Source organism: Protopterus annectens, chromosome 5.part0 (genome assembly GCF_019279795.1).
Source record: "Protopterus annectens isolate FY-2018-M chromosome 5.part0, PAN1.0, whole genome shotgun sequence".
Lineage (NCBI taxonomy): Eukaryota > Metazoa > Chordata > Ceratodontiformes > Protopteridae > Protopterus > Protopterus annectens.
In genome coordinates this window covers 1,467,617,405-1,467,689,493 of record NC_056735.1, presented here as the reverse complement: position 1 = coordinate 1,467,689,493, position 72,089 = coordinate 1,467,617,405, and positions in this window count along the sequence as shown.

The window sequence follows — 72,089 nt, the reverse complement described above, 5'->3', positions numbered from 1 at the left end:
TCTGATTGGTAGTTGATTTTTACATGCCGAGTTACCAGCCCTGACGCACAACCTTTAACGAAGGTACGCCCATTCACGCATGTCTCGACGCAGAAGATGCTGTCGCTGAGAATCGAACCGGACAGCGTCTGACTGTGAGGTGACAACACTACCTCAGCAACACCACCGCGGGGCTATTTGCCTCTTGTAAAGCCTAGTATGTGTGAGAATTTTCTAGAAATCCTACCAGACTCCTTTTCAAGATCATGTCTTTCCTCTGGTGCGGGCTCCAGATTATTCTTATGCTGGTTTCCTTGCCACCACCGAAGGCTATGGCTCTAATTGCCTTTTTTTTTTCAATCCCTTTTTCCTCCAGTTTCAGTTATGGCCAGGGAATGGGGCTGTGAGTTACATGGCTTCCATCATCCGTATGCTTCCTCTACCAGGTTCCATTTGAGGAAGCTACAGTGGTTCCTAAATCAGTATAGCTTCAACATTGTCATCCTTTATACTTTCTAGTACTTCTTCTTCCATGCTTCAAATTAGAGCTTCATTGGTGGATTCATAATCTGTCTGTCACCCCAGGTCTTCCTTTTCAGCCCCCCAGGAACATTTTTCAAATGCGTCATACACTGGGCCCTCCAAAGGTTCAGGGTCTTTGGCACATCACAACAATATCAAGGAAGTGAGTGCTTTCCTCTTTGCTCTTCAGGCCTTCCATGCCCTTTTATTTTTATTTTTTGCCACAGTGATGTTTTACATCAACAAGTGTGTGTGTGTGTGTGGGGGGGGGGGGGCATGATTTAACCATCTGTGCAGACTAGCTCTTTAGGTTTGGGATCTGGCTGTCCAGTATCAGGTGACTATTCGGGCTGTTTATTTTCCTTCAGAACAAAACATTGTAACAGACTGTCTGAGCAGGTCCATAACACAGACTGACAAGTGGATGCTTCACAGAGACGTGTTTCTGGACATTGTCCACCAGGGAGTGTACTCCTTGGGTAGATCTTTTTGCCACCCTTCTGAACTGATGGCATCCTCTCTTTTACACCAAAGTCCCAGGTCTTGTGGCATGAAAGGTGGATGCCCCCTTTTTTTCTTGGAAGGGTTATATTACTGTACTCGAAAATATCAATAAGTATCCAGGAACCAGAAGGAAACTCCAACAGCTAGAATTCACTCTGTTTAATTTACCACGAAATAAAAACAGCCACAAACAGTATATTGACAGCACATTAACGCTCTTTGCAGTAATTGCGTTTTCGTCCCTTAATAGTCAGGACTTCATCAGACAATCATTAAAATATTTAATTGATGCTTAAATACAAGTTCAATTCAAATTCAGCCAATAAATATAAAGTGCATTAGTGATTTACATTCTTGTTACTGCCCCCTCATGAATATATCAAGCTTCTGAATGAAATACAATAAAATAACTTCTCCTTAACTCCTTTGTTAAAATTAAAAGCTGCAGAAATATGAATGAATTGACATATTTCAAATGACCAGGAGATGGCAGTATTTAATAGGAATCTTCATGCTTTTTATTTTCTTATTTTTTTTAAAGGTTTCAACCACACTGAATTACTATTCTTTTTTTACATACTCAATATTCATTTTATAAATAAAATAATAAACTTTTTTAATAGGTTTTAAAACATATTTATTATTAAATTAAGTATAAATCAAAATAATGAAAGGAGATGGAACAAAGTTATTTTATTGTATTTCATTCAGAAGCTTGATATATTCATGAGGGGGCAGTAACAAGAATGTAAATCACTAATGCACTTTATATTTATTGGCTGAATTTGAATTGAACTTGTATTTAAGCATCAATTAAATATTTCAATGATTGCCTGATGACGTCCTGACTATTAAGGGACGAAAACGCAATTACTGCAAAGAGTGTTAATGTGCTGTCAATATACTGTTTGTGGCTGTTTTTATTTCGTGGTAAATTAAACAGAGTGAATTCTAGCTGTTGGAGTTTCCTTCTGGTTCCTGGATACTTATTGATATTTTCGAGTTACCAGTTCTAGCTTTTGTTGGATTTATTTATATTACTGTACGCCTTCCCTCCCCTTCCCCTCATACTGAGGATCCTGCTCAAGATAGACTAGGATTCCCCAAAGTCTTCTTGGTGACTCCCTTTTGGCCCAAACAGCATTGGTTCCCTCTACTTCTTCTGCATCTAGCCAAGGGCGATCACTGCAGGTTACTTCATAGGATAGAACTGCTCATACAAGACAAGGAGTCTCTCATCCAGCCTCACTTGTCCACTCTTCATCTGACATTGTGGGTGATAGGGTTTTGATCCCTTTTAGGCACTTTTTTCTGAGGGTGTGCTTCAGATTCTGCAGAAGGCCAGGAAACCCACTACCAGGACATCATACTTGTTCAAATGGAAGAGATTTTCTGTCTGGTGCCTTGTTTGTAACCAGGATTCACTTTCTGTGGAGGTTCATGTGTGTCTCTCTTATTTGTGTGAATTGCTCTGTGCTTTGGCATATTCTTCAGTTAAAGCTAAACTTTCAGCTATTTCTGCTTACCTGCCTTCAACTGCTCCTTTGGCCTCTGTGTTTGAGGTCAAACAACTTCTTAAAGGTGTCCTTCATATTAGCATCTCGGGAAGCCTGTTATTGAAAAATTGACTCTGTCGTCTTTTGAGCCTGCGGCTTCAGCTTCCTTGCAGCATTGTACATAGAAGACTATTCTTTTGGTCCTTACTTCAGCTTAGGAGTGTGTCTGAGCTTCAGGCCCTTATGGCTGTCCCTCATTTTTTAGTTTTTCATAGGGAACAGGGTGCCTCTTCATACTAATCCTTCTTTTATGCCCAAGGTGGTAATGAATTGTCTCTTAAGCAGTCTTAATTTGCCCACTGTTTTCCCTTCTCCACAGTCTGCCAGTGAGAAGGTTCTCACCTTGGATTTTCATAGCCAGCTCAGATGTTATTTGGATAAGGTTAAGGCCATTTGCAAGTCTGAGCAACTTTTGGTTTCTTTTCATCCTAGATCTCTGGGTTTGGCTGTTTCTAAGGAAACCATTTCCTCATTGAGCTGTAAGGCCATTTCATTTTGTTACTCCATTTATGGGAAAAGCCTTTCTGCTTCTGTAAATACTAATTCTACCAGGGCTGTGGCTTTCTCTGGTGCTTTTTTCAAAGGATTGGATACCAGTTCCATGCTTGAGGATGCTACTTGTACTTCTATCCATACCTTTACTAAATATTACAAGCTGGATGTGGTTGCCAGAGCTATCCTGCATGGGTTTCTTGAGGACTCTGCTGGGCCTTCTTTCTACCAAGTTTGCTCTTGAGTTTTGTATTGTCTCTTTAGTAAAGAATGTTGTAATAGTGATATGGAAGGACATAGTACAGTTGTGTAAAATTTTACCATAATAGTAGATATTGTTTCTTTCACTGTTGCAGTATTTGCTCCCTCCTTCCTCGCCCTTTCTCTCTACTCCTTTTTCTTCCTGGATGCACGTATTCCTCCTTTTCTACTTGGACTATTGTTTCTTCTTCAGTTTTGAGGTATGCATGTGCATATGTCACCTTTATGCCCTACATCGTGAGTGGGGATCATATGTGTGACACATGACTTCCTTGAAAATCCTAAGGCTTAGGTATAGTAGCCAATTGTTGGGCTACCCTTGGCAGGGGATCCCTTTAGTAAAGAATACTGCAACAGTGAAGGGAAGGGCGTCTATCGTTATGGTAAGGATGTTAAGTTGTCAATCTCGCCTTCATTCTTGCTTGATGGGTTCGGAGCCGATCCTCGGCTCCGACTCGGCACTTGCTAAGCTCGAGAGTCACTTTTACCAGCTCGAGGCAGCCCCATATCCCATGATGCAAGGCGGTAAGTACCTAGATCTCGTTTGCCGCTTCGCTGATGAGGTCCTCCTTTTACCAGCTCCTGGTAAGTGATTTGCTACTTTGCTATTTTAGCCCCTTTTAACAAAAAAACCCTTAATTGTTAGTTTTATATTAGTTTTAAACCTTTTCTGACAGAAAATTCTCTGTCTCTTCCTATTTTTTTAGTCAGACTTTCACCCATCCCATCCCCCTGTTAGGGTGTGTGTGTGTTTTCTAGTTATACCTTTTGGTATATTTAATTTAATTTCTTTGACTGGTGTGTGTGTCTGTGTTTACACCATGTCTAAAGAAAGGGTCTCAGGCTTTAAGAAGTGTGACTCGTGCTGTCAGAAAATGTCTCTGACAGACGGTCACACTTCTTGCCTGTATTGCCTGGGGCCTCTTCACCTGCAGGACTCCTGTGCTATATGTCATTCTTTCAGCCAGAGAGTCCTGCAGGAAAGAAGAAATAAGTTGATTTTGAGGGGCCTTCTTAAGCCGGAGGGCTCTCCGGCTAAGTCGGCTCCATCCAAGACTTCTAAGTCTTCCAAGGCCCAGGCTTCTGTGTCCAAGCCTGCGGCCTCGCCCGACTCGTTCTGAGTCGAGATCGCCCGCTGGAGCCGATTCTGGCTTAACAGCCTTCGGCACCGATGGCTATCGGTGCCGATTCTGGTTCGACCACTTCGTGTCGGCTCCGATCGGTTCCGACCACCATGTGGCTCAGGCATCGTGTCGGCCCGATCGGCTCCGACACCGTTACTTTTGTGGCTGTATCGGCTCGCTGGAGCCGATGCATCAAGCTACCTGTCGGCTCCGATAAGTTGTCGGCTCCGACAGGTTCAATAGTTTCATCGGTTCCGATGGCTCCGAGGAAGAGGTCTAGGTCTCCTTCCTTGGAGCCGATACTTTCGGCTCGGCTTCACCTCTCCTCTCGAACGGAGCCATCGGAGCCGATCTTCAAGGTCATCCAGGCTTTCTGACCATGATTTAGAGAGAGTGGTCAGTAGATTACTTAAGTCACAGGCACTGGCCCAAATGTTACATAGCCCGTCTCAACAGACGGCTATTGGTCCACACCCCATTGCAGTTCCTCCTTCAACTCTACCCCAGAGCTTGGAGTTGGAGTCTTCGAATGGTTACTGCTACGGCTGAGGGACAGATACCCCCTTCTGTTCCTTCAGCCTCTACTCTTATCTCCTCTTCGAGACCTTCCTTAGAGGGATTCGGTGGCCGGGCTTCCATGGTCTCCTCCGAGAGGGTGAGTGGCATCGGACCCTTGTTCCAACCTGCTCTTCCCCTTGGAGCCTCAGCCTTGGTGAGCTCTGCTCCGACATCTGCCTCGGAGACTTCCCTTCGGTGGTCCCTGGAGTTCCTAGCTCTTCGGAACGGGTTCTCTCGGACCTTCCTGGGAGGGGAGCATTCGAGGTGATGAAGAGTGTGTTGGCCACTGGTATCAGCCAGCAGTCTGTTCCCTTAGCTCCTCCCTCTATAGTGCCTGTTGACATCTCTGCCACTTCTCTTGCTACAGGACCCAGAGATCCTCCGCCTCAGGTTTCCCCATTGGGAATATCCCCCTCTTCCGAGGATTCTCCTGATGTTTCGGGAGATCCTCCTAGGAAGAGGACCTGTAAGAGGAAACATGTAGACTCCCCCGAGTCTATCACTTCAGATACTGACTTAGATGAGTCAGAGGGATCCCCAAGATCCCCCTCTGAGGATGTCTCCTTCTCAGACATCCTAGAACTCCTTAGACAGAGGGAAACTGGCCCACCAATAATCCCTCTGAGGATGAGTCAGTATACCTAGAGGCGTTTGGATCTCGGACCTCCACCTCCTGGGTGTCTCCGCCTTTCGACCCCCTTATGCAGGTTATTGCCCGAAATGGGCTGCTCCTGACTCTGTAGAGCCAGTCCCTAGGAGGCCTTCAAAATTTATTACTGCCCCGTGTGATAAGCAATTCCTCACTAAGGGTGTTCCCGCTGATGCCATGGTGGTGGCTGCTGCCACCAAGAAGGAACTTGCAGATCCTTCCGCACTGTCCATCCTCCTAATAAGGACTCTAGGACCATGGATAGGTACGGTAAGCGGATGTTTTCCTCAGCGACCTTTGCTGTGCGTTCGCTGAATTACCTATGTCACTTCACCAGACTCCAAAGGGATATCCTTAAGGAGCTAGGTGATGTTGTACAGGATCCTACAGCTGCAGGGGCTCGGGAAAAAATTGCTTCGCAGCTAGGAACCCTTAATTCCATTGCAAACTCCTCCATGCGGCTAATATCATATGCTGCTGATGGAGCGAGTAGGGCCGCAGGTACAGGTGTGGCTCTCAGACGCCAAGCCTGGATGCGGCTATGTGACTTTGCAGATCCCTTTAAGGCGTCCTTCACAAATTCTCCCTTTGATGGGTCAGCTTTGTTTGGCCCTCAAGTGAAGGAAACTTTGACCAGGTGTGAGCAGGACGGCAAGACTCTTTCTGCCGTAGGAGTCCGTTTTTCCACCCCTTCTAGACCTTACCCCAAAGGACAGAAAGGTGGCAAAATGTGGTTCCGCAAATCCCAAGGAGTCACGCCGGATTCACGTGGTCAGTTTACCCCTAGAGGCAGAGGGGGCAACAACAACAGACGCCGCTCTAGAGGCAGAGGGGGTCCAAAAAACCAGGGAAACAGAGAGCCTCTCTCTGACAAGCCCTTTCAGCATCCCTGAGATGTTGCCCAGCTGTCCCTCCTTGGAGGCAGTCGGGGGAAGATTATCACTGTACCCAGAAGCCTGGCACTCCCTCACTCAAGACAGATGGGTACAATCGATCATATCCAAGGGTTACATAATTCCTTTCGAGGAAAGTCCTTTCTACCCCTCAAATTCCCTTCCAGATGTACCACCCGGTCTAAGGGAAATTGCAGAGTTAGAAGTCTCAAAACTACTGCAAAAAAGAGCCATTCAGCCAGTTACAACAGACCATTCAGAGCCCGGAATCTACTCAAGGTTCTTTTGGTCCCCAAAAGACGGGAGACTGGAGACCAATATTGATCTCAGCAGACTCAACAAGTCTGTGAGGAAGACAAGATTCGAATGGTCACTCTTCAGTCAATTCTGCCCTTCTTACAGAAGGACAACTGGATGTGCTCAATAGATCTTCAGGATGCACTATCACATCAAAATTCACAGACGCTCCAGGAGATTTCTCCGCCGGCTGGGGTCCAGTCATTTCCAGTTCAGAGCCCTGCCCTTTGGTCTCACCACAGCCCCAGAGTGTTCACCAAATGCATGGCAGTGGTCACGGCTCACCTGAGACGCCAAGGATTCCAGGTGTTTCCGATCTCGACGACTGGCTCCTGTCAGCCACCACCAGGCATCAGCTTATTCAAGCCAGGGATTACACAATAAATCTTTGTTCTCATTTGGGCATCTCGATCAACTTCGAAAAGTCATCCTTATTGCCCTGCCAGTCTATTACTTTCATAGGCAAACTTAAACACTGTTCGGATGTCAGCTACCCTTACAGATCAAAGAGTTTCAGACATTCAAAGTCATGTCAGGATCATTCTAGCCAACAAGAAAGTTCAGGCCAGAATGGTTCTAAAGGTATTAGGCCTCATGGCTGCGGCCATTACTCTTCTTCCCCTGGCTCGCTTCTACATGCGCCTTCTTCAGTGGATGCTGTTCACACAGTGGTCGTACCAACAACTTCCAATGCGTCACCAGATTCTGGTGACACAGACTTGCAAAGATCATCTTGCTTGGTGGATCACATCTCCCCAGGTTCATCAAGGCAGACACTTTGTACCCCCATCCCCGGTAGCCACTGTCACCACGGATGCCTCCCTGATCGGGTGGGGGGGTCATTATCAGGGCAGGATGGTTCATGGGACGTGGCAGCCGTTAGAGTACCACCTGCACATAAATGTCCTGGAGATGAGAGCAGTGCTTTTAACGTTGCAAGCCCTCAACGACTTTCTTCCCGTAGGGACAATTGCAGTCCACACAGACAACATGTCTGTAGTTTGGTATATCAACAAACAGGGCGGAACCAAGTCCTACCCCTTGTGTCGAGAAGCGCCAGACTATGGCAATGGGCAATCTCCTCTCATCGGTTTCTGGTAGCAATGCATATCCCTGGGAAAACCAACATTGTAGCGGACAGATTGAGCAGAGCTATTCTCATGCCTCACGAGTGGTCTCTCAAGCAATCGATAGCGGAAGAGATTTTTCTGGAATGGGGTCGCCCATGTTGCGGTCTTTTTGCTACTCCCCAAAACAGCAAATGCCCAGACTTCTTCTCTCTCTTCCCTCTTCCAGGCCATCCCCCCAGAGACGCTCTGACCCAGGATTGGCCCCAGGGACTTCTTTATGCCTTCCTCCATTTCCTCTGATCCCTCAAGTTATCCAGAAAGCAACCGCTTTGAGAGCCAAATTGATTCTCATTGCTCCTTACTGGCCTCGACAAGTTTGGTTCCCGTTCCTCCATCGTCACCTTTTGGTGCAGCCGTGGCATCTGGACCCAGTGCCAGATCTTCTGATTCACCAATCCGGTCAGCTGCACCGGTCTATCCCTTCTCTCAACCTCACAGCATGGTTGCTCCACTTCCTTCCTTAGCCAGGCTTCCTTTGATCTCTAACCCTGTTAGAGACATCATAGTAGCTTCTTTAAAATCCTCTACCAGGAGGATTTATGCAAGCAAATGGAAACGCTTTCTCTTATTGGGCTAAGGCCAAGAATATTGATCCTTTCACTGCCCCTGTTCAGGCAGTCCTGGACTTCTTAGCAGAGATTTTTCATGCAGGCTCCTCTTCTTCCACAGTCAGAGTTCAATTGGCTGCTATCTCAATTTTCATGTCGGGATTGCAGATCACAATATTATGTCCCATAGGCTCTGTAGGGCCTTCTTGAAAGGAATTTTCCTGCTAAAGCCTCCAATCAGGAATCCTCCTCCTCAATGGGATCTAAATTTAGTGCTGACATCCTTGATTCTTCCCCTTCGAGCCAGCTGTTTCTTGTTCCCTGAAATTTCTTTCTTGGAAAACTTTATTCCTAGTAGCTATTACATCGGCCAGGAGGGTGTCTGAACTTCATGCTCTATCGGTTCGACCCCTATTTGGTTTTTCACAAAGACAGAGTATCATTGAGAACTAATCCGACCTTTTGCCTAAGGTCGCCTCAAAGACCAATTTGAATCAATCCATTGATCTCCTGTATTTTTCCCAAACTATTCAGACAGAGCCGAACAAAACTACATTATCTTGATGTCCACCGTCAACTCAGATATTATTTGGACAGAACAAAAAATTTAGAAAATCTGATCAACTTTTTGTTTCCTATGGATAATAAGAAAGGCCTTCCTGTCTCTAAAGTGACCTTGTCTAGATGGCTTTCTTCGGTCATCTCTGAAATTTATCTGCTCAGGGGAAAACAGCTGTGCTCAAAACCTAAAGCACATTCAACTAGGAGCTTAGCTACTTCTACAGCCTTTCAAGCTAGACTTCCTTTAGACACTATTTGTGCAGCGGCCACTTGGGCCACTCCTCATACTTTTGTTTCCCATTACAAATTGGACTTAGCCTCCAGGGACAGAGCCAGTTTTGGCTCTACAGTCCTCAAGAGTCTGTTCCATTGAGCCACCCAGGATAGAGGTGCTAGGGACGCGGTCCCATCAAGCAAGAATGAAGGCGAGATTGACAACTTAACATTAAGAAGTTATGTACCTACCATAACGTTCCATGTTAGTTGTCTTCTCTCGCCTTCTTTCTTGCGACCTTCCCCCAGGCCTGGACAGACCTTCCTATAAGAAATTATTATGCTGAAGACCATTCAGACCTGGTCCTTCTTCCATCCTGTAAGTTTTCTTTCTTCCTTTTGGAAGTGTTTTTATGCTTGGTGCTATTGCCCTTTGTCATCAAACGAGATCTGGGTACTTACCGCCTTGCATCATGGGATATGGGGCTGCCTCGAGCTGGTAAAAGTGACTCTCGAGCTTAGCAAGTGCCGAGTCGGAGCCGAGGATCGGCTCCGAACCCATCAAGCAAGAAAGAAGGCGAGAGAAGACAACTAACATGGAACGTTATGGTAGGTACATAACTTCTTATTTTACATAACTGTGCTTTATTATGTGTAATTTTGTGTCATAACCCTATCCATTTTCGGTTCCACCAAATGTTTTATTAGTGGCAGCCACTCAGCTAGCATCCTCTAACTCTCCCTCCCTCTTTCTGTATTCCGATGTTATTCCAAAATGTGGAAGCCTCTCCCTGTCATGTAATGCAAACAGTTGTTTTGCTTCCTTCCATTCTCTTAGTTTTCTCTGTGTGTAATTTGATCACAGTATCTCTGTTTCTTGGCTGTCTTCCACCATTTACTTCCTGCTGTTTCTTGGCTACTTTATGTCCCTTTAATTGGGAATGCTATTGGCAAAATATCCTTATTCAACACCTTCAGTAGCTTATTTTATAGTTTACTGCTTTTTTATTTTCCCCCAACAGCCATTTACAATGAACCAGTCTGTTGCCATGTCTAGTAGTCCCTGATTGCCTTTTCATCTTATCTTTCCATATCAGTTTATATTCATCTTGGTGACTGAAATATATGTCATAGCCTTAACTGCATAGAATTAAAGTATCCCTTTAGAACTGACAACCCCTTGCAATTGTTTTAGGGTCACCTTATCTCGCATAACGTTAGGCCTGTTTTTCCACAAATTAAGTTATTTATTTCCTTGTGTATTTATTGCCATAATTTATCATCCATTTGATAGAAGTACACTTTGCCAACATACAGAATCAAGGGGACCAAAATAAGTTTTCTCTGTCTGTTTTACCATCCCGACCCATAATCATGAACTTCCACTCTCATGTCTTGTGGATTATCTTTTGTTTAATTTCCTCCCAGATCTCCTTTGCCTCTACTAATGAGTCTTTCTTAAGCTATATTCCTACACACTTCAAGTCTCCATGCACTGAAGCATACTGGCTTTGCTGGACTAATTCATAAATGAGCACAAAGTTTACACAATGACTTTTGTTTCTCTACATGCGTTGTTTAACCTGTAAACATATTGAACTGTCTTAAAGAATTCCAGAAACACAGGGAGAAGTTGTTTTGGATTTGTCAGACTTATGTCATCTGCAAGTAATGTTGTTCTTTCCTGTCTCCCCTTCCACTCACCCCTCTGGATGTTTGCACCTGTTATTTTCATACATTGCAAACAGAGATGGGGAATGAGGGCAACCCTGCCTTATTCATGTAGATAAATTCAGTTTATCAGACATCCCCCTTCCCACTTCTCACATTGTATACATCTTCTATATTAATTTGAATATTTCAGTGGGTAAAAAAATCTGCCATTACCCTGCACATAAATTCCCAATTTACTCTGTTAAATACTTTCTTTGCTTCAAGGCTTACCAGTAATAGTGGTGTTTTCGTCCTCTTGCATCTTTCTGAATCATCATAATTTTATTAAAGTTAAATGTCTGCCTCCCCTCTACAAATCCACACTGAATTAAGTCCACCAGTTTTGGCAACATTCTTGCTAAGCCTTTTGATAATGTAGACAAAAATACTTTGTAGTTATGATTTGTGCAAAACCACCATAGCACCATGCTTCCAAGTTGAATTTATCTGTCCCCCTTTTTAAGAAATTTGTAAATAATTTATTCCATATCCTTATTAGTGTCTTTACCTCCGCATTTCAAGACCTTGATGACATACTTTTGTAGCCTGACTGCCCAGCACCATTTTTATTTATTTTTTTTCAAAAACTTTTTATTTAATTTTGTATTATATTAATTCCTTTTAATCAACATCACTTTCATACATATAGGGTATTAATATAGGGTTAGAACATCCCAACAAACAACTATGTACATGTATGTATAATTGTGCCATTCAACCAAACAAAACATACATTTGTAAAAATAAATAGTTCATACATTACATCAGTATGATATAAAATGAGGGCAGTTATACAACTAGGTATAAAATGACTTGGAATATCAGTAAGGATTGCCAACTTTAACTAAGATAAAACTGTGTTAAATATTGATTCCCATACTCCAGCTTCTTATTCTTGTATATTACCAGTTTATGTGCTAACAAATGCCTAATAGCCATTTTTTTAATTCTCCCCATGTAATTCAGTCTGTCCATCCATTTGGATGCTACGTATTGCTTCATTAGTAGAAATAGTGTAATGAACATGTAAGTTTGATTGGCAGCCATATTTATGGGTGGGAATGTGAAGTAATGTAAATTCCCATGTTAATGTTGTTTTTTCATATGCCATCATTTGTAGTTGAATCTTTAGGGAATTCCAAAGTTTGTATACACATTTGCAGCTCCAAAATATATGGAGTAAGTCCGCTTTTTGATATTCACAATAAGGACAGTTTGCTGAGATGGATGTATTGAATTTATGAATCACCATTGGGGTAAAGTATGCATTATTAATGATCATAAGCTGGGTGTACATTCATTTTTTAAGGGGAAGTGTCTTAGAAGTTATTTCAATAGCTCGTCTTATCTGTTGCTCCGAGATGGATGGGTTTACTTTTAGCCAGTATTTGGAGAAGAGTAAACTCTTCTGGTATTTGATCTCAGTTATCATTTTGTATGCATTAGGTATCATTGTTCCTTTAGGTAACATTAGCTTCCACGACGACTCACAACTACCTATATCCAAAGTGTTAATTACTATTATGGAGGTATCTAAAGCATAATTCTTTAATTTGCCTGAGAATAACGGTATATGATTTAGGTAGATTAAGATGCATTCTTATTTCTGTGATTGAACACTCCCGATAGGGGTAAAAGGGGGACTAAATCTGCCGGACTTTAAGCTGTATTTCAACATCATTAACAGTAGTAATATAGTAAAAATATCAGAATATAATCCAGTAAGCAACACATGGTCACCACTATGGTTAACAATATACTACAGTTATGTAAGATCACTAAATTTCAACCCCAGAGCACTTCCTTTACTTAACAAAAAAGAACTGACAAGTCTACAGGATCATTGAACCAATAAAATACTTTATTATATACAAAAATGCTTTGCTCCCCTAAAATTATTGACGGCATTGGAAACCTTACAGCCCTTACATCTCAATCCAGATTTAAGACTAAATAACTTAATGATTAACCTTAATAACTTATTCTTGATAAAGGATAAAAGAATCCTGGACTTTTACCCCTATTGTGAGTGTTCAATCACCATTTTTATTTCTGTTTTTCTATATTTACAGTTTTTTTTGGGCCTCTAAATCCACCTTCTTTGGCAAGTCCAGGTTTAACACAACATTCTCCATCAAAATCTTACGTTGGTCATCCCATTTTTCTTCCTTAAAAGGACTTTCATAAAACACGTGGAATATTTCCCTACTTCCCTAAAGATTTTTTTTATCATTTTCATGGTGTTGGAGTAACTCAGTTTTACTGAATAGGTTTTTGCTGGGATCCTTTATGAAGGGTGTCTAATGACCATCATCTTTATCTTTCTGTCTTTGCCTTGCAAATTAATAGTTTCTTTGTGCCACCTACTGAGTCTCTTTCCAGAAGTTAATAGAGTGCCACTGATAGCTTATTCTTTGCTAATGCAACTGCCGTCTTAGCCTGTTTGTTAGCCAACCAGTATGCCTTCTTAGCCTGATACATGTTTTCTATCTGATTGTTTTTCTTACACTCCTTTCTTTTGATGACTTTTTGGAATTATGCATTCCACCACTAGCTTGTGTACCTTATTTCCTTACCAGGATCAGCTGCATATCTAATCTGATGTTGTCAGTCTTCATTCTATCCTCACAAATGGGTTCTGATCCGACTTGGCCGATGCTACAGATTGCAGCCACCAGAGCTTTCGAACCTCTCCCTTACCCACAGTGCACCCTGCCAATTAACTTGGATCTCATTTGCTGCTTCTAGCTAATGGACAATGGTCTACCTGTCTCTCTCAAGCTGTATTAGATAATTATCTTTTTTTCTTTGTAAATTCTGTTATTGAACATTTTTCCTCCTTAGCTTACCTTTTAACCTTTTAGTTTTTACTGTTTATGGTTACGATCTTCTTCCTTTCTGCATTTTTCCTTGCCCTTGCAACTTTGTCGTATTTCCAACATACCATTGTTGATATTTCCTTCCCTCCTCTTCTCCTCTGCTGTACTTGAGGGTTATAATATTTTCACCTACTTTTCTTCAGTCTCCTTTCCTACTTGGTATTGTTCGATACTGTCATTAGTGTCTCCCTCCTTCTTACGACTTGGTCATAGTTCTTACCATTGATGGTATTCTGTCTCCTTCATTCAGCCTGTTTAAAACAAACAAATAAAAAAAGATGTGATGTTGTCTATCTTCATTTCATCCTTGACAGATGGGGGGGGGTTCGGTTCCAGTATTGCAACCAACTCGGCCGTTACAACAGCTCACGCCAAACAAAAAATCTCGAGCTTCAGCTGTACCCAGAATCCCTCTCTCTGTTACCTCAGATCTCATTTGCCGCTTTCTGAAATGGTCGCATTTAGCCGAGCCTCTCGAGCTTTCCTTCATTTGGTAAATTTCTATATTAATGTTAACCTTTTTTACCTCTCACTCCCCTTTGGGTCTTCTCTGTATCATTGCTGATATATTTCTTTCCTTCTTCTCTCTGTCTGTACACTTTGTGTACTCTGTGACTATCGTTGTTGATAGTATTTCTCTGTCTGCCCTTTTCTCTAATTTCTCTTTCCCTTTCTGTACACATTGTTTTATATATATATATATATATATATATATATATATATATATATATATATATATATGTATATATATAAAATGTATCTTTCGGCTTTTCTCGGTTAGGAACTCTGGTCCGCTAATGATTGGCAGTAGATTTTTACGTGCCGAGTTGCTGGCCCTGACGCACAACCTTCAACGAAGGTATGCCCATTCACGCATGTCTCCACACAGAAGACGCTCTAGCTGAGAATCGAACAGGACAACGTCTTACTGTGAGGCGACAACGCTACCGCAGCACCACCACCGCAGTTTATTTATATATATATATATATATATATATATATATATATATATATATTTTTTTTTTTTTTTTTTTCTCTTTACAATGACCGACAAGGGTAAGGCCCCTTCTGGTTTCAAAAAATGCCAGAAATGTGGTCACAAGATCCCCTCATCAGACTTTCATGCCTTATGTGTGTATTGCATCGGCCCTGTCCATCTCCAAGAAGACTGCAGCATATGTCATGCTTTTAGTCATGGGGCTTTAGTTAGGAGGTGTAATAAATTGATTTTGAAGGGTTTTCTGCCATCTGCCTTTGGGGAAGCCTTATCTACTGGAGACAAAGCAAAAACTTATGTTTCTTTGGCTTCTTCGTCCTCCATGGACAAAACTAAAAAAAAGAAGCCACTCTGATGTTCATTGTGTTTCACTGTTGCAGTCATTACACTAGGGTTATCCTGCTGGCAGGCTACCCGCAGTCAACCTGAATTCCAAAGTCCTGGTCCGGCGTCGGTTGCTGTCGCCTCTTCCCTGACGTCAGTGCGCCAGGGGTATATAAGATGCAGCCGACGCCATTTTCTTCAGTCTTTCTTGCCGTGCGGTGCCTGAAGCAAAAGCAGTTCGCAAGTGCCGGTCAGCCAACTACTGAGATTTTCGAATTTGAATTTCAGATCCAAAGTCTTCAATAAAGCTAAGTACCCCGTTGGGGAATCCTTTTCTTGCTTCGGACCGATGTCAGTAAAAGTTAACATTTGTATTTCTTGTGGGAAGCAAATACCTCATAAGGATTTTCATTCTTACTGTATTCCTTGCCTAGGCCCTGACCACAACGTTGCTAGTTGTCGGTTTTGTGCTAGATTCAACCAACGCACTATTAAGCATCGGTTCGATTTTGCTTTACATTACTTTGGCCGAAGGTTTAACTATATAATGCCGTCAGAACAACTGACGACCGGAGTCCAGAAAAAGTGCAACGACAAAAAAAAAAAACAGGCATCCGAGATCCAAAACCAACGAAGCCACTTCCAGGCCAGTCGCCGATTTTCAGTGAGGCGCTTTCGCAGCCCCTGACACCCGCTACCTCAGAGCCACACTGACTCCCACATGGAGACAGCTAAGCCTCTGGAAACTCAAGGTATTGGGCCTACGGAAACAATTCCCTCAGATGGGTCCGGAGCCGCTGAGCAGGCATCGGCTTCTGAGGGTGTTTTCAGACCTCCACAGCTTACTATCAAGACCACTTCAGCAGCCAAGGCAAAGTCTAAAACACCTTTAAAGACAAAGAAACAAGTACAGCATTCTCCTGGACAGCCATCCATGCCTAAGAAACAGATGCTCAAAATGGCCGAAGACCTAATTACATTGATCTGGGGTTCCCATGCCCCTCCTGATAAAAGGCCTAGGCAAGACACTGATTATGACTCCTCTGACCAGGTTTCTATTTCTTCTGATTCCTCTTCAGAACAGGGATTTTCTCTTTCTCCCTATGAGGACTCTGATGCTGAAGAATCTATCCCTTCAGCCTCTCCTCCTGAGGACTACTCTTTTGGGGAAACCCTGCACACCATGAGGGAACATTTCCATTGGGAGAGCCAGTATTATTCAGAATCCAAGAAAAGGCTCAGAGACTTTCTTTTATTGCCTCAGCACAGGCCTCTTGCTATCCCCCCTGTACTAGATATTGTTGATGTTTTTTTCTGAATCCAGTTTGACTCCTGATTCTTTACCCCCTGCACCAGTTAAGCCAGATAGGTACTACAGGGTCCCAGATTCACATAAATTCATTTATAAAAAAAACCCTTCTGCTGATCCAGAAACTATTTCTCAGGGTCCCAAAGGGATCAAGGCTTCCACTGCAAAAAAACCTGTTCCCTCCGATAGGGATTCTAGGGCACTGGACAGATGGGGGAAGAAAGTTTACACCTCTGCTACTTTAGCTGTAAGAGCTTTAAACTGCCAGTTTCACATGATTAAATATCAGCAATACTTAATGTCTTTGCTAAAACAGAAAATGCTTACAAGCTTTGAATATCCTGAGAACAAGGAAATGCAGGATTTATTGCATGCAACTGAACAAGTGGGAAAGCATACTTTGCAATGTGGTTTTGATTCATTAGAGGCATCTTGCGGAACCACAGTTGCAGGTTCTGTCATTCGAAGGCATGCTTGGTTAAAAGAACAGAGTTTACCAGATCATGTTAAAGCAAAGTTATTGGATGCCCCATTACAGCATGATACTTTGTTTGGTGTTAAGGCAGAAGAGGTGTTAAAGAAAATGGAGGATAAAGCAAAATCAATGCAGACAGTAAAGGATTTCTTACAGGTTCAGCCACCTAGTTTTAGCAGGAACTGGCCTTTTAAAAATTGGTCTTTTCCAGTGTCAGACAGGCCACAAAGAGGCAGATACAGACGCCCAAGAGGCAGATCTCAGCCCCAAGGCTCATACAGACCTTAACAATGGGGTGCTTCAGCCCCCAAAGGCGGAGAAGACAAATCACAGCCTTATAGGAGACAGTCCCAATGACTTTCCTCTACAAATGCCAAGCACTTACCTTTTGGCAGCACCCTTGGGGGGAAAACTAGCACTTTTCTCACAAAACTGGCACATGATCACCCAGGACAAATGGGTTCTGAATATTGTTTCTCAGGGATACAGGTTCTACTTTCACACCCTACCAAGGTCAAAAGGTATGCCAGACCTGCCACACAATCAATGGGCAGAGGCACAAAAGCAAATTTCTGCTCTCAAGGACATGAGGGCTATTCAAAAAGTACCACAGCAAGAGCAAGGGCAAGGATTTTACTCAAGACCTTTCTTGGTATCCAGAAAGGACAAAGCCTGGAGACCAATACTGGACCTGTCTATTCTAAATACTTTCCTGGACGTTCCAAAATTCAAAATGTTGACACTGCAGCAACGTCTACCTATGCTAGGCGAGAAGGCTTGGCTAGTTACTTTGGAACTCAAAGAGGCATACCTGCATGTCCCAATCAGACAATCTTGCAGAAGATACCTCAGATTCATAGCTGGCTCAATGCATTACCAGTTCTTATCTACTGCGCCCAGGGTCTTCACAAAATGCCTGGCACTAGTAATTGCATTTTGCAGACAACAAGGAATTCAGATATATCCCTACTTGGACGACTGCCTTATTCAAGCAGAGAGCAAGGACATTCTACTAAAGCATCTGGCGTTTGTAAAAAGATTACTAATTTGTCAAGGGTACACAGTAAACGAAAAGAAATCAAAACTAGTGCCCTCTCAAGAGATAATATTCCTGGGTGCAAGTTTAATACAACTGCCCAGATGGCTTATCTCACACCAGACAAGCAAAGGCAACTGACTTATTACTTTCAAATAATGGCAACAAAGACCCAGTTACCTGCAAGAAAAATTCTGCAGGCTTTGGGCTTCATGGCATCCTGCATCCTGCTAATTCCATATGCAAGACTGCGTATGAGGAAGCTACAGTGGTATCTAAAAAGTGTTTGGACTCAACATTGCCACAGCCTGGAAACAATAGTAACTCTTATCCCCTGCCTGCAACAGGAGTTTCGATGGTGGGCACTAGCCTGTCACCACAACAAGGGACAGCCTTTCACTTTACCCACAGCCAGACAGACACTAACAACAGATGCATCGGATTTTGCCTCGGGGCACACATGGCAAAAAAATGTATTCAGGGCACGTAGCCCGCGTACCAAATGCATCTTCATATCAATCAAAAAGAGATGCTAGCTGTACAGAATGCCCTGACAGCCTTCAAGGAACTACTACATCCAGGACAACTATTGCTAAAGATGGACAATACCACAGTTATGTGGTGCATAAACAAGCAAGGGGGCACACATTCCTACCCCCTCTGCAGGCAAGCCATGACTTTGTGGAACACAGCACTGACCTATCAAGTATATCTGCAGGCACAATTCCTGCCAGGAAAGAAAAATACTCTGCCAGACAAACTAAGCAGAAACCTCATGGACCCTCACGAGTGGAAACTAGATCTACAGGTCTTCAGCATGATAACAAGGAAATGGGGATGCCCAGACATAGATCTTTTTGCCTCCCCTCACAACTGCCAACTACAGAGATTCTGCACAAGGACTTATCACTCACAGGCATGGAAAGTGGATGCTCTGTCGTTCAGCTGAAAAACCCTAACAGTTTATGCCTTTCCACCACTGCCTCTCCTCCCCAAGGTACTCCTAAAAGACAGACAAGAGAAGCCAAAAATGATTGCCCCAGACTGGCCACACCAGCACTGGTACCCAATCCTAAAGAGCTTGTCTCAAGGCCCAGCCTGGACTTTACCTCAAATTCCTCATCTACTGACTCAACAAAACAATCAGATCCTGCACAGCCAACTCAGAACCTTAAATGGCTGCATGGCAAATAATATAGCCACTCAGAACACACCTCTCTCTAAAGCTGTTATAGATGTCATTTTGGAAGCCTGGAGGCCCAGCACCAGGAAATCTTATGCAGAAATATGGAAGAGATTCTGTGCTTGGAACCAGGCACAAGGACTTGAACCACTTGTTCCAAATATTCCTCAGATTTTACAATACCTAACTGAGATGCTGGACAAGGGCCTATCCTTCTCATCAATTAAAATCCATGCCTCTGACATTTCAGCTCATTACAATACGGAACCTCTAGACTGCGGTGGTGGTGCTGCGGTAGCGTTGTCGCCTCATAGTTCGATTCTCAGCTAGAGCGTCTTCTGTGTGGAAACGTGTGTGAATGGGCATACCTTCGTTGAAGGTTGTGCGTCAGACCTGGCAAGTCGGTACGTAAAAATCTACATCCAGTCATTAGCGGACCGGAGTTCCGCTGTGGCGACCCTTAACTGGGAAAAGCCGAAAGACACAACAACAATACGGAACGTCCTATATGTTCTTCATCCCACATTGCTGCAGTCCTAACACTTGGGTAGTCCGCTGTCCCTCGGTCGGCCCGAATATCAGAGTATAAGGCTGACGTCGGTCAAGGCGCATTTGACTGACATCAGAACGTCAGGGTACAAATGCGCATGACCGACGTCATATCCTCAGTCTTTTTTGCCGCATGGTCCGATGCAGAAGCAGTGTTGCAAGTGCCGTTCGGCGTTCTGAAATTTTTCGAATTCGGAGTTTCAGACCGAAGTCAGAGTTGGTTAAGTACCCGTTGGGGAATATTTTGTTTTTCTTGCCTCAGTGGTTTACCGGATGTCAGAAAAAGTGAATAACTGTATTTCTTGTGGGAAACAGATACCGCATAGGGATTACCATAATTTGTGTATACCTTGTTTAGGACCTGAGCACGACGTTGTTGGATGCCGCTTTTGTGCTAAGTTTAATAAACGCACTATAAAGCGGAGGTTGGATTGTGCAAGGTTGGTCTTTGGGAAGCGGTGCAATTACAAATGCCGCCGGATGCTCCGCCGCTTCCTCAAAGAAGCGCAGGGGCAAGGCAGATAAACCTAGGTTAGAGGAGGCGACCGAACCGGACGCCGGTCCATTACAGGCGACAGTGGAACCGGTGGTTCGACGGAGGCCTCTCTGGAGTCCCAGGGAGAAACTTTGATTTTACAGGATGTGGCCTCCCAGGAGGCAGGGCAGGCTGTAGGGGCTTCTCAAGTAACTGTACTCCCCTCCCTTCCTAAGGGGTCTAGGCCCTCTCTTTCTGCTTCCAAGGCTTCTCCTAGAGGCAGGTCTAGTTTAGCTTCTGTGGGGTCACTCCCAGTTCTTCAGGTGCTGTGCCCAAGAAGCACATGCTCAAAATGGCAGAGGATTTAATTACTTTAATTAGAGGTTCTATGCCCCCTCCAGATAAGAGGCCTAGGATGGAACCTGTGTTGGGGGATTATGAGCAGGCTTCGGATGTGTCTGAGTCTTCGGCTGAAGACTTGCAGGAGTATTCTCATTATTCTGATTCTGATGTGGATGATTCTACTCCTTCTGCTTCTCCTCCTGAGGATTTTTCTTTTTCAGAGACCCTTCACTCCATGAGGGAGCATTTTAAATGGGAAGGCCAGGATTTCTCTGATTCCAGGAAAAGGCTTAGGGAATTTTTGTGTTTACCCCAGCATAGGCCTTTAGCTATACCTCCTGTTCTGAATGTGGTGGAAGATGTGTTTGCAGAGGCTTCTCTTAATCCGGATTCTTTGCCTCCTGCTCCTGTTAAACCAGATAGGTATTACAGGGTGCCTGAAGCTCATAAGTATCTTTTAAGAGTCCTAGGGCAGACCCAGAAACTATTAGCCAGGGGCCTAAGGGTGTTAAGGCTTCTGTTGTCAAGAATCCGTTCCTGCAGATAAAGAGGCCAGGGCCTTGGATAGATGGGGAAAGAAAGTTTATACTTCTTCCACTCTAGCCATGAGAGCTTTGAATTGCCAGTTTCACATGTTGAAATATCAAAATTATCTCCTTTCTCAGTTGAAATCTAAGGTTGATGCTCTAGCGGAAGGTATTGACTGTAAAGAGTTACAAGATTTAGTGCATGTTTCTGAACAGGTGGGTAAGCATTCTTTGCAATGTGGTTTTGATGCTGTACAGGCCTCGCCTAGGGTGGCTGCCACTGGGTCAGTTCTTCGCAGGCATGCCTGGCTGAGGGATCAAAATTTATCTGACCATGTTAAAACTAGGATTTTGGATGCACCTTTGCAATCTGATGTCTTGTTTGGTTCTCCTGTTGAAGCAGTTTTAAAGAAAATGGAAGACAAGGCTAAGTCTATGCAGACTGTTAAAGATTTTTTACAGGTTCAGCCTCCAAAGTTTAGTAGAAATTGGCCTACTAAAGGGTGGACGTATCCTTCTTATGATTCCCAGTCTAGGGGTAGATCTAGACGTGGCAGGGGCAGAGGTCAGGGCTCTTTCAGGCCTAGAACAGGAGTTCTCCTGCACAGTCTTCGAAAGTGAGGGCAGGGGTCAGTCCTTTCGTAAACAGACCCAATGACCTACCTTTTCAGCTGCCAGAACCTTCTCGCCTGGCAGCACCTTTGGGAGGAAGGTTGGCACTTTTCAAAGAAAACTGGAGTTTAATTACCCAAGACAAATGGGTACTGGATATCATACATCACGGTTACAGGTTTTATTTCCATACCTTGCCTCCTTTCAAAGGCATGCCAGACATTCCTCCTCAACAAAGAATAGAGGCTCACAAGCAAATTTCACTGTTACTCCAAATAGGGGCCATACAGCCGGTTCCTATGCCAGAAAGGGGCCTAGGATTTTATTCTCGCCTGTTCCTAGTACCAAAGAAGGGGAACACGTGGAGACCAATTTTGGATTTATCTATCCTCAACACTTATCTGGACATTCCCAAGTTCAAAATGTTGACGTTGCAGCAGCTTTTACCTCTGCTGGGCAAAGATCATTGGATGGTAACTTTGGATCTCAAGGAGGCTTACCTTCATGTTCCTATCGGACTAAGTTGCAGGAAGTATCTGCGTTTTCGAGCTGGGACTTCTCACTATCAGTTCTCTGCATTGCCCTTTGGCTTATCTACTGCGCCCAGAGTGTTCACGAAAGTTCTGGCTCCAGTGATAGCTTTCTTCAGGCTAAAAGGAATACAGATTTATCCTTATTTGGACGACTGCCTGATTCTGGCTCAAGGAAGGGAAGAGCTTCTTCATCATTTGGAATATGTGATAGCAGTGCTAAGATGCCTGGGGTATTCTGTGAACGAAATAAAGTCCAGTCTAGTACCCTCACAGGACATGTGCTTTCAGGGTGCGAGACTGAATACAGCATCCCAGATGGCCTTTTTAACCCCGGACAAACAAAAGAGTCTATCCCTTTACTTCCATCAGCTATCTCATCAGTCCGGGCTGACTGCAAGGACAGTCCTTCAAGCCTTAGGGTTCATGGCATCTTGTATTCTGGTGCTTCCCAATGCCAAACTGCATATGAGGAAGCTACAATGGTATCTCAAAAATGTATGGACACAGCACTGCCAGGATCTGGACACTGTCATTCAAATAATACCTTGCATTCAAAAGGAATTTTTGTGGTGGGCTCAGGAATGTCACCTAAACAAGGGACTCTCTGTGACCCGGCCAGAGGCGAGTCAGATTTTAACGACAGATGCCTCAGACATAGCTTGGGGAGCTCATCTAAATGGAAAGTGGATACAAGACAAGTGGCCTGCCAGACTACAACATCTACATATCAACATGAAGGAGATGTTAGCAGTCCAGTTTGCATTAATAGCTTTCAAGGATTTACTTCTTCCAGGGCAGGTGTTGATTCTAACAGACAACACAACTGTCATGTGGTACATCAACAAGCAAGGGGAACACATTCTTATCCTCTATGCAGGCAAGCAATGATTTTGTGGGAGACTGCTCTCAGTTTACAACTAAGTCTTCAGGCAAGGTTTCTGCCGAGCACAGAACTCCTTAGCAGATGTGTTAAGCAGACAAATCATGGATCCCCACGAATGGAAACTGGATCTTCATGTATTTCAGAAATTGACAGTGTCCTGGGGAACTCCAGACATAGATCTGTTCGCTTCTCCACTAAACCACCAGCTGCCAAAGTTTTGCACAAAGCGGTTTCATCCCACAGCTTGGAAAGTGGATGCTCTTTCTTTCAGTTGGAAAAATCTTCATGTGTATGCCTTTCCACCTCTGCCTCTCCTCCCAAGGGTACTTCTGAAGGTCAGACAGGACAAACCAAGGATGATTTTGATAGCTCCAGATTGGCCTCGACAGCACTGGTACCCACTACTGAGAAGTCTAGTACGGAAGCCTCCATGGCCTTTGCCTTTGATTCCACATCTGTTGTCCCAGGAGGACAGTCATTTGCTCAATGTCAAACTTCACTCTCTTCACCCAACAGCATGGCATATTCTATATAGATTTTTACTACTGCTTGCTGAATAAATTTTCCTTCCTTGGAATTGCTGGATTGCTGTTGCTGTGGTTTTTACCATATTGGTTACTGTTGGTTGCTGTGGTTTATCTAGCATGGCATATTCTGTTTTAAACCATAGAGGGTCTCAACTTCCACAACAAGTTTTGAATGTGATTTTGGAAGCTAGAAGGCCTAGTACAAGGAAAAGTGTACGCAGATAAATGGAAGAGATTTTTATTTTGGAGTGCAGCTAAGGATTTGGATGTTTCTGAGCCTGATTTAAGTGTGGCTCTTCAATATCTTACTGAGTTATTGGACAAAGGTTTGTCCTTCTCTTCTATTAAGATTCATGCTGCAGCAATTTCAGCTCACTACGATTGTGACCCACCATTGTTTTCTCATCCTTTATTCAAGCAATTTCTTAGAGGGCAAAGAATATAAGACCCCACGAAGGGCTCCTACTCCTGCTTGGGATCTCAATTTTGTGTTGGAGAAACTCACTCTACAACCTTTTGAGCCTGCAGCTACTGCTGAGTTGGAATATTTGTCATGGAAGACTGCTTTTTTGTTGGCCATTACCTCTGCAAGAAGGGTTTCTGAATTGCAGGCCCTTATGGCAGTTGAGCCTTTCTTAATTTTCCACAAGGATAGGGTACCTTTGCGTACTAATCCCCCCTTTATGCCTCAAGTGGTTTCTAGTGTGGCTTTAGAGCAAACTATTCATTTGCCTACTTTTATGCAAATCCCCAAACTAAAGGGGAAAAGATTTTGCACACTTTAGATGTACACAGGCAGTTGCGATATTATTTGGACAGAACTAAAGGGTTCAGACAATCTCAGCAGTTATTAGTTTCTTTTGCTTTGTGCTCTCAGGGCAAGCCAGTGTCAAAACAAACTATTTCTAAGTGGATTGGATTTTGCATTGCTTTCTGTTATTCCCATCATGGCAAAGAGATTCCAGCTGGGATTAGACCTCATTCCACTAGGGCTACTGCCACTTCAACAGCTTTTTGAGGGGTGGCTACTAAGGATATTTTGGAGGCAGCCACTTGGAGTTCAGTGCATACCTTCTCTAGGCATTACCACCTTCCATTGTACTCTAAATCCAGGGCTGGTTTTGCCACTGCTGTGTTGCAGGGCATTCTGGCAGCTCCTGCTTCATTATAGTTTAGCCATCCTCCCTTACCTCTGCTTTGGGATTCTACCCAAGTGTTAGGACTGCAGCAATGTGGGATGAAGAACATAGTACAGTTTTGTACCTACCATAAATGTAGATGTTCGAAGATCCACATTGCTGCAGTCCAATTTACCCTCCCTCCTTCCCCTCTGTTTGAGGCGGTTGTGTGGGTTGGGTTATCCATCTGAGGTATATTGCATTTTTGTATATATTGTATATATTATACATATTTTTGGTGTTAGGCTAGTTGGTTGTTTAGTTGTTGTCTATGGGTTTTGACCTTTCTTTTTAGGGTCTTCTGACATCTGGGGCAAGAAAAGGCTGAGGATATGACGTCGGTCATGCGCATTTGTACCCTGACGTTCTGATGTCAGTCAAATGCGCCTTGACCGACGTCAGCCTTATACTCTGATATTCGGGCCGACCGAGGGACAGCGGACTACCCAAGTGTTAGGACTGCAGCAATGTGGATCTTCGAACATCTACATTTATGGTAGGTACAAAACTGTACTTTTCTCACATCCACTGCTAAGACAGTACCTCAGAGGGGCAAAAAACATAAGACCCCCAAGGAGAGCACCGATACCTACATTGGGACCTCAACTTTGTCTTGGAAAAGCTCACACTGCCTCCTTTTGAGCCAGCCAATACAGCTGATATAAAATTCTTATCATGGAAAACTGCTCTGCTCCTAGCAATAACTTCAGCACGAAGAGTCTCAGAGTTGCAGGCATTAATGGCAGTGGAACCTTTTATCATTTTTCATCCGGACAGGGTTTCTCCAAGGACAAACCCAACATTTATGCCAAAGGTAGTATCCAGTGTGGCTCTTAACCAAACCATTCATTTGCCAACATTTTATCCAAATCCCCAGAATAAAGGGGAGAGATATCTGCACTCTTTGGACATACACAGGCAGCTACGCTTCTACTTGGACAAAACAAAAGCTTTCACAAAAACTGAGCAACTGTTTGTAGCATATGTTGCAGGATCACAAGAAAATGCTATTTCAAATGGATAGGACACTGCATTCGTTTCTGCTATGCACAGCATGGCAAATCAGTCCCTAAGAGTATTAGGCCACATTCTACCAGGGCAGCAGCCACTTCAGCAGCCTTTCTCAGAGGAGTACCAACCAAGGAAATTTTGGAGGCTGCAACTTGGAGTTTAGTGCACACTTTTACCAAGCATTATCACTTACCCCTTTACTCTAAATCTAGAGCAGGCTTTGCCACTGCAGTTCTGCAGGGCCTCATAGCCACTCCGAATCCTATTTAGACCCAGCCGCCCTACCTCAGCTTTGGGATTCAACCCAAGTGTAATGACTGCAACAGAACATAGTACAGTTGTGTACCTACCATAAATGTAGATGTTCAAGTGTATTCACTGTTGCAGTCCAGGTTACCCTCCCTCCATCCCCCTTTCTTTGCTGGGATTTACCTATATTTCTCTATCCTATACAACCTATGTGGTGTATTTTCTTGTAGATGACGGTATTGTTTTATTTTAGTGTATGTTTTTATAAGCAATATGTATTGCATACCTTCTTGGGGGCACCTGACATCTAGGGCAAGAAAAACTGAAGAAAATAGCGTCGGCTGCATCTTATATACCCCTGGCGCACTGACGTCAGGGAAGAGGCGACAGCAACCGACGCCGGACCAGGACTTTGGAATTCGGGCCGACTGCAGGTAGCCTGCCAGCAGGATAACCCTAGTGTAATGACTGCAACAGTGAATACACTCGAACATCTACAATTATGGTAGGCACACAACTGTACTTTCTAACCTGTTTGTTAGCTCCGAAGACCAAAAAGTTGAAGACCTTGGTTCCTACAGCTTCATTGGAACAGAAAGCTTCTGCTTCTGGCACCACAGTGCTGAAAACTTCTGTTTCTGTTCCAACAAAAACTTCGAGTCTTCCACCTTGAAGGCCTTGTCTGAGGATGCAACTTCATTATATCTGCCAAGTACGATGTATTCACCCTCCATAGATCCTTTCACTGGAGAATTACCTGAAGTATTTCTGCAGATGTTCTTCAGTCTGATCCACCAAAAACCTGTTGCAACTTAATGTGGAGAGGCTGGTGAACAAAATTTTGTGGGCTAGAGGGCTTACTGGTCCATCTTCAGCACTGATTCTTTCGGATTTTGGTGCAGAGACATCCTTTACTCTTTTTATGACTCATCCTCTGACTTCTATGGAGGCTTTAGAGTCCTCTGTTCTGGTTCCCCCGGCACCGACTGGGTCGGCCCAAGAGTTCGCTTCTGTGGAGCCGGCTATCACCCTGAGCTCTTCGGTTGTATCAGAACCGGAGACCTCCCAGAGCAATGGCTTCCCCGTCGGTTCCGGGGAGCAGGTTTCTACTCCAGGTTTTTTGGAGCCATCCTTGCTCCTTGAAGCATCGGCTCGAGTGAGTTCTGCTGTGGCTTCGGTTTTAATGGTTGGTTCTTTGAAGTGGGGGGGTGACCCCTGTTCCGAGGCAGTCTACCTCTGTTCCAGGCTCTCTTCCCTCTTCAGGTAGGACCGGCCTTTGAGGCTATGCAGGGGGCACTTTCTCTTACTGAGATACATTCGGCACCTACTCCATTGGAACAGATCCCCCTCTCTACTTCTGATGATTCTCTAGCCTCTCCACTGGGACAGCAGGTGCCGAAACCTCAGGTTTTACAAGCACAGGTCTTGTCATCCTCTGATACATCCCAAGACTATCCCCCTGAGGCGGTCCCTCACAAAAACGTGCAAGTGGAAGCACGTGGATTCCCCTCAGGAATCGATCACTGAAGATGCACAGTGAGGAGGAGGGATCCCCTTGGTCATCCTCGGATGATGTCTCCTTTGGACACATCCTGGAAATCCTTAAATAGAGGGGTGACTGGAAGTCCCAACACTTGCCCTCTAAAGAGTCTGTTTACCTGCAGGCTTTCAGCACCTACCCGTCTATGTCTTGGATGATGCCTCCCACTGATCTCATTCAATTGATTTCATAGCGGGCATGGAAATCCCCTGATTCTGTTGGCCCCATCCCCAAGAGATCAGACAAGATACTGTCTGCACCCAAAGACCAGCATTTGGGCCAAAGGTCTCGCAATGGATGCTTTGCTCATTGTGGCAGCCACCAAAAAGGAACTAGCTGAGGAAAGTTCCTCTGTTCATCCACCCAGTAGAGAATCCCGGGCTATGGACAGGTTTGGGAAGTGGGTCTACATTTCATTGGACTTCACTGTAAGGTCCTTGAACTTCTTGGCACATTTTTACCAGACTCCAAAGAGATTTAATCAAGGAGTTATTGGATCCCCTGTCAGGAGCTGTGGCTGAGAAAGTACAAGAGAAAGTTGCTTCTCAGTTGGCCACTTTGGGGTCTGTGTCCAACTCATCCATGAGGCTGATTGCCCATACAGCCGAAGGGGCATCCAGAGTGGCAGATACAGGCATAGCCATTAGGAGACACACCTGGATGTGCTTTTGTGAATTTGCAGAACCATTCAAGTCTTTTGTCAATGCTCCTTTTGACGGAACATCCTTGTTTGGCCCCAAAGTGTCCAGGTGTGAGAAAGATGGTAAGACCATGTCTGCTGTCTGTGTACGTTTTTCCACTCCCCAAGGTCCTTTTCTAGGAAGCAGAGGAGTGGTGGAAAAATGTGGTTCAGAAAATCCCAAGGGCCTTTCCAGGACACACATGGAGGAAGTTCTCCCAGGGGCAGATGGGGGAATCCGAATAGAAGACACCACCCTCGTGGCAGAGGTATTCTGCAAAACCAGGGCTTCAGGGATACCTTCCCAGGCAAGCCCTTTCAGCGTTCTTAAAGGAAGGACCAATTGTCTTCCTCTGGAGACAGTCAGGGGACACTTATCCTTGCACCTAAACGCCTGGCTAGGCACAACAGATTCCTGAGTGCAACAGATCATATTCGGAGGCTATACCATTCCCTTTTTCTCATCCTCCCCCAGTTTACAAAAAATCCCCAATGTCCCACCCAGTCAGAGGGATTCACAGTATAAGAAATTCAAAAACTGCTGGACAAAATTCATCTAACAAGTCCCACCAGACCAAGAAGCATCTGGAACTTGTCACAGTACAGTCTATCCTTTCCTTTATAAAGAAAAATTACTGGACAAGTGCTCCAGAAAGTTTCTTTGCTTCTGGCTGGGAGCCAGTCATTACCAATTCAAAGCACTGCGCTTCGGACCCACCACAGCCTCCAGGGTGTTCAGCAAATGCACGACAGTCATAGCAGCTCACTTGAAACTGCAAGGATTCCAAGTGTTTCCATACTTTGGTACTGTCTCAGGACTACTTCAATCAAGCATTAGTTGGAATTAGCCAGGGACTTACACACTCAGTATCTGCTTTCATCTAGGGATTACAGTAAATTTACAGAAGTCACACTTAACCCCAACACAAACCTTGGAATTCATAAGAGCATTGTTAAATACTTAGACATCGATACCTTCTCTTCCTCTAGAGAGATACCAAAGACTTCTGAATCAGATAACAACTGTTGCTTTCCAGAAAGAAGGTTCCAGCAGATTTAGTCCTAGACTCCATGGCCGCTTCTATAACGTTGGTGCCGCTAGCCAGATTACATATGAGAATTCTGCCATGGATGCTAGCCTCCCAGTGGCTTATCCTTCATCACCCATTGTCAAATCAAGTTCTGATCACCAACTATTGCAAAATAGAACTTCTTTGGTGGATACAGTCAGACCAAGTTCTTCAAGGTTGTCCCTTTGTCCTTCTGGAACCCACAGCCATAGTGACCACAGACAACTCCCAGATTGGGGGGTGGGCATTTTCTGGGTAAAACAGTGCAAGGCATTTGGTACCCAATAAAGACCAACTTGCACATCAGTGTTCTGCAGGTAAGAGTGGTGCTTTTTGCATTGTAAGCATTTCAAACAGTTCTTCCTCAAGGGACAATTGCAATCCAGACAGACAGTATGTCATTGGTTTGGTACAGCAACAAACAAGGAGGAACCAGATCTTACCCCTTTGTCGAGAAGCCCTCAGAGTGTGGTAGTGGGTGATATCCTCCAACTGCTTTCTAGTAGTAATGCACATTCTGGGGAGTTCCAAAGTGATTATGGACAAGCTGAGCAGATACATCCTTCAGCTTTATGAGTGGGCCTCTCAATCAAAAAGTGGCAAAGATGATCTTCCTCTGTTGGAGTCAACCTTGTTGCAAACTTTTTGTTTCTCCCCTAAGCAAGTGCAACAACTACTTCACTTTTGATTCCCTATCTGGGAAATTTGTGCCAGAGACGTTCTTCTCCAATATTGCCCCCCCCCCCCCAGTCTCCTGTATGCCTTTCCCCCCTGATACCTCTAATTCCGAAATTCTTGCAGAAGGCATTCAGGTTGAAGAGCAAAGTGGTCCTCATTGCCCCATTTTGGCCCCGACAAATTTGGTTCCCCTTTCTTTGTCCTTATCTAATTCAACAACCATAAATTTTGGACCCAGTCCCTTAAAGATGGTCTTGTTCACCCAAACCTCCTGAACCTCAAGCTGACTGCATGGTTCCTCCAGTTCCATTAATTGCCAGGCGCCCAAGTATTTCTTCTGCAGTACGAAAATCCTTCTGTAAGCTCACAAGTATGAATAAAGGTATACAACACAGATGGAACGTTATGGTGAGTGCATAACTTCTTTTTATTTACTGTTTTCAGTTTCTTTTCCATTGAAGTTTGGTGTATAGTTATTGTGGATGTATATTTACATAATGAGTGACAAACCTGCAGATTTTTAGAAATGTTCCAAATGTGGACATAAGTTGCCTATATCGGCGCACACACTCTGTATGTGAACTGCCAGGGTCGATTACACTTAAAGGAAGATTGCTCAATTTGTCATGGATTTAATCTGTGAGCCTTAACTGAATGTAAAACTAAATTGATATTAAAAGGCCTCCTTCTTTCCTCTTTTGGAGAAGCCATATCCCAGTCTCTAAGTCAGTGACTTCCACTTCGTCAAAATCTTCCTTGGATTCTTCATGGAAACAGACTGCTAAACATCTGGTCTCAATAGATTTGACTGCTCCTTCAGATATACAAATTCTAAAATGAATATTACCTGGCTCAGAAAAAGATGAAACTTTTAGATTTGACTACTCCTTCAGATATACAAATTCTAAAATGAATATTACGGTTCCAGCACAATCCATGTTGGATCAGACACGGCTTTCGGAGACTTTGTATTGTCCTTGCACAAGATATTTGCAAGTCAGTTGACTCAGAACAAGAGAAGCTTTCATCACCCTTTTTGCAGAGACCGGCATCCTCCTCCATTTACAGTGCTCGTTCTTCCAGAAGTCTTACCAAAGATGATGTGAAGAGAGTTGTGAGGAATATTTTCTTGGCTCAGGGGCAGATTGGTTTCCCACGTCACCTGCCCATCTGGGTCAGGTGGTCCAATCTTCCACCACACCACCCCTGCAAGTTCCTCCTCTGACACCATCTTCTGTCTTGAGTTTCAGGTTCCCAGTCGCCCTGATCCGTCAGTCTCAGATCCAAGGACCTCTGTATCTTTGGATCTGACATCTTCTCTGAGACCTCCTGTCTTTTCAGATCAGGAGAGCTCTCGGAGCTGATGTCTGCCTGCCGGGTCTGGGGTGCAGCACTGTACTCTGACGTTTTTGGAGCGATCCCTGTTCCTTGGTGCCTTGGCACTGGACAGTTGGGCCCTGGCTTCCTCCTTGGGGAAGGTGCCGATGAAGTGGAGAGAGGGCTTAATTCAGAAATTCAGTTTTTCAGATCTGAGCCTCTATCTGGCTCCTTCGAGCTCTGCCTTCATGGCTTTGAAAAGTGTGTTCACTGCCTTGGCAGCCCTGATAGAGCATTCCCCCTTGGATCCTGCCTATTCCATGATACCCCAGTGTCTGGAGCCTCAACTGCTCTCTCCATGGGGACATCCTGTACTGAAACATCAGGTTTCCTCTCAGGGACTTTTGATTTCCTCTTCTGAGACTTCCCTAGAACATCCCACTAAGGAAGTACCCAGGAAAAGGATGTGCAAGAGGATGCACTTAGTCTCCCCACAGGAGTCCATCACAGAAGACATGGATTTCAAAGGCGAAGGGTCCCCATGGTCACCTCCTGAAGATGCTCCTTCAGAGATGTACTCAAAATCCTGAAACGGAGAGGTGGCTGGACATCCTCCAACCCTACGTTGGAGGAATCCTTCTCCTAGAGGCTTTCAGTACAGGACCCTTTACTTCCTGGGTGACTCTGCCTGCCGGCGAGCACATAGACATGATCTGTAGGAGGGCATGGAAGAAACCTGACTCCATAGAACCAATACCATGGAGACCAGACAGGATAATGGCACCACCTGCGGACAGACAATTTTGGGGGTAAGGGGTTCCAGTTGACGCCTTGGTTGTTGCAGCAGCCACAAAGAAGGAATTGTCGACAAGATTTCCACTGTCCATCCCCCCAGCAGGGAGTTGCGGGTGATGGACAGACTGGGGAAGTGTGTCTTTGCTTCAGTGACTTTTGCATTACAGTTGCTGAACTGTCTGGCACATTTTGTTAGACTTCAGAAAGATTTGCCCAAGGAGTTATCAAGTACTCTCTCAGGAACCGTATCTGATGTTAAGGATTCAGCAACTTCTCAGTTGGCAACCCTACAGGCTATTTCCAGTAGTTACACAAGATTAATTTCCAGCATAGTGGAAACGGGTTCAGGTATTTCCATGAGGAGGCATGCCTAGATGCGCTTATGCAACGTTGCATGGCCATTCAAGTCCAATTTTGTCAATGCTCCTTTTGACGGAACAACGCTTTTTGGTCTTAAAGTGAAAAAAACTCTCTCCAGGTGTGAGAAAGTTGGTAAGACCTTGTCTGTCATGGGCATATATTTTTCGGCTCCCAGAGATCCTTCTCCAGGAATCGGTGGAGTGGCAAGAAAATGTGGTTCAAAAAATCCCAAAGTCCATTCCATGATACACATGGAGGAAGTGCCCCAGAGGCAAAGGGGGGGGGGATTCCAATGGACATCGTTGCCCTCATGGCAGAGGTGGCCCGCAAAACCAGGGATGTCCTTCTATTCTCATGTTGCAATATTCTCACATGTGGGAGCCTCCACCTCAGGCAACCCGAACGTCAGGCTCATCTACCAAAGCTTAAGCTTGGTTGTTGTCAGGTGCGTGGGACATCACATACATGCTAAGATTTTACACAACTAATCTTTCACAAGAATCTTTCTTTGACAAACCCTATCATTGCTCCTGAATGGAGGCCTGACTGTCCACCTCTGGAGACAGAAGAAGATTGTCCCTGCATCAGAGAGCCTGGCTAGAAATAACAAGAGAGACTTGGGTGCAGAGGATTATATCCAGAGGTTATATAATACCATTTTTCCTCCCCCCCCCCCCCAAATTCCCAGGAAAATCCCTGATGTTCCACCCAGTCAGAGGGATCAAGCAGCAGTTCAGATTTGAAAGCTACTAGAAAAAAAAGAGTTATCCAAGTGGTTCCAGCAGACCAGGTAGGATCCAGAACTTACTCAAGGTTGTTTTTAGTGCCAAAAAAGACAGGGGAATGGAGACCAATTTTAGATCTCACAAATCTAAAGAAATGTTCAATGAACCATGTTCCTGAAGGTCACGGTTCAGTCCATTCTTCCCTTTCTGGGCAAGGATGACTGAATGTGCTTGACAGATCTCCAGGATGGCTACTATCACATAAAGATAAACAGGTGGTCCAGGAAGTACCTATACTTCTGGCTAGGCGCCAGTCATTTCTAATTTAGAATATTGCCCTTTGGACTCACTACAGCCCTCAAGGTGTTTACCAAATGCATGGCAGTAGTAGCAGCATACGTCATACTGCAGGGATTCTGGATGTCTCCCTACCTGGACAACTGGCTCATTACTTCTCTGACCAGGCATCAGCTCATACAGTCAAGACATCAGGTTCTCCACACTTGTGCTTTCCTAGGAATAACCGTAAATTCTAACAAGTCACAACTCCAACCAGCTCAGACATTGGAGTTTATTGGAGCACTGCTCAACACAAACATGGCCATTGCTTCCCTTCCACCTCACCGAGTTCTAAGTATAAGATTACAGGTCAAAAAGGTTGTAGGCAATACATCAATTTCAGCCCACACAGTCCTCCGAACTGTGGGCCTTATGGCTTCAGCGATAACCTTAGTTCCATTGGCCAGATTTTGCATGCAGATCCTACAGTGGATGCTGGCTACCCAGCAGTCAGTCTTCCATCAGTGAATGTCATATCCAGTCCGATCAACTACTCCATGGCCATCCATTCGTTTCCCAACAGCCAGAGGCCATAGTGACCACAGATGCTTCCCAGATAGGGTGGGGGAACATTACCTGGGGAAGACAGTCCAGGGTACTTGGTCCCCCGAAGAGGCCAATTTGCATAAATGTTCTAGAGGTGAGAGCAGTGCTCTTGGCGCTGCGAGCATTTCTAGATGTTCTTCCACCTGGGACAGTTGCAGTTTACATGTACAACATATCAAGTCATGTGGTAACCAGATCTTACTGACTGTGTTGAGAAGCGCTCGGGGTGTGGCAGTGAGTGATCTCTTCAGACCGCTTTCTTTTAGCGACGCACATTCTGGAGAGATCCGGCATGATTGCGGACAAACTGAGCAGGTGCATACTACTGCCACACTAGTGGTTCCTCAATGAGAAGGTGGCAGACAAGATTATCTGTCGATGGGGCCAGCCATGTTGTGATCTTTTTTCCTCTTCCTAAACGATAAGTGCAGCAAATACTTTGCCCTCATTCCCCCTGTGGGGATAGTCACCAAGGTATGCTGTACTTCACAATTGGTTTCACGGTCTCCTTTATGCATTCTCATCAACCCCATTAATTCCAAAATTTCTGCAGAAAGTTTCCAGGTTGAAGAGCACAGTGATCCTCATTGCCCCCTGTTGGCTTAGACAAATTTGGTTTCCCTTCCTATGGCCTCACCTGGTTCAACCACCATGGAACCTGGATCAGACTCCGGACCTCCTATCTCACGCGAGGGGCATGTCACACCCGGATATACCAAACCTCAAGATGACTGCTTGGTTTCTCCAGTTCCCTTAGTAGCCAGACTATCTGTGCTGTCCATCACCTGTCCAATGAATAATTATGTCTTCCTGTAAACCCCTCAACAAGGAAAACTTGTTCTATTAAATGGAAGAGTTTTGCCATTTGGGTTTGGCAGCATAAACTTGACCCCTTTTCAGACTCTGTTTATCACATCTTAGATTTTCTTGCTCATCTTTTTCAAAATGGTGCTAGTACCTCAACCATTGGGTACAGTTAGCAGCAATTTCTAATTACCATACAGGATTGAATGGCACACCCATAGCTTCTCCAAGTTGAACAAGGCCTTCTTAAAAGGGACGCTCCTTCTAAAGCCTCCTTTTAAAGACCATACAGCTCCATGGGTCTTAAATTTAATGATACAATCTCTCACACAACCTCCCTTTGAACCAGCAGCTACTTGGGACCTTAAATTTCTCTCATGGAAGACCATTTTCTTGGTTGCCATCACTTCCGCAAGAAGAATTTCTGCGATCCAGACACTCTTCTAAGCTTCCTTACCTGGTCTTTCACAAAGATAGAGTGACCTTACATACCAATCCGCCCTTTCTTCCAAAGGTGGTGTCAGAATCCAACATAATTAGTTCTATCAATTTGCCAGTATTTTTTCCTAAATTTGCTAACAAAAGAGAATATATCTTTCATATACATATCTTACCAGATGTTCATAGACAGTTGTGTTTCTGTCTGCATAGAACAGAAAACATTAAGGAAAGCAAGATCAACTATTTGTTTTTTCTTCTCTGGACCAAAATTGGGAAAATTGATTTAAAAAAATTACTGTATCAAAGTGGTTAACAAATTGCATCTCCTTTGTCTGTAATAAATTGGGCATTTTTCTTACACATCTGTTGAAAGCACACTCGACTAGATCTGTGGCTAATTAAACAGTTTTACAATCTAGGATGTCTATGAATGATATTTGTGCAGCAACAGCTTAGGCTACACCTTATACCTTTATCGCTCATTACAAATTGGATCTTGTCTCCAGAGGTGGGGCATCATTTGGTTCTGTGGTGCTAAGGAATATCTTTCCCCGAGTCCGCCCTGGATTCAAGTAGCTAGGGACGCTGTCCCATTTGTGAGGATAGAATGAAGTTTGACAGTATCAGATGAAGCTATGTACTCACCGTAACTTTCCATCTGTGTTGTCTATCTTCCTTCTTTCCTCACTTCCCCTCCCACCTACCCCCGTCTATGACTTCCCGAAGAACGAGCGGTTACATGGCTTCTGAATAGGCACATTTACATGTTTATATGACTCTAGATATGGCTTGCCATATTTCTTCCCATCCTTCTACACTACATAGCAGCAAGGTCTTAACTCTTAAGTAATTGGCAGGCAGGGTGCATTGTGGGTAAAGGAGAAGCTCAAGAGATCTGGTGGCTACGAGCTGTAGCATCAACTGATTTGGATCCGATAGTTCGGATCCGAACCCATTTGTGAGGAAAGAATGAAGATGAACAACACAGATGGAACATTACGGTGAGTACATAACTTTTTTCTGTTCTCAAACATGCTGTTTTGAGTCACTAACCCTCTTCTTCATCTCTGCCTTTTTCCTCTTCTTCGTGAGGTGCTTGCACCATAGTTTCATAGGTTGGTACTAGGCTATCAGCCCTAGGGCCTATACAAGCCTAGCCATAACAATTCCCTGGCTATTTCTTCCCACACTATTTACTTCCCTGGACCCCTGTCTAGCAGGACGGCTGACGTGATCCCCGGGGTGAATTTCCTTTCTCCCATCCAATTGTCAAGGTTCCTTTTGAAGAGGGCCAAAGAGGCACTCTGCTTGACATGTATGGGCAATCTATTCCAGAGTCTGGGTCCAGCATGTTTTGTTTATTGTGATGACAAGGTTTAGATCCCTGGAGCTTGTGGCTCTGAGGGATTGGGATTTCTTTAAGTGTAGCATGTCCAACAGCTCTGGGTTTGACATGGCCTTGTATGTTAAGCAGAGATCGCCTCTGAGTAGACGATATGCGACAGAGTATAGCTGGAGTTTTTTAAGGCGGTCAGCATAGGGCATCTGCTTTAGGCCTGTGATTCTTTTAGTGAGGTATTTCTGCGGCCTTTCCAGTTGTTGCAGATGTCTTGAGAGGTACATACCAAATGGGGCGTTGTATTCTATAATGGGTCTAATGAGGGATGAGTACAGTGGGACTATGACCTCCTTTTTTCTGGATGAAAAGCCCTTAGTGATGAGGTGTGCCACATAGAAGGATTTCCTGACTGTTGTGGCGATGTGGTTATCGAAGGTGAGACCACTGTTCGCCTGTGTCCCTAAGTCTCTTATCACACTTTCGGTGTTTAGTGTACTGCCACCTATATGGTAATTCACGGGTACATGTTTTTTCCCAAAGGGGATAACTATACATTTCTTGGCATTGAGCTTGAGCCCATGGTTCTGGCACCAAGCATCTGTTTCTGTAAGGCCCTTTTGTAGAGTATCCACATCATTTGGGGATTCAGTAATGGCTCCCAGTTTGCAGTCATCTGCAAACTTTGTTATCCAGAGTCCCTTAGTGTTGGCCTGTACTTCAGAGAAGTAGATGCCAAACAAGAGCGGTCCCAGGACTGAACCCTGAGGTACTCCACTTGTCTGGAGCTGGATTTGGAGTTGGCTACATTTACAGTGTGGGTTCTATCAGTAAGAAAGTTAGCAACCCATTGGGTGACGTAGGGATTAATGCCCAGCTTAGTAAGTTTATCTATGATTCCAGAGTGGGGGATGGTGTCAGAGGCCTTGGCAAGGTCTAGATAGGCTGTGTGGACCACCTTACCCTTGTCCATGGCTCTGGAGACTGATTCGAAGAAGTCATTCAGATTCAGGAGACAAGATCGGCCCTTCACGAACCCAAACTGGGTGGGGTCCAGTGTTTGAAGGTTGCCAGTGTCTTTGTTTATAAGTTCCATGATAATACGCTCCATGGCCTTGCAGATGAGGCTTGTCAGACTGATGGGACGGTAGTTTCCGGGATCCAAGGTGGACCCCCCTTGTGGAGTGGGATAACTGTAGCTCTGCGCCACTCAGTGGGCACAAAACCTGAGGTGAGGCTATGATTAAACATGACACTTAGGTGAGGTGTTCATATTGTAGTTCATGTAGTACACAGCCCGGGATGTCATCTGGTCCCATGAATGCTGTATTCTTAGCTTTGGAGAGTGCGTTTTTTACCTGTGTGGCCGTTATTACCGGAATTTGGCAATCTTCCGGTATTGAGATGGGCCATTTAGGGGGTGAGAGGGGGGTGAAGTTGGCACTGAATCGATCTGCCAGGATATTGGCAATATCCTTGGGATCAGTATATTTAATGCCATTCTGTTTTAGCTCAGAGCAGATCTGAGCATTGCCATTTAGATTCTTGACATAGTTATAGAATGCCATGTGGTTGTCTTTGGAATCTTTAGCAATTTTTATTTTCGTAACTAGCTTTGGAGGATTTTAGGAGGGATCTCAATTTCTTACTGAGGCCGGTAAGGAAATTTTTTGCATCCTGGGATTTTCCTCTTTTCTGCAACAGTTTCTTCCTTTTGTTGTCAAGTTTGTTTATGGCGGGGGACCACCAGATTGGCTTCCTTTTTTTGGATGAGAGCATCTTGGTTCTATTTGGGATGGCACGATTCATGCATGAGTGGATGTGCTCGTACAGTGCCTTAGTGTACGATTCAGCAGCTGAACTTTCAGTTCCCGTCTGCATGGGTGTCATGAAGTTTGTCACTTCTGACTTGAGTAGCATGAAGTTGGCTTTGGAGAAGTTTTTTATGGATGTTTCCTTACTGGGGGGGTGGGGTGGGGGTGGGATGTGGATGTTAAGGGTGATTAGCTTATGGTCAGACCTGACTAACGAGGGGGTGACCATAGGTGTGGAGCATTGATTTCCTATGTTGGTAATGACCAGGTCTAGGATATTGGAGCCCCTGGTGGGACTATGGATTAGTTGATCCAGGGCGTTAAAATTTATGAATTCCAAGAACCGTTGGGCAAAGGTGTTGGTACATGAGTAGTTTTCCCAGTTAATGGCAGGGTAGTTAAAATCACCCATTATTAGGGTGTTTGGTTCTATCTTAATATTTTCCAGTATGTTTAGAAAGGTGCAGTGAGAATCTTGGGGTATGGTGGGAGATCTGTAGCAAGCTACAATTTGGATTGCAGTCTTACCTAATGTTAGTTGCACCTGGAGAATTTCAGACGCATTGTGTTGGGCAACTAGCCTAGTGGTGTGAATATCCGTGGTGAATATTGACACTCCTCCACCTTTAGTGTTTCGATCTTGCTTTGGTGACCGAAAAGTGTGGTAAGGGCTGTAGCCTGGTATTGCAGGGGTGCTCTCTGGAGCCTTGAACCAGGTGTCAGTTACTGCACAGATATCGATGTTCTCCATTTTTAGGAATGCCTCGAGAGAGTGCATTTTGAGGTTTAGACTTCTAGCATTGAGTAGCATTACCTTCAGATTTTACATGCTTGTACCTGTTACGGTGGTGGTTTTGTCCTTTGAACTTTGCCTAAAAAAGGCACTATAGGGGTGGCAAGAGCCTTAGCCAGTAACCTGAATCCCAGGGGTGACGGGTGCAGACCATCTCTGGCAAAGCATCGTGGTCTGTCCATCATGTCGTCCCAGGCAGACGGATACTGGATCCCCTTTGAATGACAATAGAAGCTTAGTCAATTGTTGAAGTCAATCATTTTGTCCTTATATTGTGGTATCATTCTGGGCGAAGGCAGGATGCTACTCAGGGCTAGGGTCATATCTGCCTGGGCCACATGATCCGAGAGCTCTTCCATGTCTCTTTTCATGTAGTCCAGGGAGGTACGTCTCAAGTCATTCGCTCCAACATGGACAATGACAGAGTCATATTTGTACTTGTTGTGGAGTGACTTGAGTGCATGCGTTATGTGGCGGATCCTGGCACCCGACAGGCAGCTGACTGTAATTTTCTCCTTGTTCAACCTGGTGAGAGGGACATCAGTGTGCCAGACTATAGAGTCACCTATGACTAAAGTGTTAGGTACATTGTCTTGCTGGGTGGCACACTGGTGTTGTGAACTATGTGACACTTTGGTTGTGATTGGTGTTTGTTTGCATTTCAGCTTCAGAGGACCTTGTTGCTTGGGCAGGTTACAGTTAAGGGCCTCTGCATATGTGGATTTAGTGTTGCTATATGTGGGTGTTGGTGGTGTGAGTTTAGAAGGGTTATGTGTTGCTTGAGGTGTAGTGTGGGTGTTAACCTTCTCCTCTTTACTGTCTAGCACAATCTTGGGTGGAGAGAGCTTTGCTTCCATTTTGGCTATGTAAGTGCATCTCTCACAGGTTGTAGTGTTGGGTGGTAGGAGGAGAGGGTTGTATGTGTGCATGAGGCAATTGCTGCATTGCCCCAGTATGCCCAGATTCACCAGGTGGACAGGAGAAATCACCGGAAGCTGACCCTTGGACATGCCTGGTTTGGTGCTTTTTTTTGTTTGTAAAAGTACAGGAGCTGTTTTCCCTTACCTTAGCAAGGTACTTTGCAATTATAGGCTGTTTAGTGCTTACTATTAATTTCTCCTTATTAACAAGGAGAGTTGAGTGCTTGTATCAGTTTAAGGCTTCCTAGTGCTTTCCAGCAGGTATTAGAGAAAGTGCTAGTCACAGGCATGCTTAAAGGTAAGATGAAAAAAAATGCACACTGCAGTGTGCACTAGAGAAGTTAGATGTGAAAGTATGTAACTTAAGTTTTACCTGTTTAAAAAGTTAAGGTTTAGTGGAGAGTTACTATTTTAAAACAGCAAAATGGGTTGAAAGGGATGGTCACTTTTGTATTGTGGTATTATGGAATACAGTAGGATGACCATTAAATTTAAATAGCTGAAGGGGAGGGGTTTTTGATTTTGTGATTACTCACACAAGCCAGTGAAAGTAGAGAGGAAATGAGATGTATGGTCAGATTAGCATAAGAGGCAGGCAACTAGAAAGACAGTGGTATTTAACAAGACAACTGTAACTGGGTGAGATGGTGCCTGACTCAGAAGAGAGAGAGCGCTGTAGTCTCTTTTTAAGTTTTAATATGCTGTTAAAGCAGAATGCAAGTAAAACACAAGGTAAAGAAAACAAACTACAGTATTTAAAATATACAAAATACAAAAAATAAAAGCAAACTAACCTTTCCTTCACAGCAAAGTGTAGCAGAGTCTGGATGAGCCTTTCTGGTAAAGAGAGTATTTCTTTGAACTTTTGTGCGTTCTAAAACAAAAACAAATGATCTGGTCACCACAGCCAGCTTAAAAATAAAAAAAAAACTTTAATCAAAAACAAAAGAAATACAAAAGGTGAGTGTTTTCAGGCAAAAGCCCTTCTTAGATCTTAAAAGCACACAGCAAAGCAACACTTAAAAACACTAAGGAAACCACAAGGCGTAGAGAATCAGCCAATGAACACACAGTATCAATTAAACAATCTGTGTGCTCTGACTGCTTGTTTTAAATGAACAGTGTGTTTAAACCAGGCAAACTGTTGACCCTCAACTTAATGATCCATTTCATCACAGCAAACTCTGTGCTCTGCACAGTGTCCCCACCTCACTTATTTCTTGCAGTCAGTTGTATTACCATAAACTTAACTATGTCCTGGAAAATCCTTTGTGTCTTGCAAGTGCATTGGTTGTATTCTGTAGTCTAATGTCACTAAGGTGTTTCAAAACTTGATCCTTAAACAACATATTGGTTTTGCCTACATAAAAACAAGAACACCCATCACATAAAGCAAGGTATGGTCCTTCCTCCTGCAATTTGCACATAACCTAAAATCAAAAACTTGTCCAGAGCATGGATGATGAAAAAAAACTTGTTCAATAAATGCACACACAAACCTTGCACGACCTGCAAGGAAAAGTACCAAACTTATTGGTCACAGAGGCAGAGCTTGCTCTAGTACACAAATGTCTATAACATAACTGCCTCCTAAGTCAGAGAGAATTCCTGAATCTAAAGCAGGGAGAGAGACCAACAACCCTGGTTATGTTCTCATCAAGCCATAAAATGGACAAATTTTTCCAAATAATGTCAGATAATCCTGGTATCACCTGAATACGTAAGAGTCATACAGGTGGTATTTACTGGGCTACGTGGACACTTCAGTGGTTGATAAATTAAAAAAAAAGATATACTTTTCAGTACTGTACTTTACTGAGGTCAACTTGAGCGCAGTTTCTAATAACTTATCTAACTTATCTATATAACAGACGACACGTACTGTATGTTACAGCTTACAGCTTTTAATGTACAAGGTTTGCTTTTCGATACAGATAGTTCTCCATTTACCTCGGAAGTGGTGTTCCTACAAACTACCCAGCTACCAACATTTAGTTTTAAAGACTTTTTATATTGACTTTCTAGTACCATTTGGATTCTGTTTATGAAAGTACTTTGGTATTTGCCTGATGTCATGCAGTCTGCTGACAAGCTAATTTTTGTTCTGTTTCAAGGTACTTTATGTGACATCCTTTAAGGTTTAGGGAGTCATTCCTGTCTCCGATCGTCCTTGCAGCTGTACTAGTCATGGAACAATTGTTACACAGTATGGATGCCAAACATATACAGTAATTAACTACTCTTATTTTTTCCCACTTTCCTACTTATTTTCAGCCAGGAAAGTTTTAACCCTTTCTATATTCTAACAATGGTAAATCAGCGTTTCTCAAAAAATAGGGGACCCCACTAGTAGAACAGATTTTAAGAAAGGGTACATTTTTACATGGACCAGATCTAATGTTAATGACCTGTTTTTCTACCAGCTGAAAATGCAGTTCCTGCTGTTAAGGATAACACGCTGTGAGATTCTACGGTTACTACAGAAGCATTGCCCACTTCAAATGTTGTTGGAACTGTTGGATAGTGTGATCTTGGGGCCAGATGGAAAGAACCTCTTAAAACTCAAATTTTAACTACATCTTTGTTTTTTGGAATTAACTCTCCCAGTCAGGGAGAAATGGAAGAACATAGGAGACCGGTCTGTGAGCAGTGGGTGATTAAGTGCAAGGCTTCCCCAGAGAGAATGATATCTTCAGTTTCGAAGAACAGGAAGAAATAGGTGAGATGTCTTTAGTGTTTAATCTGTTTTTTATCACATTGATTGAGTCTCAACTCTATTTTGAACAAAGGCCTTTTATTTATTCCTGCCACTAAGTGTGATGTTAGTAACTTCATCATTGACCCGAGATTATTTGTAAGCAACATCATGCTCAAGACTCTGTTTTCTGACACCGTCACAGGAGATAATATTGCTTTTAAAAAACTAGTACCTTTGTTCCATCTGTGCATCCAATCCTTGAGACATTCTTGAATGTTTCAGAGAACAATTTATGGGAGGCCTTTGAGAATGGACATAGACATCCCTTTATTATGACACATGAGGAGAGGCTTGCTCTTTCTGAACTTAGTTCTTATCCTGATTTGTATTTTCGACCTGCTGGTAAAGGTGGGGCTATTGTCGTGCTTGATAAATCTGTGTATGTTGGTGCCATGAGTGCGATGCTTGATGAGCAATCTACTTAAGATTACATTTTTTGATGTGCAGAGACTGACATGTCAATACATCCTTGTGCAATCTCCATTTGTCTGGTATTATACCGAGTGACTTGTATGAATGCTTCCTGGTTGATTCACCTGTCTTACCGGTCATTTATGGTTTACCTAAGATCCACAAGAGTTTGATTGTTTCGGGATGCATTTGAGTCATAGAGACATTGTCTGTTTATGTTGAAAAGACCATTAGACCTGTGGCTAATGGCCCCACCTGATGTCCTTAAGGAAACAAGATTTTCTATGCTCTTTTTCTCAATGACTGGAGACTTGTTTGTGATTCCAGGGACTGCCTTATGGTTGCACCTGATGTTTGTACTTTTACTGCGATTCCTAATGATGTTGGGATTGAGATAGAACATATCTCATTAAGAGAATGGATTGGCCCGTCCACTGAATTGAGTTGGTTTGTTCTTTTCTTGACCTTATTACCTTATTCTTAAGAATAATGTATTTCTCTTTAGTAACAAGCTCTTTTTACAGAGAGTTGGGGTGGCCATGGGGGGGACCCCCTGTGCAAGCAATTATCCAAACTTGGGGATGGCTGGATGGGAGGAGGACTTCGTGTTTTCTAACAATAATTTTATCCAGCATGTAGTGTACTTTAAACGTTTTGTGTATTATGTTTTACTTTTATGTAAGGGGACTGTTTTGGAACTGAATAGTTTCAATGACTTCTTGAACAGCTCCACTATGTTTCTTAAGTTTACCAATGTGCCCTCAAGTGACAGTATAGATTTTTTTGGATGTACGTCTTGTGATGTATGAAGATGGTAGTGTTGGTACAGAATTGTTTAGAAAATCATTGTTGGAAAAACACTTTGTTACACTGTTCCAGTGTACTTCCAGCAGATATTTATCATTCTGTGATGAAGAGTCAGTTTTTAAGGACCTCTAGGTTTCACACGAATGATGTAAAGTTCAGAACAGCCATGGTGAGCGATTTTGTGGATAGGGGTTACAAAATTCTAGAAGTTGAGAAACATTTGCATGAAAGCTTGACCCTCCGTTCCACTAGTGGGGTCCCCTATTTTTTGAGAAAGGCCAATTTACCATTGAAGTTTCACTGTCGCCCAGTAAATATGACCCGTATGACTCTGACATATTCAGGTGTTACCAGGATTGTCTGTGACATTATTTGGAAAAACTGGTCCATTTTAAGGCTTGATGAGAACATATCCAGGGTTGTTAGTCTCTCTCCATGTTTTAGCTTCAGGAATTCTCTCTGACTTAGGAGGCAGTTATGTTATAGAGATTTGTGTACTAGATCAAGCTCTACCTCTGTAACCAATAAGTTTGGTACTTTTCCTTGCAGGTCATGCAGAGTTTGTGTGCGTATTTCTTGTGCAAGTTTTTTTCGCCAACCATGCTCTGGACAAGTTTTTGATTTTAGGTTATGTGCAAATTGCAGGAGGGAAGGACTTGGTATACCTTGCTTTATGTGATGGGTGTTCTTGTTTTTATATAGGTAAAACAAATATGTTGAAGGATCAAGTTTTGAAGCACCTTAGTGACATTAGACTACAGAATACAACCAATGCACTTGCAAGACACACAAAGGATTTCCCAGGACATAGTTTTATGTTTATGATAATACATCTGATTGCAAGAAATAAGAGGTAGGGGCATTGTGTAGACCACTAGGTTTGCTGAGATTAAATGGATTGTTGGGAGCTAACAGTTTGCCTGGTTTAAATGGCACTGTTCCTTTAAAACCAGCACTCAGAGCACAGAGATTGTTTAACTGATATGTGTTCATTGGTTGTTTCTCTATGCCTTGTGGTGTCTTTAGTGCTTTTAGGTGTTGCTTTGCTGTGTGCTTTTAAGATCTGAAGAAGGGCTTTTTCCCTGAAAGTTCTCATCTTTTGTATTTCTTTTTTTTATTATAGTTTTTTATTTTTAAGCTGGCCAGTGACCAAATCATTTGTTTTGGTTTTATTTTACTTTTTTTATAGGTTATCAGGCTTTAGCTGCTGTTTGTGTGCTTTTTCTCCTGATTTCATCTTGTGCTTTCTATCCAGTCAATTTCCAGGTCTTCAGCCTAGTCTCTGTTGACCTTAGAGCTTTTGCTGACCACTGCTTGCAGCTGATTGTGTAAACAGTGGTTTAAACTGCAGCAAAAGTTTTCCACTGTGGTGACTTTGTAATTATTCACTCAACCCTTGTGCCCTTACTATTTGGAAGTCTATGTGACTTGCATATTGCCATTCTTGTATATCCTCTTGTAATTTTATCTCTTGCTGAACCATGTTTTGGCCACCATCAAGCCATTTGACAGAAGTCTTGAATGACCTCTTCCTCTTTATTCCTGTTGTCCAATCCATCTTGACCTAGGCAATCCTGATATCATGTTCTGTTTGTCCCAGTTTGTGCATTCTGATCCCTCATTATCAACACCAACTTATGTTGCCCTGCTTTATGTAATCTGCTCTGCAAGCATATCTGAATGCATTATTTTTCTCATGATCACGACTGTGCTGTGGGGCATAGGTTGTGAAGGTATGAATAGTGCCTTATCCTTACACTAGAATGTGATTGCTGTGAATCTATCACTAAATCTTATGAGATCCTTCACTGTCTTCTGAACCATGTACCTCACCTCAATTCCCGTATCATTTGCAGACTCTCCGCCACCTGACTAGTAGATTTTGGATCCCAAGCCAAGTGGCTTTGCTGCACTGCCTTTCCATCCTGTGTCCTGGATAAGGAGGATGTCCAGCTTCCTCTTTGCCCTTATGTCATCCACTTTTAAGCTGCATCTTGTCAGTGAACCTGTACTGAGTGCAGCAATCTTTAGTAGACGTTTGGCAGGTTGATTTGTTATAATTTAGCTTTATCTTAATAGAGCTATCCCAGGTAACCCAAGGTGGTGAAATGGATACCGACCACCAAGTAGCTTATTGATCCATGTTATTGTGGGCAAACTCAGGCCAATAGAATCGCATAGACCCGTCCAACTATTAGCATCGGTCTCTAGTGTAGGTTGGAGTATTTATTTATTTTATTTATTTGACATTTGTTTACCGGGAAAGTCCAACTTGGTGAGAGACCCATTTTCAGCGGAGGCCTGGAGAGAAAAGCTCCAGTACATAATTATCCACAAGATTAAAACAGAGAAGGGTAGTCAGTTTACAAAAGAATGAAAAGGCATATACATACATCTGTGCATGGAAGGTAAACAAGTATGTCTGAGCAAAAAGCTACATAATATTTTGCAGAGAAGATTAAACACTTGTATCTGCAGGCATGCATTTTGCATAGGAAGTTTGATGCAGCATCGCAGATACGATGTTTCACTAAGGCAGCATGGTAGTATTAAAGAGATTATAGAGATAGGAGAGTAGGACAGGATATTTGTATAAATGCTGATATCTTTTGTTTGTTAGTGGGAAAAGAAGGTTACAGTGGGGAATAAGGGAGGTAAAGATTGATACATTGAGGAGAAGTGGAGAGGTTAAGATTTAGATTCACTAAGGAAGAAGGTGTGGGTCAGCAGCACAAGGAGTTGGTTAGTTAGGGTAGGATAAGGGTTCTTGGAAGGGAGAGGGAGGATGAATGGCACAGGAGTTTCATTATTCAGGTAAAGGTGGAAGAAAAGGGGGCAGGTGAGGAGGAAGTAGGCAGTGGAGTAGTAAGGCTAGGGTAAAGTAAAATGGGGTACAAGTCAGATTAATTTGGAACAGAGACCGATACAAGACTTGTAAAGGAAGTCTTTTAGTTTAAACTTGAAATTCTTGGGATTAGAGGTAGTTTTGATATCTAAGGTTAAATAATTCCATAGTTTGGTCACTGAGTAGGAGTGTAGGCATTGTCTGGCAGTTTTATTTGTTTAAAGTTAGAAACTGTTTGTCTTTGGTGCAGAGAGACTGACTGGGGGATGTAGATTTGCAGAACTGAGTTTAAGGCAGGACAAGCTTCAGGTTTGTAGATAATGATGTTCATCCTGTTTCACTGTTGCAGTCATTACAGTTGGGTTATCCTGCTGGCAGGCTACCCGCAGTCGGCCTGAATTCCAAAGTCCTGGTCTGGCGTCGGTTGCTGTCGCCTCTTCCCTGACTTCAGTGCGCTAGGGGTATAAAAGATGCAGCCGATGCCATTTTCTTCAGTCTTTCTTGCCGCGCGGTGCCCGAAGCAAAAGCAGTTCACAAGTGCCGATCGGCCGGCTCCGGAGATTTTCAAAGACGAATTTCAGATCCGAAGTCTTCATTAAAGCTAAGTACCCCATTGGGGAAACTTTTTTCTTGCTCCAGACTGATGTCAGAAAAAGTTAACAATTGTATTTCTTGTGGGAAGCAAATACCTCGTAAGGATTTTTATTCTTACTGTATTCCTTGCCTAGGCTCTGATCACGACGTTGCTAGCTGTCGGTTTTGTGCTAGATTTAACCAACACACTATTAAGTGTCGGTACGATTTTGCCTTTCATTACTTTGGCCGATGATTCAATTATATAATGCCGTCGGAACAGCCGACCGGAGTTTATAAAAAGCGCAAGGAAAAAGAAAAGGGCAGGCATCCGAGGTCCAAAACCGACGACGAGGCTCCCACTAAGCCAGTCGCCGGTTCTCAGTGAGATGCTTTCGCAGCCCCTGACGCCCGCTACCTCAGAGCCACAGGCCGCTGCCGACTCCCACGTGGAGCCAGCTAGGCCTCTGGATACTCAGGGTATTGGACACTTGGAAACTATTCCCTCAGATGGGTCCGGAGCCGCTGAGCAGGCATCGGCTTCTGAGGGTGTTTTCAGACCTACACAGTTATATGTAAAACCTACCTCAGCTTCCAAAGCAAAGACTAAAGTAGCTCTAAAGACAAAGAAACAAGTACAGCATTCTCCTGGATCGACTTCCATGCCTAAAAAACAGATGCTCAAAATGGCCGAAGACCTAATTACCTTGATCAGGGGTTCCCATCCCCCCCTGATAAGAGGCCTAGGCAAGAGACAGAATATGAATCTTCAGATCAGGTTTCCATTTCCTCTGATTCCTCTTCTGAACAGGAATACTCTCTTCATCCCTATGAGGATTCTGATGCTGAAGAATCTATCCCTTCAGCCTCTCCCCCTGAGGATTTTTAGTTTGGGGAAACCCTGCATACCATGAGGGAGCTCTTCCACTGGGCGAGCCAGGACTACTCAGAATCTAAGAAAAGGCTTAGAGATTTTCTTTTACTACCTCAGCACAGGTCTCTTGCTATTCCCCCTGTGTTAGACATTGTAGATGATGGATTTTCAGAGTCTGGCCTTTCTCCTGACTCTCTACCTCCTGCCCCTGTTAAACCAGACAGATACTACAGGGTTCCAGATTCTCATAAATTTCTTTATAAAAACCCTGCTGCTGACCCAGAAACTATTTCTCAGGGTCCCAAAGGGGTCAAGGCTTCTACTGCAAAAAACCCTATCCCCTCTGACAGGGAGTCAAGGGCAGTAGACAGATGGGGGATAAAGGTTTACACTTCTGCTAGTTTGGCTGTGAGGGCTTTAAATTGTCAATTTCATATGCTTAAATATCAGCAATACTTAATGTCACTGCTAAAACAGAAAATGTTGGCAAATTCTGATTGTGCAGAAAATAAGGAAATGCAGGATTTATTGCATGCAACTGAGCAAGTGGGAAAGCATACATTGCAATATGGTTTTGATTCTCTGGAGGCCTCTTGCAGGGCCGCAGTTACGGGTTCTGTCATTAGGAGGCATGCTTGGTTAAAGGAACAGAGTCTACCTGATCACGTTACAGCAAAATTACTAGATGCTCCATTACAGTATGTTACTTTATTTGGTGTTAAAGCAGAGGAGGTGTTGAAGAAAATGGAGGACAAAGTGAAATCTATGCAAACAGTAAAGGATTTCTTACAGGTACAGCCACCCAGATTTAGCAGGAACTGGCCTACAAAGAATTGGTCCTTTCCAGTGTCAGACAGACCACAAAGAGGCAGATACAGATGCCCCAGAGGCAGATCCCAGCCCCAGGGCTCATACAGGCCTAAACAGTGGGGCGCTTCTACCTCCAAAAGCGGAGAAGACAAATCACAGCCATACAGGAAACAGTCCCAATGACTTCCCTCTGCCAGCACCAAGCACTTATCTTTTGGTAGCCCCCTTAGGGGGAAAACAAGCACTTTTTTCTCAAAATTGGCACATGATCACCCGGGACAAATGGGTCTTGAATATAGTGTCCCAGGGCTACAGGTTCCACTTTCACACCCTGCCAAGGGCAAAAGGTAAGCCAGACCTGCCACACAATCAATGGGCAGAGGCACAAAAACAAGTTTCATCCCTCATGGACATGAGGGCCATTCAGCGAGTACCACAGCAAGAGCAGGGACAAGGATTTTACTCAAGATTTTTCTTGGTACCCAGAAAGGACAAAGCCCGGCAACCAATTCTGGACCTGTCTATTCTAAATACATTTCTGGACGTTCCAAAATTCAAAATGTTGACCTTGCAGTAGCTTCTGCCCATGCTGGGCAAGAAGGCTTGGCTTGTAACTTTGGACCTAAAAGAGGCATACCTGCATGTACCAGTCAGACCATCTTGCAGAAGATACCTCAGATTCATAGCTGGCTCAATGCACTACCAATTCTGTGCACTGCCCTTTGGCTTATCTACTGCGCCCAGGGTCTTCACAAAATGCCTGGCACCAGTAATTGCATTTTGCAGACAAAGAGGAATTCAAATATATCCTTACTTGGACGATTGTCTTATTCAAGCAGAGACCAAGGACATTCTACTAAAGCATCTGGCATTTGTAAAAAGATTATTAATTTGCCTAGGGTACACAGTAAACGAAAAGAAATCAAAACTAGTACCCTCTCAAGATATAATATTCCTGGGTGCAAGCTTAAACACAACTGCCCAGATGGCCTATCTCATGCCAGACAAACAAAGGCAACTGACTTCTTACTTCACAATGTTAGCAACAAAGACTCAGTTATCTGCAAGAAAAATTCTGCAGGCTTTGGGCTTCATGGCATCCTGCATTCTGCTAATTCCATATGCCAGACTGCATATGAGGAAACTACAATGGTACCTAAAAAGTGTTTGGACTCAACATTACCACAGCCTGGAAACATTAATTACCCTCATTCCTTGCCTTCAACAGGAGTTTGTTTGGTGGGCACAGGCCTGTCACCTCAACAAGGGACAGCAATTCAACCAACCCACAGCCAGGCAATCCATAACAACAGATGCATCAGATTATGCCTGGGGAGCCCACATGGCAGGAAAATGTATCCAGAGTACATGGCCCACAAGCCAAATGCATCTTCATATCAATCAAAAAGAGATGCTAGCGGTTCATAACGCCCTGACAGCTTTCAAGGATCTTCTTCATCCAGGACAACTACTGATAAGGATGGATAATACTACAGTCATGTGGTACATAAACAAGCAGGGAGGCACACATTCCTACCCCCTCTGCAGACGAGCCATGACTTTATGGGACACAGCATTGACTTAAGTACACCTGCAAGCATAAATCCTGCCAGGAAAGAAAAATACTCTGGCAGACGAACTAAGCAGAAACATTACAGATCCCCACGAGTGGAAACTGGATCCACAAGTCTTCAGCATGATAACAAAGAAATGGGGATGCCCAGGCATAGATCTTTTTGCCTCCCCTCACAACTGCCAATTACAGGGATTCTGCACAAGGACTTATCACAAGCAAGCATGGAAAGTGGATGCTCTATCATTCAGCTGGGAAACCCTAACAGTATATGCCTTTCCTCCTCTGCCTCTCCTTCGCAAGGTACTCCTAAAGGTCAGACAAGAGAAGCCAAAAATGATTCTGATTGCCCCAGACTGGCCCTGCCAGCACTGGTACCCAATCCTAAAGAGCATGTGCTCAAGGCCCAGCTTGGACATTACCTCTAATTCCTCACCTACTGACCCAATGAAACAATCAGATCCTGCACAGCCAACTCAGGACCCTAAATCTGGCAGCATGGCGGATAATGTAGCCATTCAGCACACACCTCTCTCTAAAGCAGTGATGGATGTTATTTTGGAGGCCAGAAGGCCCAGTACCAGAAAATCTTATGCAGAAAAATAAAAGAGATTCTGTGCTTCGAACTAGGCACAAGGAATTGACACACTTGTACCAAATATTCCTCAGATTTTACAATACCTAACTGAGATGCTGGACAAAGGCCTATCCTTCTCATCAATTAAAATCCATGCCTCTGCCATTTCAGCTCATTACAATACGGAACCACCAATTTTTTTTTCAACCATTGCTAAGGCAGTACCTCAGAGGGGCTAAATACATAAGAGCACCAATACCTGCATGGGACCTCAACTATGTCTTGGAGAAACTCACACTGCTGCCTTTTGAGCCAGCCAATACAGTTGAAATAAAATTCTTATCTTGGAAAACAGCTCTGCTCCTAGCAATAACCTCTGCAAGACGAGTCTCAAGAGTTACAGGCACTCATGGCTGTGGAACCTTTTATAATTTTCCATCCAGACAGGGTTTCTCTGAGGACAAACCCGACATTTATGCCTAAGGTATTGTCCAGTGTGACCCTTAACCAAACCATTCATTTGCCTACTTTTTATCCAAACCCACAGAATAAGGGTGAGAGACTCCTGCATTTTTTGGACATACACAGACAGCTACACTTCTACTTGGACAGAACTAAAGCTTTCAGAAAGACTGAGCAACTCTTAGTGGCATATGCTGCAGGATCACAAGGAAAGGCTATCTCAAAGCAGACTATTTCGAAATGGATAGTCCACTGCATTCATTTCTGCTATTCACAACATGGCAAATCAGTGTCTAAGGGCTTTAGGCCACATTCTACAAGAGCAGCAGCCACTTCAGCAGCCTTCCTCAGAGGAGTACCAACCAAAGACATACTAGAGGCTGCATCTTGGAGTTCAGTGCACACTTTTACCAAGCACTACCATTTACCTCTCTACTCTAAATCCAGAGCAGGTTTTGCCACTGCAGTTCTGCAGGGCTTTATAGCCTCTCCTAATCCTATTTAGACCCAGCCACCCAACCTCAGCTTTGGGATTCAACCCAACTGTAATGACCAGCAGGGAAACACAATGAACATAGTACAGATGTTCTTCATCTCACATTGCTGCAGTCATAACCTGTGGGGGTAGTCCGCTGTCCTCGGTCGGCCCGAATACCAAAGTGTTAGGCTGGCGTCGGTCATGGTCGCTTAGATCTGACGTCAGTACGCCGTAGTACTTAAGCGCATGACCGACATCATATCCTCAGTCTTTCTTGCCGCATGGTCCGAAGCAGAAGCAGCGTTTGCAAGTGCCGTTCGGCATCCTGAAATTTTCGTATTCTGAGTTTCAGACCGAAGACCAAGTTGGGCTAAGTACCCCGTTGGGGAATATTTTTGTCTTTTCTTGCCACAGTTAATTCCGGATGTCAGAAAAAGTGAATAATTGTATTTCTTGTGGGAAACAGATACCTCATAGGGATTACCACTCTCTTTGCATTCCTTGTTTGGGGCCTGAGCACGACGTAGTCGGGTGTCGCTTTTGTGCTAAATTTAATAAGCGCACTATTAAGCGTAGATTAGATTGTGCTAGGCTTGTCTTCGGTAAGCGGTGTAATTATAATATGCCGTCTGATCCTCCGACGCCCGCTACCGCTAAGCGCAAGGAGAAATCTTTGAAATCCAGGCAGGATGAGTCGTCCGTTCCGGACGCCGGTTCTTTAGAGACCACGGTGGAGTCTGTGGATCCGGCCGAGGTTTCTGTTGAGTCTCAGGAGGAGCCTTTAGTTTTGCAAGATGTGGCCTCTCAGGAGTCAGGTCAGGCTGAGGGGGCCTCTCAGGTGGCTGTGCTCCCTTCTTTGCATTAGGTGGTTAGGCCTTCTCCCTCTGTTTCTAAGGTGCCTTCTAAGGCCAAGCCTGGTTTATCTTCCTCTGGTGTCAGTCCTAGTTCTGCAGGTTCTGTACCTAAAAAACACATGCTTAAGATGGCAGAAGATTTAATTACCTTAATTAGAGGTTCTATGCCCCCTCCAGATAAGAGGCCTAGGGTGGAGCCAGAGGTGGAAGGATTGGAGCATTCTTCAGATTATTCAGAGTCTTCGGCTGAAGATATTCAGGATTTTCCCCCTTATTCTGATTCTGACGCAGAGGATTCTAGTCCTTCTGCTTCCCCTCCAGAGGATTTTTCTTTTTCAGAAACCCTGCATTCTATGAGGGTGCATTTTAAATGGGAAGGTCAGGATTTCTCAGATTCCCGTAAGAGGCTTAGGGAATTCTTGTTTTTACCTCAACATAGGCCCTTGGCTATACCTCCGGTCTTAGATGTTGTACAGGATGTTTTCTCTGAGGCTTCACTTAATCCAGACTCTTTGCCTCCTGCCCCAGTTAAGCCAGACAGGTATTACAGGGTGCCTGAGGCTCATAAATATTTGTATAAGAGCCCTAGGGTGGACCCTGAAACTATTAGCCAGGGACCTAAAGGTGTCAGGGCTTCTGTTGTAAAGAACCCAGTTCCTATGGATAAGGACTCTAGAGCTCTGGACAGGTGGGGTAAAAAAGTGTATACCTCTTCCACGCTTGCAATGAGGGATTTAAATTGCCAGTTTCCTTCCCAACCCTTGGTTTGGCTGCTGTATGTCCCGTTACTGGTGCTGGATGATTATCTAGAATTTCAAATATTTGCCTTTCTGGAACCTGCATCCTCCTTCACAAGTGTCTCTTCCCTGCTGGAAAGCCTGAAATTGTGTCCACCAAGCCCCAATACTCTATACATCGAGTAACAACTATACAAAGACTATAAAAATTTCAAATATTTGCCTTTCTGGAACCTGCATCCTCCTTCACAAGTGTCTCTTCCCTGCTGGAAAGCCTGAAATTGTGTCCACCAAGCCCCAATACTCTATACATCGGGAGTAACAACTATACAAAGACTATAAAAATTTCAAATATTTGCCTTTCTGGAACCTGCATCCTCCTTCACAAGTGTCTCTTCCCTGCTGGAAAGCCTGAAATTGTGTCCACCAAGCCCCAATACTCTATACATCGGGAGTAACAACTATACAAAGACTATAAAAATTTCAAATATTTGCCTTTCTGGAACCTGCATCCTCCTTCACAAGTGTCTCTTCCCTGCTGGAAAGCCTGAAATTGTGTCCACCAAGCCCCAATACTCTATACATCGAGTAACAACTATACAAAGACTATAAAATTTCAAATATTTGCCTTTCTGGAACCTGCATCCTCCTTCACAAGTGTCTCTTCCTGCTGGAAAGCCTGAAATTGTGTCCACCAAGCCCCAATACTCTATACATCGGGAGTAACAACTATACAAAGACTATAAAAGTATGTTACCTGTATATGAATAATCCAAACCTTCTGGCCCTAGAATTCTGGTCTAGCTACCTGCCCAGGACTAGCAGCAGCCAATACCCTAATCTTATTTGGAGGCCCTTCTAAACCCTTATTTACAAGCTCCCATAGCCACCCTTGTTAGTTCTAAATCCACCAGCCTTAATACTGTTTCTGTTCACTACTACTGTCCTCCTTTCACCCCTTCCTACCTGGATAACTCTGATTTGATCTATTGGACACTAGGTGGCACCCTCTAACCTTGCTTGACTCCCTTTTAGCTGCTCTTTAACTCTCCTGTACCCTTCCTCTGATACCTGGACCTCCGAGCTCACAATCTGCTCTTCTATTTCCCTCCCTGGCCTCTTACTGACATCTCTCCTTACTTTTACTCTGCTGATACACAGTCTGACCACTCACCACTGCCTTACTTCCACTGTATTGCCTCTTCCATACCTGTAACAAGCTTACCCTCTGGTTCTCCATCTTTACTGATTGTTTTCTGTGCACTACTACTCTTTTTGTGTCTTCCCTGTTCGCCTCAAGGGCTCACTCCGCTCCTCCTGCCCCCAAATCCCACCCGCCCTAGCACCTCTACATTTATCTCTACATAACCACTCTGACCCTCATCCTACCAATCACAACAGCTTCCTGTCCCCACCCTCCATAACTAGTCCCTCCCTCCTACTCCTTAGACCACATCCTGTCAAGTCACTCACATATCCAACCAAACTATGCCTATCCTACATCACCCCACCCTACTACTAACACTCTTAACTACCCTTACCACTACCTATCTCTCAACCTCCTATGAACAAAGCCTACCCACAACTCTTACTATCCCATGCAAAGACACCCTAACTACTCCCCCACCTACACTCATTAACAATCTTAATATCATCTATAAAACCTCTTATCTTCTACCTAAATATCACCGTCTTACTCACACCAAATATTGTATTCATAACCCCAAAAAACGTGACATTTACCAGTACAAACCATCACAATTCTATAACCTTTTACTAATTAGCTCACTAATACATGGAGATATACACCCCAACCCAGGCCCTGACCTATCTCCAGTACTAAATAACTGCCATCTAGCTAATCCAAAGCCAACCCCAACTACAAAACCTCCCAAATCACTCTCAATTGCCCAACTTAATATAATGTAGCATCTGCAATAAAATACCACAAATACATGCTCTACTTGAAGTCCAACAGTTCGACATCCTCTGTCTAACTGAAACATGGCTAAAACCTACAATAAAAGACAACGAAATTCTTCCCCCTGGCTACAACATCCTCAGACAGGACCGCTTAAACAAAAAGGAGGTGGAGTAGCTATACTCTACAAAACAGGCCTGCACCTAACCATAATAAATCATACCCTATTAGCTGGCACAAATGCTGAATTAATTATCACAAAACTCCAAATTAATCCTCACAAAATATAAATATTATCTGTACCTATATACCTCCGGGAAAAATCCCACTATATTAGAAGACCTGCTAAACTGGCTTTCTAAATCTCCTCCAAGAAACAATACTTTTAGGAGACTTGAATATTGACTGGAACTCATGTGAACATACTAATCCATCTACTCTTATTAACCTGCATGGCTTTACTCAACACATAAACACCCCTACAAGAGCAAACAAGCATAGTAACAAAGAAGTAGTACTTGATTGGATCTTAACAAACAGTCCCCAGCAAAAATATACAACAGGCACCCTCCCAGATGACCTTAGTGATCACTCCCTAACTTATATCATCAGGCATAAAACTAATCTTTCCATCCCAACCCAAGTTCGATCAACCCGTTGTAAAAAGCATTTTGACCCCAATCTGTTTCAAAATGAACTTATGCAAGTCAACTGGTCACCTCTTAAAACACTCCCAATAGATGAAGCAGTTAACCACTTCAATAATACCTTTCTCACCATCCTTGAACACCATGCCCCACTGCGTTCCATACGTATAAAATCTCAAACAGCACCATGGCTCTCTAACAAAACTAGGCAACTAATTCTTAAAAGAAACAAAGCCTGGAACACATGGCGAACCACTAAAAATATAACTGACCATCTATCATTTAAACAAAAAAGAAATATGACTAAACAAGCTATCCTAAATGATAAAAAAAATTTCTACACTCAATTACAAAAATCTTCCCTCCACCAACCAAATAAATTTTGGTCTGCTATTAATACTCTTCTATCCCCAGGTAAACCAGCCACACCTACTCCACAAGGCTCTAATACCAACTCCCCCTCAGAAATAGCTAATGCCTTTAACACCTTCTTTACTTCAGCCATTCTAAAGCTAGCTGAACAACAAATCCCTGACATCTCCAAACTTACTAAGCCTAGCTCCACCCCTCCTCCATTTCACCTCCAACCCATATCTACCTCCTACATTTTGTCCTTACTTCAAAAACTTAAGCCAACAACCCCTTCAGCAGATAAATTACCTGCAGAATACCTCCAACTAGGTGCCAAAGCAATAGCTGCACCCCATCTCTCTACTAATTAATAGGACTGTAAAAGAATGTACTATCCCTTCTGTCTGGAAAATCTCCTACATCATCCCTCTTTTCAAAGGCGGTGACTCTTTAGAGTATTCTAACTACCGCCCATAGCATTGCTATCTCCTCTTGCAAAAATTATGGAAAAATGTATTCACAAACAGTTACTTAATCACCTGTTAAACAACAATCTCCTAGCTAACTGCCAACATGGGTTTCGCCCATACCACAGTACTACCACCGCCCTACTATCCTTCATTGACTCTATCAACATAAATCGCAACAATAACACTACTTCTTCTGCATTCTTTGTAGACCTGTCTAAAGCCTTCGATATGGTTAATCATCAACTTCTCCTACAACGCTTACATTCCCTCTCCCTTGACAATCAAGCCTTAAGCTGGTTCACATCCTATCTTGAAAAACGCAAACAGGCAGTTCTCTGGGACAACCATCTCTAATCTTCTCCCCACCTCTATAGGAGTTCCTCAGGGCTCCATCTTAGGTCCTCTTCTGTTTTCCATTTTTATTAACGATCTACATCTAGCCACTCCTCTATCTACTTGTATTCAATATGCTGATGACACAACAATCATTTGCTCTGCCTCAACCCAGACTGAACTTCACTCACTAACACAGCACACCTTCACCACCATTGAGCAATGGTTCTCTAACCACTGTCTCCTACTTAAGCCCAAAAAAACCAAACTTCTGCTCTTTCTGCCCACTCACCTATCACCCTCCATTGATTTCACACTTACATCAAACAATGGCACTCTTATCACTCCTGACCAAACCACGAAACTCTTGGTATTACTATTGACAACCAACTAAAATTTGACTGTCATATCAACTCCACTATAAAACAACTAACAGGAAACTTGGTTCACTCTATAGAATCAAACCTTTCCTAACCCCTGAGGCTAGATCTACTATAGCTAGAACCCACTTAATATCAACCCTTTTATATGCTTCTTCTATATACACTAATCTGTCTAAGTCCAACCTTAATAAACTAACTGCATCCTACAACAATATCGCCAGATTTGCCACTGCATCCCCATACAGAACTCACCATTGCTTGAATCTCATAAAACTAGGGTGGCTGGAACTACCCCATCTCATCCAATACTATCAACTCACTATTGCCCACAAAGTCCTCTACCACCCTGAAAACACACCAATGCTCTCTACCCGCATAAAGCCCTATCACAACATGAGGAAGCTACGTTCCTGCAACAAAACTCTTGTAAAAACCTCTAGAGCTAATAATGTAGCAGGTGACTCCATATTTTCTAACTCAATTGGCAAAATATGGAATCTACTACCACCAGATCTTACATCCCTGACTTCTATTCCACTATTTAAAACCAATCTAAAACTCTTCCTAACTAACCACTGGCTTTGCTCTTGCAATAACCCTGGGTAACCTTGCTCTCTTCCTTTCCTTCCCTCCCTTCCTCTCACCTGCTTTTCCTTTCCTCTCTTCCTTTAAAAAGGTTTCTGGCTATAGCTCATTAGTTATATAAAACTATAGATTTTGTTACTTATGACTATATTAATAACTTTTATAACCTAGTAAAGTATCTATTATTGACTCATGCTATTGACTCACACTGTACTCAGACACTTAGATAGCCTCTAATGAAGTTTATGAAAATGGTTTTACTGTATAACTTGTATATTCTTAGCTTGTTAAGTATTAGATAGTGGAGCTTTTCTCCTCGGGCCTCCACTGAAAATGGACATGTATCCAGTTGGACTAGCCCGGTTAACAAATGTAAAATAAAATAAATAAAATAAAATATGCTGAGATACCAGAATTTTCTTCTTAGTCAATTGAAATCTAAGGTGGATGCTTTAGCAGAGGGCATAGAGTGTAAAGAATTACAGGATTTGGTTCATGCCTCTGATCAGGTGGGTAAGCATTCCTTGCAGTGTGGTTTTGATGCTTTGCAGGCCTCTTCTAGGGTGGCTGCCACTGGATCAGTTATTCGTAGGCACGCTTGGCTTAAGGATCAGAACTTGTCAGAGCATGTGAAAGCTCGAATTCTGGATGCTCCCCTTCAGTCTGAAGTTTTGTTTGGTTCTCCTGTGGAATCAGTCTTGAAGAAAATGGAGGACAAAGCTAAGTCTATGCAGACTGTTAAAGATTTCTTACAAGTGCAGCCCCCTAAGTTTAGCAGAAATTGGCCTACTAAGGGATGGGCTTACCCTTCTGATTTACAGTCTAGGGGCAGATCTAGACGTGGTAGGGGCAGAGCTCATGCACAGGGTTCTTTTAGGCCTAGGACGTGGAGTTCCCCTGCGCAGTCTGCTGGTGAGGGCAGGGGCCAGTCCTTTTGTAAGCAGACCCAATGACCTGCATCTTCAGCTGCCCGATCCTTCTTGTCTGGCAGCTCCTCTGGGGGGAAAGTTAGCACTTTTCAGGCAAAATTGGCTTTTAGTCACCCAGGACAAATGGGTGTTGGACATTATAAACCGAGGCTACGAGTTTTATTTCCACACATTGCCCCCTTTCAAAGGTATGCCAGACGTTCCTCCTCAGCAAAAGGCAGAGGCTCACGAACAGATTTCTTTACTTCTTCAAATGGGAGCTATCCAGCAGGTACCTCCATCAGAGGTGGGCCTAGGATTTTATTCTCGCCTGTTTCTTGTACCAAAAAAGGGGGACACTTGGAGACCGATTCTGGATTTGTCTATTCTCAACACATACCTGGACATTCCAAAATTCAAAATGTTGACTTTGCAACAGCTTCTACCTATGCTAGGCAAAGATCACTGGATGGTAACTCTGGATCTCAAGGAGGCTTATCTTCATATTCCTATCAGGCCAAGCTGCAGGAGATTCCTGCTGGCTGGGACTTTACATTATCAGTTCTCTGCATTGCCCTTTGGCTTATCTACTGCGCCCAGGGTATTCACAAAGGTTCTGGCTCCGGTGATAGCCTTCTTCAGGTTAAGAGGAATACAGATTTATCCTTACTTGGACGATTGCCTGATTCTTGCTCAAGACAAAGACAAGCTACTTGACCATCTTCAGTATGTTATGGCAGTGTTAAGGTGCCTAGGGTATTCTGTGAACAAAATAAAGTCCAGTCTAGTACCCTCTCAGGACATGTGCTTTCTGGGTGTGAGACTGAATACAGCCTCTCAGATGGCGTTTTTGACCCCGGACAAGCAAAGAAATCTTTCCCTTTACTTCCAACAATTGTCTCACCTGTCCAGGCTGACTGCAAGGACAGTCCTTCAAGCCTTGGGGTTCATGGCATCTTGTATTCTGGTGCTTCCCAATGCCAAACTGCATATGAGGAAGTTACAATGGTATCTCAAGAGTGTATGGACGCAACACTGCCACGATTTGGACACTGTCATTCAGATAATACCTTGCATACAAAAGGAATTTTTGTGGTGGGCTCAGGAATGTCACCTAAACAAGGGACTCTCTGTGACCCGACCAGAGGCGAGTCAGATCTTAACGACAGATGCCTCGGACAAGGCTTGGGGAGCACACCTCAATGGAAAATGGGTTCAAGACACGTGGCCTGCCAGACTTCAGCATTTGCATATCAGCATGAAGGAGATGTTAGCAGTCCAATTTGCATTGATGGCCTTCAAGGATCTACTACACCCAGGACAAGTGTTGATTCAAACAGACAACACAACTGTCATGTGGTACATCAACAAGCAAGGGGGAACCCATTCGTACCCACTTTGCAGGCAAGCTATGATTTTGTGGGATACGGCTCTCGGTTTGCACCTCACTCTTCAAGCAAGGTTTCTGCCAGGAGCACAGAACTCCTTAGCGGATGTTTTGAGCAGACAGATGGTGGATCCCCACGAGTGGAAACTGGATCCTCATGTATTTCGACAGTTGACAGTGTTTTGGGGGACTCCAGACATAGATCTGTTCACTTCTCCACTAAATTTCTAGCTGCCAAAGTTTTGCACAAAGATGTTTCATCCAAGAGCTTGGAAAGTGGATGCTCTATCATTCAGTTGGAACAACCTTCACGTCTATGCCTTTCCTCCTCTGCCTCTCCTTCCCAAGGTGCTCCTGAAGGTCAGACAGGACAAGCCCTCCATGATTCTTATAGCTCCAGATTGGCCACGTCAGCACTGGTACCCTCTACTGAGGAGTTTAGTACGGGAGCCTCCTTGGCCTTTGCCAGCAAGTCCACACCTTTTGTCCCAGGCAGGCAATCATTTCCTCAATGTCAGGATACAGTCCCTGCATCTGACAGCCTGGCATATTCTGTTCTAGACCTTGGAGGGTCACAGCTTCCTCAACAAGTTTTGAATGTTATTTTGGAGGCCAGACGGCCTAGTACAAGGAAGGTTTATGCTGATAAATGGAGGAGATTTTTTCTTTGGTGTACAGCAAAGGACTTTGATGTTTCAGTACCTAATTTGAGTGTTTCACTTCAGTATCTTACAGAATTACTAGACAAAAGGTTTGTCTTTCTCCTCTATAAAAGTTCATGCTGCAGCCATTTCTGCTCACTATGACTGTGACCCACCATTGTTCTCTCATCCTTTGTTTAAGCAATTTCTTAGAGGGGCAAAGAACATAAGACCCCCACGTAGAGCTCCTACTCCTTCCTGGGATCTCAATTTTGTGTTGGAGAAACTCACATTATCTCCTTTTGAGCCTGCAGCTACAGCTGAGTTGAAGTTTTTGTCTTGGAAGACAGCTTTTTTGTTGGCCATTACGTCTGCTAGAAGGGTATATGAATTACAGGCTTTAATGGCAGTTGAACCCTTCCTAATTTTTCATAAGGATAGGGTCTCTTTGTGTACTAACCCTACTTTTATGCCTAAAGTGGTCTCAAATGTGGCCTTGAACCAGTCTATTCATTTGCCTACTTTTTATGCTGATCCCCAAAATAAAGGGGAAAAGATTTTGCACTCTTTGGATATCCACAGGCAGTTGCGTTATTATTTGAGCAGAACTAAAGGGTTCAGACAGTCTCAACAGTTGTTTGTTTCTTTTGCTTTGGGTTCACAAGGGAAACCTGATGTCCTTCATGGATGCATCTGCAGTCATAACAACTGGGTTGTCCTGTCGTCAGGCAGCCCTTCAGTCGGCCGGATTCCAAAGTCCGGGTCCGGCTTCGGCTGATGTCGCACTTCACCCGACGTCATCTCTGTTGGTCTTCGGGTATAAAGGCATCAGCCGACGCCATTTTCCTCAGTCTTTCTTGCCGCGTGGCGCCCGAAGCAGAAGCTGTTAGCAAGTGCCGGTCGGTCGGATCCAGAGATTACTTCTACCGAATACTACCAAGACTTCTAAAGCTAAGTACCCGCTGGGGACTCTTTCTTGCCTCAGCCGATGTCAGAAAAAGTTAATAATTGTTTAACCTGTGGGAAACAAATACCTCATAAGGATTTCCACTCTTACTGCCTACCTTGTTTAGGCCCAGCCCACGACGTAGCAGCCTGTTCGGCCTGTGCTTCTTTCAACCGACGAACGCTTAGGCGTCGGTCGGAGTTTGCTGAACAGTTTTTCGGTTCTGAGTCTGCGTATATTATGCCGTCGGATCCTCCGACTACCCAAACTGCTAAAAAACGCAAAGATAAAGACCGACACTCGCGGTCCGCGGTTTCAGCCGAAACCATGGTTAAGCAAACCGCGAGTGTCTCGGTTTCGGCCGAAACCGAGAAAACTGATCAAAATACAGCAGAATCTATCACTACCACTGAGGCTCCTGCTACTTCTCTTGAATCGGCCTCAGAAATTTTATCCACTACGGTGGCTGCCACTGACTTATCAGACACCATTCCCTTGGATGTGTCTACCCCAGCACGTGGTGCTGCTAGGCCTCCAGCAGCCATGTCCATTAAGGCCTTTGCCAGGGCCAAAGCAGCCAAAACTACTAGAACAGTGCCTGCTAAACCCCCTACAACCCGGCCCTCTTCTAGTTCACAAATGCTTACTCTGGCAGAAGATTTAATTTCATTAATTAGGGGATCTCAATCTCACCCAGACAGGGCCTCTCAGCCCCGAGAGAAGAGACCTAGGGCAGAGCCCCGAGCTCGTCCTCTGATGATTCTGCTGATGAATCAGACATAACAGACCAGCCAGAGGCTCCTTTCTCCAATTTTGAAGACTCAGATGCTGAAGAATCCATTCCAGCTGCCTCCCCACCAGAAGAATTTTCCTTTGGGGAAACCTTACATGCCATGCGAGAGCAGTTCCAATGGCAGCAGCAGGATTTCTCAGACTCAAGAAAAAGACTTAGAACCTTTCTGCACCTTCCACAACACAGGCCCTTAGCTATACCTCCTGTGCTCTCTGTAGTGGATGATGCCTTCAATGATGTCTGCTCTGCTCCAGACTCTTTACCTCCAGCCCCTGCCAAACCAGACAGATTTTACAGGGTACCAGACACTCATCACCACCTTTACAAGGCCCCACTTGCAGACCCCGAAACTATATCCCAGGGTCCCAAGGCAGTAGCCGCGACCACAGCTAAAAACCCTATTCCTTCTGAAAGGGAAGCCAGGTCTTTAGACAGATGGGGCAAAAAGGTTTACACTTCAGCTACTCTCTCAGCTAGAGCTTTAAACTGTCAGTTTCACATGATACAATACCAAGAGTTTATGCTTGATCAGTTAACTAAAAAGCTATCCTCTGATGAATCAATTGATAAGAAATATGTATTAGAAATGGTAAATAACATACAACAGGTTAGTAACCATTCCTTAAAATGTGGCTATGATGCACTGGAGGCTTCATTTAAATCAGCCATGACTGGCACAGTGATAAGAAGGCATGCATGGCTAAAGGAACAAGCTTTACCGGATCATGTTAAAGCTAAGTTATTAGATGCTCCTATGGATAAGACCAGCTTGTTTGGTACACCTGCCCAGCAGGTAATGAAGAAAATGGAAGAAAAGGCAAAATCTGTTCAAACGGTTAAAGATTTCTTGCAGGTCCAACCCCCAAGGTTTAGCAGGAACTGGCCTGCCAAAAATTGGTCCTTTCCTGACTCCACAAGATCCCAAAGGGGCAGGAATAGACGTTCCAGAGGCAGAAACCAATCCAGAGGAGGTGCCTACAGAGGACGACAGTGGCAAGGTAACAACAGAGGCACAGACACAACCACTGCCACTACAACAACACAGCCACAGTGACTTAACTCTAAATCCGCCTACCAGGGAACAAATAGCAGCTCCATTAGGCGAAAAATTAACCTTATTTTCAAAGAACTGGCACTATATCACAAAAGACAAGTGGATTTTACAAACCATAGATCAAGGTTACCGGTTCCACTTCCACACTTTACCAGTCAAAAGAGGAATGCCAAATCTACCTCCAAATCAAAAAACAGAGGCTCTACAACAGATAATGCAGTTAGCAAACATGAGAGCTGTGGAAAGAGTGCCAACAACAGAACAGGGAAAGGGATTCTACTCAAGACTATTCCTAGTCCCAAGAAAGGAAAAAAGTTGGAGACCTATTCTCGACCTGTCCACCTTAAATACATACATCATTGTCCCAAAATTCAAAATGCTGACCCTACAGCAACTTCTTCCCATGCTGGGCAAGGAGTGTTGGCTGGTAACTCTAGATCTCAAGGAGGCATACCTGCACGTCCCCATTCGACCAATCTGCAGAAGATACCTCAGATTTCTTGCAGGATCAGAGCATTATCAATTCTCAGCATTGCCCTTTGGCTTATCTACTGAGCCCAGAGTATTCACAAAATGCCTGGCATCAGTAATCGCCCACTGCAGACTACAGGGAATTCAAATTTACCCATACCTGGACGACTGCCTGCTACAAGGGGACAACAAAAGCAAGCTGACAACAGATTTACAAAGGGTCATTTACTTGCTACAAGCACTGGGATACACAGTCAATTTACAAAAATCAAGGCTGATACCATCCCAGACAAGGACATTCTTGGGCGCGGAATTGGACACAGTAAAACAAATGGCTTTCCTAATCATGGAAAAACAAAGAGAACTCCCTCTTTACTTCTTGGCACTAACAAAACAGAACAAGTTAACAGCAAGAAAAGTACTGCAGGCCTTGGGCTTCATGGCATCATGCATAATCTTGGTCCCACTTGCCAGACTACATATGAGAAAACTACAGTGGTACCTAAAGAATTTATGGTCCCAACACAGGCACAGCCTAGAAACAGAAATCCCACTAATTCCATGCTTAAAACAGGAGTTCCTATGGTGGGCTCAAGCATGCCAGTCAAACCCAGGGCTACCCTTTCGCAGATGTCAAGCAAGCCAGACCATCACAACAGACGCTTCAGACCTAGGATGGGGGCCCACATGCTGGACAAATGCGTGCAAGGATTGTGGACGAGGATCAACTTCACCTGCACATCAACCTAAAAGAAATGCTGGCAGTAAAACTGGCAATCCAAAACTTCAGACCATTTCTCAAAGAGGGCCAGTTGATGATAAGGACAGACAACACCACAGTCATGTGGTACATCAACAAACAGGGAGGCACTCATTCATACCCCCTATGCAGAATGACCTTGGAGCTGTGGAACCTGGCACTCAGCTACAACATCCAGTTACAGGCAATATTTGTACCGGGAAAAGAAAATACTCTAGCAGACATATTAAGCAGAACCACATCGGATGCCCACGAATGGATGCTACACCCGGACATCTTCAAGACCATCTCAAAGAAATGGGGAATGCCTCAGATAGATCTATTTGCTTACCCTCTCAATCACCAGCTCAAAAAGTTCTGCACAAGGACATTCCACCCACTAGCATGGAAAGTGGATTCGCTCTCCTTCAGCTGGAAAGGCCTAACAGCATATGCATTCCCACCTCTTCCCTTGATACACAAGGTATTACTAAAAATCAAGGAAGAACGTCCAAGGATAATCCTAATAGCTCCAAACTGGCCAAGACAACACTGGTACCCACTGCTGAGGAGCATGTCTCAGAACAATATGTGGCCAGTACCCCTGATGCCTTTGATGTTAACTCAGAACAACTACAGCATCATGCATCCAAACCTAAAAACGTTGCAGCTGACTGCATGGAACATCACATAGCAGCAGCTAATCCAGAACTTTCCCAAAGAGTTAAAGACATTATTCTTGAAGCCCGCAGACCTTCAACAAGAAGGAACTATGCAGGAAAATGGAAAAGGTTTGTCACTTGGAGTACTGAAAGAGGAAAAGATGTGTCAAACATAGATATGCCTAACATTCTGGAGTATCTGGCAGAACTTCTACATTCAGGCCTGTCCTACTCCTCCATCAAGATACATGCATCAGCTATATCAGCAGAATACAGCTTTGATCCACCTGTTTTTTCGCACCCATTACTCAGACAGTTCCTCAGAGGAATCAAGAATGTAAAACCTCCAAGGAAACCACCATTACCAGCTTGGGACTTGAACTTTGTGCTAGAAAAGTTGACACTATCACCCTTTGAGCCAGCAGCAACAGCAGACCTACAGCATCTATCGTGGAAAACCGCCTTCCTACTGGCAATAACCTCAGCCAGGAGGGTTTCTGAACTCCAGGCCCTAATGGCAGTACAACCCTTCCTAATCTTCCATCAAGATAGTGTCCATGAGGACTAATCCTACATTTATGCCTAAGGTGATATCCAGAGTGTCTTTAAACCAGGCAATCCACCTACCTACCTTCTTTCCCAACCCACAAAACAGAGGGGAAAGAATACTGCATACCTTGGATGTACATAGACAGCTACGCTACTACCTGGACAGAACAAAGTAGCAGAAAAACTGATCAGCTTTTTGTAGCCTATGCAACAGGAAGGGAAGGAAAAGCTATTTCCAAACAGACAATCTCCAAATGGATAGGAAATTGCATACGATTCTGTTACTCCTTCCATGGAAAACCAATTCCACAGAACATAAGACCTCATTCTACAAGGGCAACAGCCACTACCACAGCCTTTTACGAGGAGTGGCAACCAAAGACATTATTGAGGCGGCTACTTGGACCTCCGTGCATACATTTGCCAAGCATTATAATTTGCCTCTATATTCCAGATCCCGAGCAGGGTTTGCCACTGCTGTACTGCAAGGGATCCTAAACACACCATAATCTAGTTTCTTCCTCCTCCCCTAGTTGGCTATGGTATTCTACCCAGTTGTTATGACTGCAGATGCATCCATGAAGGACATAGTACAGTTTTGTACCTACCATAAATGTAGATGTCCGAACTGGATAGCATCTGCAGTCAGGATTACCCTCCCTCCTTCCCCTCTGTGGTACTCCTAGGGTGTTTACCCTCCTAATAGCTAGCTGGTGGGGGGGGAGTCCTTTATGGTGTATTTGTTGTATATATGTACATACATGCTTATTTTTTGTGTTTACCACTATCTTTTTGGAAACACTGGCATTTATCCAAAATTTTTAGCCTACAAGAGGGCTACTGGCATCTGGGGCAAGAAACACTGAGGAAAATGGCGTCGGCTGATGCCTTTATACCCGAAGACCAACAGAGATGACGTCGGGTGAAGTGCGACATCAGCCGAAGCCGGACCCGGACTTTGGAATCCGGCCGACTGAAGGGCTGCCTGACGACAGGACAACCCAGTTGTTATGACTGCAGATGCTATCCAGTTCGGACATCTACATTTATGGTAGGTACAAAACTGTACTTTTCTAAACAAACTATTTCTAAGTGGATTGGCCATTGTATTGCTTTTTGTTATTCTCATCATGGTAAGGAGATTCCGGCTGGAATCAGACCTCATTCCACTAGGGCTACTGCCACTTCTACTGCCTTTCTGAGGGGTGTAGCTACTAAAGATATTTTGGAGGCAGCTACTTGGAGTTCAGTGCACACCTTTTCTAAGCATTACCATCTCCCTCTTTATTCAAAATCTAGGGCAGGGTTTGCCACTGCAGTTTTGCAGGGCATGCTAGCAGCCCCCAATGCTTTCTGATTTTACCAACCTCCCTTTACTTTTGCTTTGGGATTCTACCCACAGGTTATGACTGCAGCAATGTGAGATGAAGAGCATAGTACAGTTTTGTACCTACCATAAATGTAGATGTTCGAAGATCCACATTGCTGCAGTCCAATTTTCCCTCCCTCCTTCCCCACTGTAGTTTGGGGTGGTTGTGTGGTTTGGGTTGTAAATATTGTTTGTACATGGGTGGTTGGATATTTTTCCTGTTTTTTGGCTTTGGCCTTTCTTTTTAGGGCCTTCTGACATCTGGGGCAAGAAAGACTGAGGATATGACGTCGGTCATGCGCTTAAGTACTACGGCGTACTGACGTCAGATCTAAGCGACCATGACCGACGCCAGCCTAACACTTTGGTATTCGGGCCGACCGAGGACAGCGGACTATACCCCCACAGGTTATGACTGCAGCAATGTGGATCTTCGAACATCTACATTTATGGTAGGTACAAAACTGTACTTTGTGTACCTACCATAACTGTAGATGTTCTAGTGTATTCACTGTTGCAGTCCAGGTTACCCACCCACCATCCCCCTTTTCTTTGCTGGATCTTATCTGTACTTCTCTATCCTATACAACCTATGTGGTGTATTTGCTTATAGAAGAATGAATTGTTTATTTTAGTGCATGCATATTTATTGGCATAATTTTTAGCCTACCAATTTGGGGGCACCTGACATCTGGGGCAAGAAAAACTGAAGAAAATGGCGTCGGCTGCATCTTTTATACCCTTGGCGCACTGACGTCAGGGAAGAGGCGACAGCAACCGACGCCGGACCAGGACTTTGGAATTCAGGCCGACTGCGGGTAGCCTGCCAGCAGGATAACTCAACTGTAATGACTGCAACAGTGAATACACTCGAACATCTACATTTATGGTAGGTACACAACTGTACTTTATGAGGAGTTGTAAGTTGAAGATAGTTTAGATACTGTGGGAGTTCTAGCTGGTGAAGGGGACTAAGAGCGGAACAGTGGTGTTTATAGTAAGAGACACCTGTGGCAAATTTATTGATTTTTTTTGTAGCAGGATTTGAGGTTCTTTTTCAGTGTATTCTGAAGGTTGGCTACGGTTAAGATGGGTACACCATATAGCAAGGAGGTAACAGGTTGTGTCTAATGTTGTTTTGGTGGATGTATCCATGAAGTTTGTGTCGATAGGGCATCCCTAGTTTGTGGTATGTTTTTATAGTATTGTGTATGTGGAGATCAAAGGTAAATTTGTTACCTACTGTTACTCCTAGTAATTTGGTATATGGGACTACTTTGATATCTGTGTTATTTAATGAAAATATCTTAGTCATTTGAGAGGGCCCTTGGTGTAAAAAGGAGGAGTTTGGTTTTATTGGGGTTTTGTATTAGTTGTGCATTATTAAGCCAGGACTCGATGGAGGCGAAAAAAGTTTGGGTCATTTGTTCAAGATGTGCAGTGTTATTGGAGGAGGAGATGAGCATTGAGTCATCAGTGTATTGGATTAGGATCTTTAGCCAGAGGCAGTGTGGATATTATTTATGAAGGTGTTGAAGAGGAGGGGTAGTACACTTAAGTCATCAACCCATTTATCATTGGCAAATACCAATGCCCATTGCAGGCAACTAACTCAGCTAGAGTCAATACTAACACTGTGAGGTGGCTAGCTCTGACACTTTGTATAGTCCGTCATGCGTGTCATCTGATTTAGAGGATACTGCTTGCCAAAAGTGATGCAACTCTTACACCATTGAGTACTATCTGGAGCCTGGGCTGCTGCCCACAACTCCAAGCACAGGTGAGTTTGAGGTGGATACACCCAGCATGTTTTGGTGGGAAAAAACACCACAGAGACACAGGGAGAACATGCAAACTCCGTACCGCCATTGGTCATCAGTCATTGCACCTTTTACATGGGAGATAACGACCTTAACCATTATGTTGTGTATTCTCAAGCTTATAAGTATATGATCAGATATTGTAATTGAATGTTCCTCTACTTCAAGTAAACATATTCTTGTGTTATATGGTACCTGTCCCGTCTGACCTGTCTTTATACCTGTGTAAGAATTGATAAGTAAATTCCACTTGAGTTCCTAAGGGTACTTACTACTACAGCCTAAATCATTTCATATATTTCCTTAAGATCTGCCCTATTGGGTAGTAGTCTCCCTTCATGGGCCACACTGTTGTATCCTCATTATTATAGGCCATATTCCAGTCTACCACTATAATTAGGATCCCTTGCTGAAAGCTTATTATTTCCTCTAGTATTCTTCTCCATTCTAAAGCTGCAGTCTTAGTTGGAACATAGTGCTCATTGAAGTAATTCTGCTTGCAAGCCAATAGCCCATTAGTGCCATAAACCTTCAATTTTTATCCTTTTTTCCGAAGGTCATCACCCTCTTCCTCCACTTTCTCTTGGTATACAGGTGATTAGACCCCATTGAACCCCTTCTTTATCAAGGTTTCACATTGTCTGGTCTAAGTGGGTGTCCTGTAGCATTGTTTTTGCAGCCTAATTCTCTTTGTAATATACACACACACAGCTTTGTCATTGTATATGCAAGACAATTCACTGTCCAAATTAATGTAGAAAATATAACCATTTCCACTTGTGCTCCATTACTTCACTTAAACATACTAAAGCCTTTTGTGCTGGATTTGTTACACAGTGTAATACCTTTCTTAATATTCCCTCTTCTGATCCTTCAGGCACATACAAAATCCATATAACTACGTACGTATATTTTTTTTGAAAAAAAAGAAGATACAGTTTTAACTCATCAGGACAAGTGCACCTGTTAAATGGCCACCAGAATGGACATTAACTATCCTAATTGTTACTTTTTTGTGATAATCCACATATTGTGCCAGTTGTTCTTAGAGCAAAAGCAGAAGTGATATGCAAAACTTATTCAACCACTATCCCCTCCCAGCAAGAAAAACTATTTGCATTATGTTTTCCACTAAGCCCTTTGTTGTTTTCCTGACCATCTTTTTTGTATTCAGTGTCTGCTTTTTTTATTTTTGCTTTTCACTTTACATAGTTTGCTCTAATTGAATGATAAGCATTGCTGACTTTCATGAGATTAGTACATTATTCCACACTCAATTTGGTCAACAAGAGGGCAGTTTCATTTATAAATATATGTATTTTCTGCGTCTGGTGCCTGGGCATTTGTTAATGAGGAATAAAAACAAGTGAAATGACTAGACTTTTGTAAGCATGTTACAGGTCTTATTTTTTACTTCACTTAGCTTCCAACACTAGTTCCTGTATTCCAAAACAAATAATAAAAATAGCAGTTTATTATAATCCTATGTGATAGCTTGCGTTTATTCACTTATTCATTTTAAGATTTCTGCTTATGACCTTTTACATTATTGTTTGTCATTTCAGCACTAATCTCCCCGCCCAACAGCCACAACTGGACACACAGAGCAAAAAGTCCTTTACTGCAAGTTTAAGTTACTAACAGATTTTCTCTCTCTATCTTGTAATTTTTTTAAGTTGTGTATTTTTTAGTACCTTTATATTACAACTGAACCCCCCCCCCCCCCGTTGAAACATCGCTTTAATTAGACCTAGTGCAGAACATAAACATTTATTTTCATTGTTTATATTTAGTTCAGTTAACACATTATTTTTATTTATTTATTCATTTGCTAATTAAGTGCAGTGGTCCAAGGACCCTTTTCAGGCACAACCCCATGCTCTAAGACAGAATGGCAACATTTTACATATTGCTTTACAGTATTTTGCAGTTAAGCTGAAATAAATCAATGTCCTAAGGTGAAATGACATTTTACAGTGCAGGTTTACATTATATTTCAATAAATTGAGATTTTGACTGATGTTAAGACATACATGCACCTATATTTTCATCAGT